The 72,089-nt window shown below is 43.1% G+C and overlaps 1 long non-coding RNA gene across 1 annotated transcript; it reads right to left on the reverse strand.

Annotated features, from left to right (window-relative positions):
* Positions 1–11,428: 11,428 nt before the first annotated feature.
* On the reverse strand, positions 11,429–34,938 carry LOC127908522 (uncharacterized). Its single transcript, XR_008067542.1, has 3 exons — positions 34,799–34,938; positions 34,538–34,632; positions 11,429–12,939 (listed from the first exon to the last, which is right to left on the reverse strand). It is a non-coding gene; the product is annotated as an uncharacterized LOC127908522 (long non-coding RNA).
* Positions 34,939–72,089: the final 37,151 nt, after the last annotated feature.

Raw genomic sequence — 72,089 nt, forward strand, 5'->3', positions numbered from 1 at the left:
CGGGTCTTCCATATCGCTAATTTTGCTGCCCCTAACACAAAATTAAGCAACACAACTACACCCTTTTTTCCCTGTTCGTGGGTTTTGCTGGACTGTTTTATTCCATGTGTTTGGAGCATTTGTTTTTGTGAGCGCCCAGTGTTTCGTGGGGTGGCTTATGTTCGCCTTTTGTGCATTCGAGAGCACTACCCTGAACTCTCTGTTTCCTGCACCTGACTTCGCACCCACTACACCCAGATTGTTACAGCATCAAAGCAAAATAATGTTTTATTTATTTATTTATTTATTTCACCTTTATTTAACCAGGTAGGCAAGTTGAGAACAAGTTCTCATTTACAATTGCGACCTGGCCAAGATAAAGCAAAGCAGTTCGACACATACAACAACACAGAGTTACACATGGAGTAAAACAAACATACACTCAATAATACAGTAGAAAAATAAGTCTATACAATGTGAGCAAGTGAGGTGAGATAAGGGAGGCAAAGGCAAAAAAGGCCATGGTGGTGAAGTGAATACAATATAGCAAGTAAAACACTGGAATGGTTGATTTTCAGTAGAAGAATGTGCAAAGTAGAGATAGAAATAATGGGGTGCAAAGGAGAAAAATGTATGAATTAATTAATACAGTAGGGAAAGAGGTAGTTGTTTGGGCTAAATTATAGATGGGCTATGTACAGGTGCAGTAATCTGTGAGCTGTTCTGACAGCTGGTGCTTAAAGCTAGAGAGGGAGATAAGTGTTTCCAGTTTCAGAGATTTTTGTAGTTCGTTCCAGTCATTGGCAGCAGAGAACTGGAAAGATAGGCAGCTAAAGGAAGAGTTGGTTTTGGGGGTGACCAGAGAGATATACCTGATGGAGCGTGTGCTACAGGTGGGTGCTGCTATGGTGACCAGCGAGCTGAGATAAAGGGGGGACTTTAACTAGCAGGTCTTGTAGATGACCTGGAGCCAGTGGGTTTGACAACGAGTATGACGCGAGGGCCAGCCAACGAGAGCGTACAGGTCGCAGTGGTGGGTAGTATTTCTTTATTTACCTTTATTTAACTAGGCAAGTCAGTTAAGAACAAATTCTTATTTTCAATGACGGCCTAGGAACAGTGGGTTAACTGCATGTTCAGGGCAGAACGACAGATTTGTCAGCTCGGGATTTGAACTTGCAAACTTCCAGTTACTAGTCCAACGCTCTAATCACTAGGCTACCCTGACAAAACGGATGGCACTGTGATAGACTGCATCCAATTTATTGAGTAGGGTATTGGAGGCTATTTTTTAATATGAAGAAATGCTATAGATTGAAGGAAATATTGTGGAAATCTACCAAATAACAATTAGGCAACGGCAAATTCAATCCATTCTAAACAATTTCCTCGAAAAAAGTTTTCACTGTAATAGTGAAGGTGTAAACTTGGCAGTAGAAAACCTAAACACTATATTTGACCTCTCAACTTCCCTATCAAATCAAAAAAATTAAGCAGACAACCTAGGAAAATGAACAACAATGACAAATGGTTTGATGGAGAATGCAAAAATCTAAGAATGAAATTGAGAAACCTATCGAACCAAAAAAATAGAGTCCCAGAAAATCTGAATCTACAACTTCACTATGGTGAATCACTAAAACAAGACAGAAATATAACATGGAAAAAGGAGGAACAGCACATCAGAAATCAGCTCAATGTAAGTGAAAAATACATAGAATCTAACCACTTCGGGGAAAATTGGAAAACACTAAACAAACAACAACACAAAGTGTTATCTATCCAAAACTGAGATGTATGGGTAAACCACTTCTCCAATATTCTGGGGTCTATAACGAAGCACAACAAGCAAAAACATATGCATGTTCAAATGCAAATCTTAGAATCAACTATTAAAGACTACCAGAGCCCACTGGATTCTCCGATAACATTGAATTATCTACAGGGCGAAATACAAACCCTCCAAACCAAAAAGGCCTGTGGGTTTGATTGTATCCTAAATGAAATGATCAAATATACAGGCCACAAAATTCCAGTTGGCTATACTTAAACTCTTTCACATCATCCTCAGCTCTGGCATCTTCCCCAATATTTGGAACCAAGGACTGATCATCCCAATCCACAAAAGTGGGGACAAATTTGACCCCAATAACTACTGGGGGATATGCATCAACAGCAACCTGGGAAAATCCTCTGCATTATCAATAACAGCAGACTCGTACATTTCCTTAGCGAAAACAACGTACTGAGCAAATGTCAAACTGGCTTTTTACCAAATTACAGTACGACAGACCACGTATTCACCCTGCACACCCTAACTGACAAACAAACAAAACAAAAACAAAGGCTAAGTCTTCTCATGCTTCGTTGATTTCAAAAAATCTTTTGACTCAATTTGGCATGAAGGTCTGCTATACAAATTGATGGAAAGTGGTGTTGGGGGAAAAACATATGACATTATAAAATCCATGTACCCAACAACAAGTATGCGGTTAAAATGGGCAAAAAACGCACACATTTCTTTTCCACAGGGCCGAAGGGTGAGACAGGGATCCAGCTTAAGCCCACCCTCTTCAACATATATATCAACAAATTGGCGAGGGCACTTGAACACTCTGCTAGAATCTGAAGTCAAATGTCTACTGTTTGCTGATGATCTGGTGCTTCTGTCCTCAACCAAAGAGTGCCTAAAGCAGCACCTAGATATTCTGCACATATTCTATTAGACCTGGGCCCTGACAGTAAATATCAGTAAGACAAAAATAATGGTGTTCCCAAAAAGGTCCAGTTGCTAGGACCATGAATACAAATTCCATCGAGACACTGTTGCTCTAGAGCACACAACAAAACTATACATAACTCAGCCTAAACATCAGCGCCACCGGTAACTTCCACAAAGCAAGGCAAGAAGGGCCTTCTATGCCATCAAAAGGAACATTACATTTGACATAGCAATTAGGTTATGGCTAAAAATACTTGAATCAGTTATTTAACCGATTGCCCTTCATGGTTGTGAGGTTTGGGGTCCGCTCACCAATCAAGAATTCACAAAATGGGACAACAACCAAATTGAGACTGCATGCAGAATTCTGCAAAAATATCCTCTGTGTACAACGTAAAACACCAAATAATGCACGAAGAGCAGAGTTAGGCCGATACCCACTAATGATACAAATCCATAAAAGAGCCATTCAAATCTATAACCACCTGAAAGGAAACGATTCCCAAACCTTCCATAACAAAGCCATCACCTAAAGAGAAATTAACCTATATTTATTTTTATTTATTTTCTCTTTTGTACTTTAACTATTTGCACACCATTACAACACTGTATATAGACATACTATATAGACATACTTTCCTTAGCGAAAACAACATACTCAACAAATGTCAAACTGGCTTTTTACCAAATTACAGTACGACAGACCACGTATTCACCCTGCACACTCTAACTGACAAACAAACAAAACAAAAACAAAGGCTCAGCCTTCCCATGCTTCGTTGATTTAACAAAAATCTTTCGACTCAATTTGGCATGAGGGTCTGCTATACAAATTGATGGAAAGTGGTGTTGGGGAAAAAACATATGACATTATAAAATCCATGTACCCAACAACAACATTTTAAATGTATTTTTTTGGAACATTTGTGAGTGTAATGTTTACTGTTCTATTGCTTATTTTAATTTTGTTTATTGTTTATGTCACTTGCTTTGGCAATGTAGACATAAGTCTCGCATATGCCAATAAAGCCCCTTGAATTGAAAATTGAATTGAGAGATGTAAATCTTACAGCTTTGTTTCTTAATCCATTAGTCTGGACTGGCCTGGTTAGTCTTGTCTACAGGTACCACCACAGTCTGTGGAGTAGTGTAGATATATATTTGTGTCAGTGAACTCACGGTAATGACTTGTCGAGGAGAGTCACATTCCCACTCAGGTGATAAGAGTTATTGTTAGATAGATGATACTGAATGCGTCCCAAATGCCCCCCCCCATGCCCTATGTAGTGCACTACTTTTGACCAGAGCCCGTTAAAAGAATAGGGTGCCATTTGGGACACAGTCACTGCCATATTTCCTATCTGGAGAGTAAACCGATAACCGTCCATAACTGGAATTCCAACACCTGTACTGTAGGCTAACTGTAATCCAAGAGAGGAAACAAACACAGGCTGTCATGTTGGTATAAATTATTCAGGAGACAGGCGCAGGAATGCGTAATAGTTTTTTTTATTAAGCTCAAATTACGGCGTGCAGTGTAAAGGCAACGGGGACGAAGACCAAACAACCATGTAACAAAACACAGGGTAGAAACCCAAAACAAAAGAGCGAGGAGTACCTCAAATGAATAACACACGCCCACAATGATTAACCTACGGAACAAGACCTGTAATCATCTGCGCAATACACGTGGCACGAATGCCCAAAACACACAGCACAGGTACTCACACTCACTAACGGACAATGTAACAGTAATGGATGACCCAATGGAAACCAAAGGGCACACTCATACAAGTACTAATCAGTGGGAACAGGTGTGTGTAATGAACGTTCCAGAGGGATCCGTGACACAGGCCAAACCTGTTGAACATTCCTGAATTATGTAATAAACCTTGCCTCATAATAGAAAAAGGTGGCGTAGTGTATCCAAACAGTGAAATTCCATTAACATATTGAATTAAATTAAAATACAACAGCTCAATCAAAGTGTCCAGGAGGTTAAAATATAATTATATTGTATGTAATTTTGCCAGATCCGTGGTTAGACTATTAGCTGGCCAAAAGTACATGAAATGTGCCATGCTGTTAATAGTGATACTGTGGGTTTTAGTGAATTTATGTAAAAAACAAAGCTCATCTGCATTTCCTCCAGTGCAGAAAAATTCTCACCAAAAATGTCAACCTCACCCAGCACATACATACAAATACACATTTTGACAGCAGTTATTCCGCGTTTTCCAGTAGTTTCCAGCAGATAAACCATGGGGATTAGCGTTTCCTCGGGGAAAGCTAGGAGGCTGTACAGTTATCTCCTGTGATGTCACTCAGAACTATACAACCTACTACCTCAACCAGCGGGAACGCTGTCTGCATAGAGGAAGATGGTGTGGAGAGGGTGAGAGTCGAGAGATAAAGGGCTGACGTGTACAATAGGGGTGCAGGGGGCGAGGGTCTGAGGTTGAAAGGTACAGCACTAGCTAAGTTAGGTCACATCCCAGTTTGCTCAAGTTGCAAGATCGGCTGAACAATTGCCACAATGTGTGTGCAACACGGTGCTCTCGCGTCTCCTAGCAAATGTTTTGTCAAAAAAAAGCATGTACCACGGTACAAGTTTGGGGTGAGGGGTACAGAGATGTAGGGTTACAGGAGGGAGGGAATGCGGCTGGGTAGGTGGTGTGAGACGGTCCTAAGCATGGGGCTCCAATGACGGTTACCCTTTAACCTCTATAACCTTTCACTTCAGATACCTCTCGCCCTACTATGACCCAGCCCTGCTTCTTCATACTATCACATAGCTATGATCGTCTATCATCCTGATACGTTTGCTGTCAGAAGATTCCAGCTTGGTGCTACAGCATACCTATACTGTATAGTCCCAGGTGAAAGAGGGGTGCTGTGATGACCACACAGACACATACCTACAGTGGGGCAAAAAGGTAATTAGTCAACCACCAATTGTGCAGGTTCTCCCACTTAAAAAGATGAGAGAGCCCTGTAATGTTCATCATAGGTACACTTCAACTATGCCTATACTGTATACTCCCTGGTGAAAGAGGGGTGCTGTGATGTAACCACACAGACACATGCCTATACTGTATACTCCCAAGTGAAAGAGGGTTGCTGTGATGTGACCACACAGACACATACCTATACTGTATACTCCAGGTGAAAGAGGGGTGCTGTGATGGCCACACAGACACATACCTATAGACACAAGCTTGTGTGGCCAGACAACACAAGTTCGGATCTACGGGTTTGTGGCGGCTGGCAAGTTCTCTTCAAGGAGTAAACGAGATGAAAAATACCCCGTCTAAACGAAGAAACATGTCAAAGACAACGTTATCATTTATGATCCATTGTTGGGAGTCCTGCTGAGGACGACAATAGGGAAATATAGAATACCAGAATGTCCCTAAAGGTGAAATGGGACATAATATGGGAAGATGTGTTGGCTGGGTAGTTATAACAAAACATTAAGAGCACCTTCCTAATATTGAGTTGCACCCCCTTTTTATCTCAGAACAACTTCAATTCGTCGGGGCATGAACTGTAAGGCGTCGAAAGCGTTCCACAGGGACGCTGGCCCATGTTGACTCAAATGCTTCCCACAGTTGTGTCAAGTTGTCTGGATGTCCTTTGGGTGGTGGACCATTCTTGTTACACAGGAAACTCAGCAACATTGCAGTTGTTGACACACTCAATCCGGTGTGTCTGGCACCTACTACCCTACCCTGTTCAAAGGCACTTAAATATTTTGTCTTGCCCATTCGCCCTCCGAATGGCACACATACACAATCCATGTCTCAATTATCTCAAGGCGTAAAGATCCTCATTTAAAGTGTCTCCTCCCCTTCATCTACACTGATTGAAGTGGATTTAACAGGTGACATCAATAAGGGATCATAAGCTTTCACCTCGATTCACCTGGTCAGTCTCGTGGAAATAGCAGGTGTTCTTAATGTTTTGTACACCCCAGTGTAGTATACAACTGTCTCCTGTATAGTTCTATAGACTTCTATCTGCTGGACAAGGTCTTCGCACACACAACACGACACGGCAACACATCACAACATAGCTACCTGACCGCACCGCAACAAAACCCTTTGAATGAATTGTCCCCCAAAAAAATAAGTAAAAAAAGCTATGAATACCTCGCTAAAAAAACAGCAGTACAAATTATTTCGACATTGTTGAGGAATGTGCACTCCACAGGAGGTTGGTGGCTCCTTAATTGGGGAGGACGGGCTCGAGGTAATGGCTGGAACGGAATGGGTGGAATGGTATTAAATAGATAAAACACACGACCTGTAAATAGCACACCCGACTACCTCATCCCCATATTGTTACTTAGCCTCTTTCTCTTTTGCACCCCAGTATCTCTACTTGCACATCATCATCTGCACATCTATCACTCCAGTATTAATGCTAAATTGTAATTATTTTTTGCCTCTAGGGCCTATTTATTGCCTACCTCCCTACTCTTGTACATTTGTACACACTGTATATAGATGTTTCTATTTTTCTTTTCTTTTGTGTTATTGACTGTACGTGTGTTTATGTGTATCTCTGTGTTGTTGTATGTGTCGAACTGCTTTGCTTTATCTTGGCCAGGTCGCACTTGTAAATGAGAACTTCTTCTCAACTGGCCTACCTGGTTTAATAAAGGTGAAATAAAATAAAACATAAAAAAATGTATTTGATGCCATTCCATGCATTATTATAAGCCATCCTCCCTTCAGCAGCCCCCTGTGATACACTCTAAAAACAATGTAAAAATCTGATGGTCATTCATTTCTCATCTTTACTCAGCACTTTGCATGTAACAAAACAGTTGTAGAGTGAAGGACAATTTCAACCACCATTTTAAGCACCACAAATTGGAATTGTCCCTCAAGTCCCTTCTATCAACATTACTAAAAGTGCATTAAAACCTTGCAGGTTCAGACTACGACCATTATCGATTGACAATGAAGTAATGGGGCCATCCTTTTGTATGTAATGAGGTATCAAATATTTATCTGGGAAAAAATATATATTGAAGCTAAATTTCATATTCTATAATGAAAGTTAACTTCAGATCTGTTCTGTATGACAATTGAAAGAGTGTCCGTCTGTCATGTATTCTATACCCACGTATCACTTTATATTGGAGATCTAACGAGCGCCGTAGACGTGGATGTCCATTAAGGCAGCCCGCCCCACCTCTCTGATTCAGAGGGGTTGGGTTAAATGCAGATAACACATTTCAGGTATCCCCCTTAATGTAGTATAACCCTTATATGACTCATGCTTTTGCCTCTCAATATCAAACTCTGAAAGGGCGGAGAGAGAATAGTACATTGGTTATCACAATGCCTCATTGTGCTGTCAGGTTAACGTATATTCATTATTTTCAAGAGGTAGCCTATGGAAAATCTATGTGTAAGTAACCACCATGAATATCCAGAGCAAACAAGAAATATTTCATTTCAGATATGTCTGTCTGTCTTCTTGATGTCTGAATTGTCATATAAAAATGGACCAACACAGACTTTGCTAAAAAGATCTGTTATGACTTGACACAGTGTCAGTGAGTTGACAACATAGTGCAATGCGGAATTGCAGAATTTTTTTTTAAATGAGGTTAAAATTAGGATATTGGCCATAGCTCTCAACAATGAAATAACTGCTTTAGGGAGAGTCACCCTAGGAGAGACAAGTGTAGAAAGGTATAATTTAACTATGAATAAGACAACAACAGTCAAATGTCAAATGAAAGGTCACATGAAATCGACAATCAATCAAAGTACTCAGCGAGGTCTGCAGAGCCACCTTGTCTGTCTTTTACCAACCTACAGAAACACAATATGTGATATATACCATTTAACAGACATTTTTTATCCAAAGCGACTTACAGTGCATACATTTTCTATGTATAGTTGGCTCTGAGAATAGATCCCACTATATTGGCATCGCCATCACCATGCTCTACCAACTGATGTCTTATTACAATACAGAAATTATAGAACGCTTGACATTCAGCTTCAAATCGAAAAGGTCATTCAATTGTCATCGTGAAATGTATATTGTGACAACAAAACCTGGCGTAGGTGCATTAAAGATGCATTATGCAAATCTGCAAAGTATATGGAGAGAATAGTGAATAGAAAATAGCAAAGAAAGGTTGTATTAATATAGCATTTTGTCTTCGAAAATACAATGTTTTGTTTAAGGACGTCAGTACACTATCTTTCACAACAATCGCTGTAAGATATTTTTCACAAGCTGAGAGTGAATATACATGAGGCAGAGATTTCATTTGCTTTATTTATTTTACCGTAGTTATCTGCCAGAAATTCAGGAATTCACAAGTTCTATTAACAATACACCGCTAGGTCCTGTGAGGTAATGAGAGGTACAGAATCATTGGTTACACTAATTAACTTATCACAACAAACCAAGACCAAGGATAGAAAAACGGATTTGAAAATAGAGAAATGCCAACGTACCAGTGTGGTAGTAGGTTGCCAATGGTGTGGGCTGGAGCTGGCATGGTGTGGGGACCACATGGCTGGTCATTCCTCGTCTCTTCATCTGGCATCAAAATGGAGTCAGGCTTGAGGGACAGAGTAGGCCGGTTCCTTCATCAAAAATTAGGCAGAGACCTGGAACGACACACACATAAATCATTACAACCACATTGAACTGAGCAGAGAGTCTGTCTGACCCAGATACACACCCACCCAGAGAGACACACATACACAAACACACAGTCGCAAACACGTCCCAATGTCAGTACACCCACAAACACACAGAATTGTTCTGAAATTACCAGTGAAAAAAGCCCAATAACAACAGCACTGTTTAAATAAGAGAATATTGCCAAGTCACCGGCAGAAAACGAAGCAGACACTTTTTTTTCCCTTTCTTTCCCTCTCCTGTCCCCCTGTCCTATCCTAATTTACAAGGGTACAAAACCCAAGATGGGATTTGAAAAAAGCTACGGCGAGCTAAGGTTGAATGCAGACGGTGAGATGTGGTCGAGGAGGAGCTGCTGTAGCTGCTCAGGGCTGGCTCCAGAGAAAGTGGAATTTGTGACCATGCAAATTAAAGGGTGGTGTTTTTTGGGGGGGCCGCTGTGTCGTTCTGCCCAGGGATTTTGGGACACCAGCAGTATCCTTGCCTGCGGTTCTGACTCTCCTGAGCCATGCCAAAATGTTGGCTGTTTCCCTTTGTCTTAAACTCCCCGAATCAAATCAAACAAGGGGACGACGAAAATATATTGCCTCGAACAGGCAGGGGGAAAAATGGAACCACAAACATTAAAAACAGAGCGAAAGTCAGAGAAGAAAAGAGCAGGAGAGAAGGAGAGAGTGAGAGAGTGTAAGACCAAAAATAATATAAGCTTAATTAACAGAAGATTGAGGGGGAAAAACGACAAAAGATTCTTAGAAAAGTGAATACTGAAAAGGACTGCTTTTCGCAGCAGACTTTTCTCTGCTAACATGTCTCCCATCTCTCCCCAAACGTCAGCGAGCCAGCTGCCTATTGAGTCTCCTCTCCTCCGCCTGCTCCATAACACAGCAGACCACGCCTCATCCCCAGCCTGTCCAATCCATGCCATGTAGTGAGAGACAGAGACAGAGAGAGAGAGAGAGAGAGACTTTCCAAAATGGCTGAGGGCCGGGGCCGAGCAGACGCAGAGTGAGAGGCATAGCTACAGCTAGCAGAGATGGATAGGACTCCTCACACACGCCGTCCTGCTCAAGAGATGGCTGGCCCAGCCGTCTGAACGCCGCCTCACCCCGCCTCACCCTGCCTCACCCCGCCTCACCCGCTGCTGCTGTAAAAGAGCATCACTCTCTTTCTCCTTACTCTCCTCATACACCCTTTGTCCCATTCATTCACTTTCAGGCCAGAGCAATGGTGCACAGCTGTCGTTACCCCATAGGAGGAATCTTTATTTAGCTCGGCCGAGCCCGATATAGATGAATGCTGCTAATACTGCCAGGCTGTATGATGATGCTGTTTGCCTGTCTGGTACACCGTCTGGCAGTTCCACGTAGCTACCCTACTCCCGATGCAGTGACATGGCTTTCTCGCTATCTCACTATGTGTCTCTCGCTGTCTACATGTATGACCCATATATTTAACATATCAAAACCATGCAGGTTAGGAAAATCACAGAGAGTCTGGTTCCAGTGGTAATCGTTTCAGGGTTGCACATGCAGTAAGGCAGTGCAACACCGAATTTCCTCCCCATGGTCAGGGGGACATACAGTCAAAAGGAATTTCAACATTTTGTATCACTCTTTTGTTTTGAGAGTAAATCTGTACCTACATGAAAACGGTATATTTTTCATTGTGCAAAAAGGCAGACGAGTAAGCTAGGTTATTATTCATCCACATTCTGTACATTTTATTTCAAATCATACAAAAAAATATATTTTTAGTGAAATTATATATTTCTTCTGAAGACGAAAAAGACGGGACATTGTAAATCTAATTTGACCTATGCACTAACAAGGCATTTCAGCATCAGCAGCTTGACTACTGCTAGAGTACTGTACCTTTATTGATCTACTGTTCTTCAACATCAGATGTATTCACATTGGATGGGATGATTAGGATTCAAACCTTCTCTAAACAGCCTAATGCATGCTCTTAGAGTAGGTTTACCCAATTAATGTACTTGGTAATGTAGGCTTTGTTTTTTCAATCCCAATCTACTCATTAAAACATTATGGAGAGGTTTTCCCAGACACAGATTAACCCTAGTCCTGGACTGAAAAGCAAGATCAATGAAAAATCTCCAGCCAAAATAATTTCTGTTCTCGGACTAGGTGTAATCTGTGGTAACGAAACCACCACTTATCCCTACATTTGACCCAACACATAAGCCTACTCAGACATAAGCCTACTCAGAATTTTTTTTAAAGCTATACATTGTTCATGTTATAAAAAATAGAGTAATGCAATCTTACATTGAGTTACCAAATCATATCAAACTTTATTTGTTAAATGTGCCGAATACAACAAGGGTAGACCTTATCGTGAATGCTTACTTATAAGCCCTTAACCAACAGTGCAGTTCAAGAAGAGTTCAGAAAATATTTACCAAATACAATAAATTCAAAAATAATAACAAGTAACACAATAAAATATCAATAACGAGGCTATATACAGGGGGTACCGGTACCGAGACAATGTGCAGGAGTACAGGTTAGTCAAGGCAATTTGTACATGTAGGTAGCAGAGAAAACAGTCTATGACTTGGGTGACTGGAGTCTCTGACAATTTTTGGGGCTTTCCTCCTGGATTGCAGGAAGCTTGGCCCCAGTGATGTACTGGGCCGTACGCACTACCCTCTGTAACGCCTTACGGTCAGATGCTGAACAGTTGCCATACCAGGCGGTGATCCATCCTGTCAGGATGCTCTCGGTGGTGCAGCTGTGAGTCTGAAAGTCAGCAATCTGATTCTGACAGTGACAGTGAAGAGCTGCCCCCCCAACCTTCTGGCCATTGAGAACCCTGAATCTGAGGACCCCTTGTCCACTGACGAAGTCCCAGGTCCCTTTGAAGATATTGGTGATGGAGGTAGACCGACAGTGGATGAAGTACATATGGTAGCTGGAAGGCCACCAGCCATTTCACCCCTCCTGGCCCTGCTGTTTGCTTTGATGAGTCCCGGGCTGGAGAGCAACTCCCCTTCCCATTTCCATCTGAGGCAGAGTGCTTCAAGCTGTTTCTGACAGAGGAGCTGGTGGGAGACATAGCAGAGGAGACCAATCACTATGCCTTGGAGCTACAGGAGAAGAGAGAGCCAGGAGTGAGGGGGAAACTCACTAAATGGGTGATAACTACAAGTAGTGAAATGTATACCTTCCTGGTGATAGTCCTTCTCATTCCCTAAGGGAATACTGGTCCCACAGATGTTTGCAACACCCTTCTCTTTTCCCAAGACCTTCCTAGTTCTGCTGTGATGCCTGCATTTCCTCAACAATGCTACAGCCAACCTGACACTTTGTATGTGGACAATTGGTACAGAAGTCTTCCAGCATCTGCTCTCCAACGGCACAGGGACCTGTGGCACAGTCAGGTCGAACAGGAAGGGTATGCCGGGATTCGGAAGCAGGAAGCTGCAGAGGGGGAGGTTGAGTTCAAGGAGAATGGTCAACAGCTGGCACGACAAACGAGACATCCATGTCCTCTCCAGTGTCCATACGTCAACCATGTCGGTCACAGGGATGGAGGACCACCTGACAGAGGAGAGAAACATCAAACCAGACTGTATGCTTGACTATAACGTCAAAATGGGGGCACTGGATTAGGCAGACATGATAAACAGCTTTGTGGAATGCGTTCAGAAAACTACCAAGTGATATAAGACAATCTTTTTCCAACTGATCGACACTGCTGCCCTCAATGACTACATAGTTCACTGTCAACTAGCAGGAGGGATGGGGGATACTGTCACGTCTACTCCCGCTCCCCCACTCTGGAGCTCGACGTTGCCAGTTTACTAACAAGCGTTCCTGGCAACTCATCATTACTGTGACAACCCTCCCAACTGTCTGCCGAATTCTTTCTCTTTGCTCTTGTTTACCTTAATAGGATGTCTGTGGGCGGAGCCTTGAGGGTCGTCAGTGAAATGGGACACACCTGGGACCGGGTGTGTCCCAGGATAAATGCACCTCTTCCCCATTGATTGGGGAGACTCTCTCCATGCAGACACAGATGTATTTTGGTTGTGGCATTTTTGTGGCAATTTTGTTTGTTTGCGTTGTCACCTTTCAACATCTTTCATTATCACATTTATGCACGCAACCACTCACTTACAGTACTGATTACACACCATTGTTAATTGAATTTAGTTTACTTCAGTTAATAAATATACACTGCTCAAAAAAATAAAGGGAACACTTAAAACAACACAATGTAACTCCAAGTCAATCACACTTCTGTGAAATCGAACTGTCCACTTAGGAAGCAACATTGATTGACAATAAATTTCACATGCTGTTGTGCAAATGGAATAGACAACAGGTGGAAATTATAGGCAATTAGCAAGACACCCCCAATAAAGGAGTGGTCCTGCAGGTGGTGACCACAGACCACTTCTCAGTTCCTATGCTTCCTGGCTGATGTTTTGGTCACTTTTGAATGCTGGCGGTGCTTTCACTCTAGTGGTATCATGAGACAGAGTCTACAACCCACACATGTGGCTCAGGTAGTGCAGCTCATCCAGGATGGCACATCAATGCGAGCTGTGGCAAGAAGTTTTGCTGTGTCTGTCAGCGTAGTGTCCAGAGCTTGGAGGCGCTACCAGGAGACAGGTCAGTACATCGGGAGACGTGGAGGAGGCCGTCGGAGGGCAACAACCCAGCAGCAGGACCGCTACCTCCACCTTTGTGCAAGGAAGAGCAGGAGGAGCACTGCCAGAGCCCTGCAAAATTACCTCCAGCAGGCCACAAATGTGCATGTTTCTGCATGTGTCTGCTCAAAGTGTGTCTAACTGTATAGTGTTATTGGTTTTTGTCTTCCTAGTCAAATACTGTCTTGCACTGAAATCAATCCTCTGAACACCTCAACACCTGGACTCCGGTCGCAAAACCTGACTCTAAAGGGGAGGGTCCGGGTGGGCATCTCTTCACGGCGGCGGCTCCGGTGCGGCACGTAGACCCCCCTCCGCCCGAAGATCCCTTAGCTTTGGTGGCGGCCCTGGTGAATGGACCCTCACTGGAGGAACCGGGCTGCAGATCATCGCCGGAGGAACCAGACCACCGATCGTCCGGACTGGGGACTGCCGCTGCAGGCTCCGGACCGCGGATCAACACGGTCCGCGTTGACATGGCTCCATGCCATGGCTCCTCACTGCAGTCTCCGGGCCATGGATCATCACTGGAGGCTTCGGGCCATGGATCATCACTGGAGGCTTCGGGCCATGGATCATCACTGGAGGCTTCGAACGTGGAGCCGGAACAGGTCTCAGCGGACTGAGGATACGTACTGGCAGCCTAGTGAGTGGAGCTGCCACAACACGTCCTGGCTGGATACCCACTCTAGCTCGGTGAGTGTGGAGAGCTGGCACAGGACGCACGGGGCTTTGATGGCGCACTGGAGGCATAGTGCGTAGAGCCAGCGCAGGAAACACTGGACTGTGGAGGTGCACCAGATGTCTAGAGCGCAGAGCTTGCATAACTCATCCTGGCTGGATACCCCCCTTAGCCCGGCAAGTGCGGGGAGCTGGAACAGGCCGCACTGGGCTTTGCTGGCGAACTGGGGACACAGAGCTGGCGCAGGATAACCTGTGCCGAAGAGACGCACCGGAGGCCAGGAACGCTGAGCCGACCACTGTGGGGAGCTTGTACAGAGCGCACCGGGCTGTGGATGCGCACTGAAGGCATGGTGCACAGAACCGGATAGCATGGTGCTTGACCGGTCACTCGCTATTTTGGGACTGCCTCTCGTGCTTGCCTCATTGCCGTGACTCCTGGTATCGCCTACGTTCCTCCCTTGCTGTTTCCGCCTGTTTCCATGGCAGGGTCTTGTCCCCTGCCATAACCTCCTCCCATGTCCATGAGGTCCTCCATTCCCTCTTCTCCCGGGCCCAGCATCCCTGCCCCTCCTGGTCACGCTGCTTGGTCCTTTGGTGGTGAGTAGTTATGTTAGAATCGCTGTTATGTACACATGTATCAACAGTAACTTTGGGCCCAAACCATATAAATAAATAAACTAGTTGCCCACCCTAGTCACACCCTGGCCTGACCAAAATAGAGAATAAAAGCCTCTCTATGGCCAGGCCGTGACAGCTACCGGCTGCAATCTAGAATGATGAAAACACTTTTAGTGACATCTCACTCACTCACATATATAATTACAGCAGGCCAAGGCAGGAGAGTCAGACACACATGCAAAAACATCATTCACACTTACTTCCGGTATTGGAATTGTTGGTTTTGTGGGTTTGATGGATGGGGCACCAGCATCCTCCTCCTGAATCCTCCTCACGATGGCTGCAGAAGCTGGGGTCCTTGGGATATGTTGCCTTCTCTGGATTTGAGGTCTGCCCTTGCCCAGCTCCCTGAGAAAGAGCATCTCCTCTGGAGCTTTCCTCTGTTCCAATCTGGGTTTAACACCATCCAGATGTCCAAGATGTTGAATAATATCACAAGTGGCCAGCATAGGGTTCTTCTTTTGCAACTGTAGCCAGTCTCTAAATTGTCCAGCCCTCCTTTTGTGGCATTGTATTCCATAATGATTTCCAGTTTTTGCTGTTCCTGGCCACAAATTATCCCATCCCTTTAAAGCGTGCTCTTGAGTACCACATTTTTGCCTTTCTTTGGCACTTAGGACACTAGGGACATATCGGCCGTGAACACAAACTTAGAGGAATTGATAGGCCTGTTCTGTGTTTTCATCACTTATTTAAATAGAGGTTAAATAAAAAAGCTGAGGTGTGAGCTCTGGCTTGTTTTTTCGTACAGTACCTACCATCGTCAGGTTCCTCTTGAGGAACTCCTGTCCCAGCTTGTGGAAAGTACAAATGTGATGTTGTGGCCACGGAGTCCCTGTGTAACGTCCAGGACAACCCGCATCCCTAGGAAGACGAGGCAATGTATAGCCTATGGATATCGGTACCTAGCAAATATGACAAACCCTGACCTAAGCCCAACAGATAAACACAAATGACTCTAATCTCCATTTCGGTGGCTAGTTGGCTGGTTGCCTGTATGGCTAGCTAGTGAAAGTGACAGCTGAGGTTGACGCTTCACAAGCGCAGCCCAAATTTACCGCCACACACAACTTTTCTTGCCTGACAGACTAGCAAGCTTGCTAGCTAGCTATATCAAGCAGCATGGGCTGTTTCCATATGAATTACATTGGAAGAAACAAGACAAAACATCCAACTTACTAGATGCAGTTAAATACTGCAACTATTTCCATGCGATAGAGGGCAATCATTCGAGCTCCTGAGTCACTGCTGAAATGCTCGTTTTCACGCCTTATATTGGACCAACCAAGTGATCATGACAGGATTTGCTAATCTGAGAGCTTTCCGAGTTTGACAGCAAACATATCTACTGTTTAATGATTGAATTCACCTCCAAATAATCACTTTCAACGTGTCTGAATCCGTGTCATCAACCACATCTTCCATAGTGAAAACTTGTGGCCGCTTCAGTGCCTTCATTCTGAGTAACGAACCCCTTAGAACCCATAGCAGCCGTCATCAACACTAACTTACTATAACAGAAGCCAACAAACTTGTTTTTCTAACAATAATATTGTTGTCAATTTTGCAAAATGAAGTTGCTAACAACCTGTGGTCATATTCATGTGGCTGGTGTCATCAACCAGAAAGCGGAAATTGCAGAAAATTATGTCATGGCCTTAGAAGCTTCTAATAGGCTAAGTGACATAATTTAAGTCAATTGGAGGTGTAACTGTGGATGTATTTCAAGGCCTACCTTGAAACTCAATGCCTCTTTGCTTGACATCATGGGAAAATCAAAAGAAATCAGCCAAGACCTCAGCAATAAAAAAATGTAGACCTCCACAAGTCTGGTTCATCCTTGGGAGCAATTTCCAAACACCTGAAGGTACCACGTTCATTTGTACAAACAATAGTACACAAGTATAAACACCATACCGCTCAGGAAGGAGACGCGTTCTGTCACGTAGACATGAACGTACTTTGGTGCAAAAAGTGCAAATCAATCCCAGAACAATAGCAAAGCACCTTGTGAAGATGCTGGAGGAAGCAGGTACAAAAGTATCTATATCCACAGTAAAATGAGTCCTATATCGATATAACCTGAAAGGCCGCTCAGCAAGGAAGAAGCCACTGCTCCAAAACCACCATAAAAAAAGCCAGACTACGGTTTGCAACTGCACATGGGGACAAAGATCGTGCTCTTTGGATAAATGTCCTCTGGGCTGATGAAACAAAAATAGAACTGTTTGGCTATAAAGGGGGAGGCTTGCAAGCCAAAGAACACCATCACACTGTCAAGCACGGGGGTGGCAGCATCATGTTGTGGGGGTGCTTTGCTGCAGGAGAGACTGGTGCACTTCACAAAATAGATGGCATCATGAAGTAGGAAAATGATGTGGATATATTTAAGCAACATCTCAAGACATCAGCCAGGAAGTTAAAGCTTGGTCGCAAATGGGTCAATGACCCCGACTCCAAGCATACTTCCAAAGTTGTGAAAAATGACTTAAGGACAATGAAGTCAAGGTATTTGAGTGGCCATCACAAAGCCCTGACCTCAATCCTATAGAACATTTGTGGGCAGAACTGAAAAAGATTGTGCGAGCAAGGATCCTACAAACCTGTCTCATTTACACCAGCTCTACTAGGAGGAATGGGCCACAATTTGAAGGCAATGCTCCCAAATACTAATTGGGTGTATGTAAACTTCTGCCCCAATGGGAATGCGATGAAAGAAAACAAATCTGAAGTAAATCATTCTCTCTGCGATTATTCTGACATTTCACATTCTTAAAATATAGTGGTGATCCTAACTGACCTAAGACAGGGACATTTTTACAAGGATTAAATGTGAGGACGTGAAAAACGGAGTTTTAATGTATTTGGCTAAAGTGTATGTAAACTTCCGACTTCAACTGTAAATAAATATTTGCAGTATATACTCACGCTTCTGAAGCACAATAGAGATGTAATACTTCTCTTTGGTCAAACAAATTTCCATAAATTGGATGGCCCGTATGTCCTAGCTCTAGAAATGAATAATTTACCCTACACATTGACCTTTTGTCAGGTATACAACACTGGAGGCAATCTTTTATTGATATCTGGGTCGAAATGAAACACACACACTCACACTCAATGATAATCCTGCCTACAACTCTATTGGTGTATAACATAATTTGCTACACAAATCATATAGACTGAATTCAACCGAAAGGCCTAATTTTGTCTTAGATTCCTCACACGGGGGCTCCAATATGTCAGGACTTCACTTTCATTAATCTTATGACTGTTATTTATCGAATCAACTGACTACGTTTAATTTTTACCCGAATTTGGGGCACCACAAGAGCGGCTTTTTAAAGATGTACCATCTCCCAAAATAAACTCTAAAGGTTTTTACCTATCACATCCATATAACAGTAAACGTATTAATCATAACCTCGTATCATATCATCATTTGGAACAGTCGTAACCTCAAGCACCTGCAAAAACACCAGCCGTACTTATGATTTAGTACTAGACAAATTAGTTTAATTATTTATTTACTAGCTAACTAAATGATAACACTGAATAAACATACACACTTAATACAAAAGTAAAGTTCGCTAGTGGACTGACACCGTATGGTGGCTTTTTACAAAGGAGATGAAGGGAGGGAGGGAGGGAGGGAGGGAGGGAGGGAGGGAGGGAAAGGGAGGCACTTATCGTTGATACATTTTAGAAACTATTCTCACAGTAATCATATACTTTGCACACGAACCACCACCCATTTGGAGTAAGAAATCATACATTTATTTACGTGCCTTGGTTCGCTGTTGGGCCTTTTCGCTGGACGCTTGTAAGGCTCTGATTGTCTGAAAGGGGTCATTCACCCATCTCTTCTACTATCGCTCTCTTCTTCCTTCTCCTCTTGTCGTGTAGTCCTGAACAGAACTACAGAGTTTATTATACTTTCCATTTGCTCCTGAAACTTGTTTGAAGATAGGCTAGCCAGCCGTGTAGATGGTTCTCAGTGGTGATGAGAATAGGAGAATACATTCGTTTGAAGAGTAGTGGAATGGTCCCACTTAAATTCACTTTTGTAGATACTTTCTTAGGACAGCTAATCAGCTATACCAGTGATTGTCTGAGAGGGGAGTTTTCTTCACCTCGTGTTAGTATTCAGGGTTCAAACCCATTTACGCGCGCAGCTGCAGCCTGGCGATGTTCTGGTCTAAATGTTCATTTCTTTACCAATCCTTTTATGCACTCTGGTCGAAAGGGATGGTTCCATCAGGCTGACACGCTCTCTGTCCTCACTCGGTGCATGGCTTACTTACTGTGCAAAGTTTATAGGAGACAAATTCTCTAATGGATCCTAAAATCACATTCATATCGTAATAAAAATACTTTCACATTTTTCATATTTAATATACAACATTACGGATGGAGACTTTGTACATGTAGTGTATATACTTTTCAAGTTACAGTATGTCCTTTATAACACTTTTAATGACATCACAAAATAAAAACCAACATGACATTCATTTTCTATAGCTCACCACTGACCATTCCCCACATTCTCTGTTAGGAATATTTTTCCAGTATTCGCTTTAGAACGTATTAGAGTTTCGGTGGGAAAAGTTATATTGTTATATATCTTGTTATATATAATCTCCTCTCCTTTAATTTACGACAGGGTATAAGCTGTAAACCCCCCACCACCTCCCTCCTCCCCCCTCTGTGGGTGAGAGAGGGTCTGGTTACTCTCATCCATCGCCAAGCTTATCCGACCCATTCGGATCCTCACAGGTCAGTCATGACAAAGTCTTCATACACAACCTTTCAATTTGGTACTTTGCGGTGGTTGACAAAAGCGCTTGAGCATGCCAAAGTTTCACTGCTGGTGATAGTCCCCTTGGCAAAAAGTGATGCAAATACTATGTGAGGACGGTAACGTACATCTCTAGCAACCATCAGGCAAAATTAACCTTTACAACAAAATCGTGCAAATCTTAATATCCAAACCGTTAAATGAAATGTCACGATGCGGAGGTCATATTTCAAATATTGTTCTATGCGCTTTAGTCAATCCAGCGTCGACCTTTTTCCTTCGAAAACCATCCAGGTGAAAATTGTGTCTCCAAAGTACCAGAACCGTAATTCAAAATGCTTTCTATAATGGCTCCATAAGGGTATGTACTGCTACTCTGACTAATTATTACACAATCACCCAAGGAAATGGCTAGGTGATAGTTGATAAGACTCACAACTTATCCTGCGTCAAGATCTGATCTAACAGGTTTACTGCCTTAGGTACGTAAATATAACTATAAGATATAGTTCAGATCCACATAATCACCATTACCAGCGATATAAAACTCCAATGGTGCTGTATCCGAAAATGCTGAGAGAGGCCTTACTTCAAGCTAAGTATTTTTTATAGACATTTGTGAAAATGGAATAATGAATAAATCCAACTCTGATTTAGCACATCCCCAATACAAATTGTTTAATAAAGCCAACTTCCTTTAAAATATATTTTAAAGCAGTCTTATAGTGTTGCTTCTATGCTACTTGTTTTCGTTTAACTACTGAACAAGTTTTTGTCATATTCTTTTGCGTTTTACGTTTTGGTTGATTCCTCCTTGTACCCGGAGATCTCTTTCTGACACCATGAGCCATAACCATAAGCCCTGAACCAGCTTGCTCCAGAGTCTGGTGAGCTATAACGTTACTGACCATGTCAGTGCGGCACTGTTTAAATGCAGTTTCGCAATGGAAAAGCCGCTTTTGAGTCATGGTTCAGCCACCCTGAAAAGCCCCCTGAATAGGGCCCCTAGTCCAGCCCCATACATGGCTGCACTACCCTGATACCCTGGTAACCCATTAATAGCCTGTGCTGTGTAGCATACAATGTATCTTTGATGGTCTTCATAGTGGTTGACCGGTATCATTTTAAAGCCTAAATTATTGTTCAACAGGTCTGAAGTGTAGTTTTGAAACTACTTTTCCAAGTAAAAATGTAATTTATTGATTGGTCTGATTTGAATTCAATGCAGATGGCGTCAAAATGGGTCTTGCTCACATGTATGTAGTGTGGCTTGTCATAAAAGCCATTCGTGCTTGATCCGTGAATGCTTGCGGAGACCAATTCAAGATCCGCATTGACATGACTGATTGACGGTAGATGGGGGCTGGAGGTCCTGTATAAACACAAACTCACTTCTTTGACAACTTCCTTCCCAATAGCCCTGCAACGTGAAGCGCGAGAAGTATGAATGCCCTGTCTGCTGCATAGGCCGTATCACAGTAAATGCTGTGACATCGGATTGACCATGCAGCCATTAAGTCACTGTGACAAACATTGTTTTCACCGCTAATGTACACAGTGGCAATTTTAGCATGTCAATCTTCGTGGGGGGAAAACAGTGGGATGCATGCCAGCAAAGCCACTGCACAACACAACACTAAACAATACATCGATTGCACTATAACAGTGACAAATGGTGCCCACAAACTGTTAGGGCCTACATTAAGCTGTCCCGACAGCAGTCCCAACACCTTAACCACTGCTACACCTGGCTTTCAGCAGAACCTTGTCTGGCAGCGAAACAGTTCATTCAGCCCTATTTACTGCCTTTTAAATAAACATAGCTGATATGGCTGACTTGATTAAACAAATGTGGTTACTCCTGACAATTGAGATGTACAAACTATGGTATAAGGGGATGATGACAAGCAGATAAGAGTCAATCCGTAATTTTGATTAAGACATTAATGAGTGAGCTAGGATGGACGTAGTTAATAGAACTATTTGTTCAGCACTTTTGAAATGTAGAGGGAAGTAATTCAGAACATGGGCCCTTCTTACAGTGTACTCCTTGTATAAGTCAGAACCATAGGATGAATGAACAGGTATATAAACTAAACAGGCAATGAAAGCTCTTACAATATTCGATGATTACATTTCTCTAAAAGAGGTTATCGGATATACGTGCACCACCAAGTTAGAACAATAGGTGAAATCAAGAAAATAGTTATTAGGGTGAGTCACATTGAACGCCGTTTGGGTCAAATCAGTCATATAACAATATTTGGCACGTTAAATAAGCTTCTAATTTGACACCGTAAATAACACAATTCTATTATAGTATGTGGTGTGTTCTGAATTTGCACGTACAAGCCAAACGCCACCACTACTATCAGTAGCACTGTCAAAGCTATACAGAAAACGTTGGCAAACAAGCACACCGGCCACGAACGATGGGTTTACAATACCGCGTTGGTGAAAATAGACCAAATTATTAGGGTGAGGTACATGGCTACTAACAGCTAAATGCACAATGCACTTAGTATTACTGTCTTAGCTACAGTACAAAACTATCCCCAATGCCTTGATAGTCGATTATGTCTGTATATACTGTATGTAGAGGCTATTGAAACGTGCTTAAACATCCATAAATAAAAGGTTATATAACACCATCAGCATCAGAGCAAATCCACTTTACATGTCACGATTCTCCCGGGGTCAATCCAAGCATTTGCACCAACTTTCCATTACATTTTAAAGACAGGTGGGATTCCCCATTTGAGATACAGGCTATTTTTGATCTTAATCAAATGAAATGTTTTCAAAATAAGGTTTATCTCCGTCAATGGTTTTTAATAGTATGGTAATATTGAGATTTTTCCTTTCTTTAGCTTTTCATCAAATATTTGAAACAATTTTGTACCCTCTTAATATGGACGGAACCCTTTTTTTCTCAAAATGTTCACTTAAAATGACATACCCAAATCGAACTTCCTGTAGCTCAGGACCTGAAGCAAGGATATGCATGTTCTTGATACCATTTGAAAGAAAATACTTTGAAGTTTGTGTACATGTGGAATTAATGTAGGAGAATATAACACATTAAATATGGTAAAGGATAATACAAAAAAAACATGCGTTTAAAAAAAAAAAAAATTCCATCTTTGAATGCAAGATAAAGGCCATACATTGAGAGGAATCAACATGTCATTTAGATGTTCAGAAGATGGCAGCAGAGTGTGTGCAAAGTGTCAGACTGATCCAGTGAAGAATTACTCATCACTATATTTTGTATCAAGTGCGCTAGGACTTTGCCCAATTGTGCCAAATTGGTCAATTGATACATTTTCAAGTACATAACTATAGAGAACATACAACATGCTATGGTAATGAAACATGTCAGTTTACACACTCCCAGGAATGTCATACATGATGGATCATTAGCTTCCCTACAAAAAATACACTAACCTTCACACATCTAGATGGCCGGGCAGGGTGGGTGTGGAGACAGAGACAGCAGTGGGGTCAAAATGTAGAACCCAGTTCCTACATTTGAATATAGAAATGTATTTGATCAAACAAAACAATGCCACATTTTATTTCTGGGACCCTCAGGATGACAAATCAGAGCAAGATTACTGATAAGTTCATGATTTACCTTCAGAGGTGGATGTATCAAACCAGTTGTCGTGATAAAAGTTTTGTTGTTGTGCACTATCCTCAAACAATAGCATGGTATTGTTTTGCTGAAATATCTCCTGTAAATTGGACATTGCAGTTAGATTAACAAGAATTTAAGCTTCCTGCCCATATAAGACACGTCCATGTCCCTGAAAGCTGGATGTTGTTATTATTCTAGTCACATTATTGCTGATTGCTAGGTGCTACAAAGTGTAGTGCGTACGGCCCAGTACATGATTGGGGCCAATCTCCCTGCCATCCAGGACCTCTATACCAGGCAGTGTCAGAGGAAGGCCCTAAAATTGGTCAAAGACTCCAGCCACCCAAGTCATAGACTGTTCTCTCTGCAACCGATACTCCGGAACAGCTTCTAGCCCCAAGCCAGAAGACTATAACGTAGTTAACCAAATAGCTATATGCACTGACCCACTTTTTCACTCTTCTCTTTTGACTTGTCTCATGTATGCCTGTTCAACTAGTCTTCCCTAATGTTGATGTTACGCTTGCACAGTTCAACTGTCGTTCAAACTACATCATTTATACATTTATAATTTATAAAACAAAATGTCTTACAGGCATGTGTTGCCTGGGCTTCTTCCTGGAGTGGGTTCTAGACACAGAAACATAATTCCATTGTCTGTGCATGTCGTTGTAGTATAACTGTATCCTGTTAATACGTATTCATGGTGTTGACAAACATGGCAGCTCTGCTTCTAGCTCCTCAGAAACTTTGCAGTACGTACATTATTAGCCCAGAATATATTTTGAGTTATTACATACAGCCGGCGTACCTTTTGGATATCATAGCGGCGGTAAAGTTACACTCGTCGGAATGAGACTAAGGGCACAAGGCGAGACCCAAATGCAGACACAGGAGGCAGATGGTTGAGCTCTGATATTTTTACACCAAAAAGGCACAAGGCAAGTCGGGGACAGGCGAGAGTCCAAACAGTTCCAGTTGATAGGTAGGCTTTAGATCGGGACAGGCGGGGGTTCAGTGAACAGGTCCGAGTCCAAGCTCAGGCTCTAGGTCAGAACAGGCAGAGTGTTCAGGCAGGCGGATTGACTCAGGCTGGTTGACTTGGCAAAACAAGACAAACTGGCACAGAGAGACAGGAAACACAGGGATAGATACACCGGGGACTAATGGGGAAAACAGGAGGGACCTGGAGGCGGGTGGAGATAATCATCAAGACAGGTGAAACAGATCAGGGTGTGACAGAGACGTGGTCAGCAGATAATTAACCGGAATTAACAGGATAGAATGATGAGACGTTAGTGGTGTTCGGTAGTAGGCATTCTGTAAGATCTATTAAGGTATTGTTTTCTTTTGTTAACCTTTTTCTATATTTTTGTTGTCAAAATCAATTATACATTACAATTGCGTAGTCGTCCTGCATTCCATATTTCAATTTTAAAAATAAAGGTCTCAAGTAAAAAACTATCGCCGTCCATTTACACATTCAAACACATTCACATATTACCTTTCACTAATGGTCAAATCAATAGTGCATGTAATCTAAGGCTATTCAATCAGTAGTTTAAATAGCATCGAGCAACAAAATCTATTTGGCATGTAAAACCATGAAATTGTACCATAAGAGGCTACATTACATTATATAAAGACATATATAAAAGTTATTTATTTATATACTGTATATATAATATACAGTGTATATAAATAACTTTCTCTACTCGCAGTGTGAATATTTAAAAGCTACAAATGACTGTAGGCTACATTTGGTTAGCATAAAGCTAACAAACTGTGTGTTGATATTTGTAAAAAGAAATGTGTTTAACACCTTTTATCGTCACATCGCATATTTACATATATTCCCCGAACTAAACTGAGCCTTCGTTTACATAAAATAAAACAAATGGGTGCTAAAATGTTGTTGAGAAAAAGTACAACCTTTTGAGCGCCATCTTAATCTCTTGTCTTACATATAAACCATTTGCAACCAAGCCAACCTCCATTTCTTACCATGGGGTAGTCAAGTAGATTGACAAGCACAATGTGTTTTTCACTTGATTGAAACTCCCTCCAGTTGCCTTCAAATGTCACCAAACTCATGGACTATGCAATTAACCATGACACCTCAATTTCTTGCACATCACACACATGAATTAACAGGATAGAATAGTGAGGCGGAGAAACATTACTTGCAAGACCTCATGATCTCAGTAACCCTCCCATTTGACGTCACAGCTAACCCTTGTGGCAGTACACATGAATTGAAATGCAAATACCTAGGGGGCCTAGAAAATGATACAAGGAACAAACTAAATAAAACATCACAGTAACACACCAGCAATCTGACTAGAAATACGACTTTCACGATTTGGATCCCTTGTTGGTGTCACACCCTGATCTGTTTCACCTGTCTTTGTGCTTGTCTCAACACCCTCCAGGTGTCGCCCATCTTTTCCATCATCCACAGTGTATTTATACCTGTGTTCTCTGTTTGTCTGTTGCCAGTTAGTTTTGTTTGTCAAGCCTACCAGTCTACCTCTTGCTCCTGTCTTGTCCCTTCTAGTTTTCCCAGTTTTGACCATTTATGCCTGCCCCGACCCTGAGCCTGCCTACCATTCTGTACCTTCTCCCACCACCCTGGATTATTGACCTCTGCCTGCTCTGACCCTGAGAATGTCTGCCGTTCTGTACCTTTTAGACTCTGATCTGGATTATTTACCTCTGCCTGCCCTTGACCTATCGTTTTGCCTGCCCCCTGTCCTAGTAATAAACTTTTGTTACTTCTACACTGTCTGCATCTGGGTCTTCTCCAGAAACGTGATAGTACAAACTGACCCAGCAGACTCAGACCAGCTCCACAATGCTGTCTCCCTGCAAGGTGCCGCCACTGGAAGACACAAGGATTTAACCAGATGACCGGATATTTGTTCCTGACGCTGTTTGCTCCTCGAGCTCCTCCAAGCTTGCCTGCCACCCAGGTTCCTGTCGGACCCTGACCTTTGTACGACAACACTTTAGGTGGCCTACCATGATTCCTGACGTCTCCGCGTTCATCGCTGCATAAACAATCTATGCGCAGAACAAGACTCCTTGGCAAGCTCCGGCTGGTTTCCTTCAACCTCTGCCATCCTGACAGTAGTGGACAGGTATTCCAAAGCCGCCCACTTCATTCTTCTCCCCAAGCTACATTCTGCCAAAGAGATGGCCCAGGTCATGGTGCAGTACGTCTTCCGGATCCATGCACTCCCAGTAGACATGGTCTCCGATCGGGGTCCTCAGTTCTCGTCCTGGAAGGCGTTCTACACACTCATTGGGTCGTCGGCCAGTCTGTCCTCCAGGTTACATTCCCAGCCCAATGGGCAGTCGGAGCAAGCCAACCAAGACCTGGAGACGACTCTTCACTGGCTTGTCTCCGCCAACCCCACCGCCTGGAGCTAGCAACTAGTGTGAGTACATATGCCTGCAACACCCTGCCTTGCTCTGCCACGGTTCTCTCGCCCTTTAACTGTTCCTTAGGTTATCAGCCCCCGCTCTTCCCGGAGCAAGAGGAAGAGGTCGGCATACCCTCGGCCCAGATGTTTGTCCTCCACTGTCGAATAGGTCAACTTTTGTACAATGGGTAATAGTAGATTGACTAGCTGGTGCTTTTTATGTTTTTTTAGGGCTACTCATCTTGTTGGCTGACAAAAAGTAGGCTAAATGTGGACACATCTTCAATATGTGCATCGGGATTCAATGAGAGGGACGTGCGCATTAGTGTCCCGATGTGTCTCTCTTCATTCACTCTTCAGAATGAAATTCCTGTGAGGACCGCATCACATGACGGGCATTGGCTACATCTGAGAGAGTTATTTGAGTGAGAGCAAGGCATCCGTGAGAAGGGAATTATAAATTGCTTATTATAATTATCCCAAGGGCACAATTGACACTCTGGCCACAAAAGGCAAGGATTTTTTAGGGAGCATTAGGGCCACACAAGGGGGATGCCGCCGGGAAATTCGATCCCTTATGAGAATATTATCAAGTGCTTGTCAAATTGTGAATGAGAGACTGATGAAGTGTGTGCAACTTGCTACTTTTTCAATCCCGTCATGCAGCCTTAGAATGTATTAAACATCAAAACATATAGCCCTATGTTTGTATCACAACTAAAGTTGCATATGTAACTCTAAATTAAGCATATAGTTGGACCAGTTTCTTAGCCGCATGTGCGCAATTCCTTTGAAATCGTATGGAGAAAATATCCTTTCTATTTTATTTGCCATTGTTCAATTGTATTCTTCATACTATAAAATAATACAAAATAATTCCACTGTCACTTCCTGACCATAGAAAGCTTTTATTTTCTATGGTAGAGTAGGTCAGGGCGTGACTGGGGCTTTGTTGTAGTTTATATTTTCTATGTGGGGGATTTGTATGATTCCCAATTAGCGGCAGCTGGTAATCATTGTCTCTAATTGGGGATCATACTTAATAAGTAGCATTTTTTCCACCTGTGGGTTATGGGATATTGTTTGAATGTATGTGTTTTGAGTTAGTGCACATAGCATCTCTGTAGTCACAGTTCGTTGTTAGTTTATTGTTTATTTGTTTTTGTCATTGCTAGGTTTCACTTTATTCATAAAAATTATGTGGAACTCAACATTCTACGCCTTGGTCCCATATTCATTCCAGCGAACGTGACAGCCACAGAATTCTAAGCAAATCTTGTCTACTAAATAATGTCACGGAATGCCAAGCAAATCTTCTCTGCTAAATGAACTAGTGTAGTAGCCCACAGCCATATGGCATAGCCAGGTCAGGACCTAACATAAGGACAACTTGGAGTATGCTATTCTGTTCTTCTGAAATAGACCACATTTTCTTTAGCCCTGTCTAAAATAAATAATGGATTTATTGTGTTAGTGTAGGCTATGTTAAATTAATTTATTATACTTTTTTAAATTTAGATGTTCCAAAGGTCTGAATCAATGGCTTGTAGGATGTGTGTGGAAGCCAGGAGATGCTAAATGTGTTTATTCTAATTAACAGTAAATTACGGTGAGACTGGCAGTTTATATGTTTGACAATCATTGGCTGACAAAATTTCCTGACAGACAGCCCTAGCCGATACACATTTTTTGTTTGTTGCTCAAATTACTTTCTTTCTACCTTCTAAAAATACTTCTCATCTTTTGTGACAACTGCATCCTCTCCTTTATTATTTAACTAGGCAAGTCAGTTTAAGAACAAATTCTTATTTACATTGACGGCCTATCTTACCCATGCCATTTTGTTGATAGTCATTGATCTACAAGTCATTTAGATCAATGACACCCATCTCGTTTCGCTCTCTGAGTGTTCAGAGTGCACATTTGATGCTCTGGCAGAACATTTGTTTACCTCTGCACAACATGAAAACAGCCTAACCAGTTCAGCCAGAAAATTGTTTTTGCAGACGTTTACTGACACCGGCCATATTCAACATGTGTAGTGCATTTGTAAATTCATCAGTTATTCTGCGCTCTGGAATACTCTGACTGAACATAAGAATGAACCCAAAATGGTTACTTGCATAGTGGAGTCTTTTGTTAAGACATGTAGCTAGCTAGCTAGGTAAACAATGAACCTAGCTAGGTAAACAATGTGTAAGATCATACACGTCACGTAAGGTTAGCTAGCGAGCCAGCCAGCTAACGTTAGCTAGTTAAACAACAATGAACATAGTTACTACCCTGCATGAATCTGTTCGGAGCTAACCAACCAGGTTCAATGTTAGATAGCTGAAATGATTCTGGAATATTAATAATAACATCATACATGTAACGTTAGCTAGGGAGCCAGCCAGCTAAAGTTAGCTAGCCAGCTAACATTACAATTTAGCTTAAGACATGTAGCTAGCTAGCTAGCTAGGTAAACAATGATACTAGCTAGGTAAACAATGTGTAAGATCATACACCCCTTAAAAAATATATATAAAGTTCATAAATGCTACGTAACATGAGCTAGCGAGGCAGCCAGCTAACATTAGCTACTCATGACGTTATTACGCCTTGCTGAATCTGCTGGTAGTGCTAACCAACCATGAGTGGCAGGCGCTCTACCCACTTGTGCCAAACCTCTCTGATTGCTGCCAGCTTGTCATATTGACGGTGACCTGGTCTTGTATCACGGCAGTCGAAGCGAATCACCGTGACAACACGTGAAATGTCTGGAGTGACAACGTGGCACGAAAAATTGACCGATCATACTCTGCTCTGCATCCCATAAACTGGTGGTAGATTAGTTTCTTGATCTGAACACACCAGACAAAATCAAGAGACCCACGTATGCTTGGATGTCTGTCCGGTCCACCTCCTTCCAGTTGTCTTTGTAAACACATCTCCCCTCCAAGTTGGTCATGTTTATCACTATAGTTTCTGTCAGGAACAGTTCGAAGGAGGATTTTATGTCATCAACCCGGGAATTGGCATATCTCGTTGGCCCTGGGGTCATCCTGATAACATTGTCAGCCGAGCTCTCCTCTCAGGTGGGGATGAAGACCAGGATAAATTCCCGTTCTTTGACAGGAATGTAACAACATCCTCAGCAGGGCCCTCTTCCTCATCGCTGAATTGTTCCACATCGGTTGTCTCTTGGTCTGGATCATATTCTGTGTTGTCTTCAACTTCTGACACGTCCTCCTCTAATGCATCTTCATTGACAGTTTCCTGGCCTCTCTCCTCCTCGTCAGTGTCATGGTCAAATATATGATCAAGAGCCTCACATATGTATATCGTTTGGTCCTTGTGCTGCCACAGAATTGAAGGCCTAAAAAAAGCTTTATATACCAGAGCTGCGAGAAAAATTCTATATATTATTGAACAATGTTGTGATTGTTTGTGAGAATGCCAACAGGTTTGGTTACCATGGAGGAACAATTCCCGTGTGGGGTTGCCATGGAAGCAAAGAAGTGGAGTGAGGTGTGTGTGTGTGTGTGTGTGTGTGTGTGTGTGTGTGTGTGTGTGTGTGTGTGTGTGTGTGTGTGTGTGTGTGTGTGTGTGTGTGTGTGTGTGTGTGTGTGTGTGTGTGTGTGTGTGTGTGTGTGTGTGTGTGTGTGTGTATGCGCGTGTGAGCGCTCAAACACACATGCTTTTGGGGGAGAGGAAGTGTGTCCATCTGATGAATTGGCATGTGCCTGAACTCAATTTTATACACTAATTTTAGTCTCACCCATTCATTTCTAATGACCAGTTATTTTTGACCAGGAACAGCACAGGTGTACAAAAGTTAAATAAATGTATTTTGTGTGTTCAGATGCCCTGTGTGGACAAAGTCATGGAACCTTATGACAATCATATTAAATGAACTACATTTTTCACAGAGAAAACCGGAACACAACAGGAGGGTTAAAAAAAGCTGCGTTTGACAGGATCACCAAAACTAAGTGATATCTTTCAAAAAAGCCACCTTAGAAAGGATTACCTACACATACTGACCAGCTCATATTATAGACTGAAACGTGCTACATGGCAGACCAAACCGAACTCATCTCTCGGCACTATCCAGCCCACTCATTATCTCAGGCAATCATGGCTATTGGGAAGGTTGCTGGCTTTTTCTGTGGCTTAATCATCAAAGCTCGTAATTTAACAATTTTATTCGTATTTACAGATGGCATACAAGTTTGTTATTAAAGGCACATTAAAATTCACATGTTCCAAAAGGCACTTCTGCCTTCATTAAAAAAAATAGTTTACGTTCGAATGGCTCTCCTATTTAGTAGAGACCCGCAACATACGCCTAGTTTCCTGAAACAATGCAAACATATGCAAAATCGTGACAGTGTTAACAAGTGCTACGATACCATTTATGTTAATACATCTATCCACGAGAGATTATGCATTGTCTACACTATTCCAAAAGGTTCCAAAAGGGGGCTTTGGCTGTCCCCAAAATACAGGACAAAATACAAACCCTCCAACCCAAAATTGCCTGTGGCGTTGATGGTATCCTCAATGAAATTATAAAATATACAGACCACAAAATCCAATTGATTAAACTTAAACTCTTTAACAGCATCCTTAGCTCTGGCAGCTCAGCATCCCCAATATTTGGAACCATGGACTGATCACCCTGATCAGAGGAAGGAACAGTCTTCTCATGCTTTGTTGATTTCAAAAATGTCTTTGTCTCAATTTGGCTGTAAGGTCTGCTATACCAATGGATGGAAAATGGTGTTGGGGGAAAAACAAACATTATAAAATCTATGTACACAAACAACAAGTACGCGGTTAAAATTGGCAAAGAAACACACACATTTCTTCCCACAGGGCATTGGGGTGAGACAGGGATGCAGCTTAAGCCCCACCCTCTTCAACATACATTTTCTATTTAACTTTTATTTAACTAGGCAAGTCAGTTAAGAACAAATGATTATTTACAATGATGGCCTATCCCAGTCAAACCCTAAAGAAGCTGGGCCAATTGTGCACCGCCCTATGGGACTCCCGATCACAGCCGGTTGTGATACAGCCTGGAATCAAACCAGGGTCTGTAGAGACTACTCTAGCACTGAGATCCAGTGTCTTACACCGCTACGCCACTCGGGTGCCCTCACCAATATCAACAAATTGGCGAGGGCACTAGAACAGTCTGCAGCACCCGGCATCATCCTACTAGAATCTGAAGTCAAATGTCTACTGTTAGCTGATGCTTTTTTTTACTGTTAGCTGGTGTTTTTGTCCCCAACCAATGAGGGCCTCCAACACCTAGATGTTCTGAACAGATTGTGCCCGACATGGGCCCTGAAAGTAAATATCAGTAAGACAGAATTAGGCTGATACCCGCTAATTATCAAAATCCAGAAAAGAGACAATAAATTCTACAACCACCTAAAAGGAAGTGATTCCAAAAACCTTCCATAACAAAGCCATCACCTACAGAGAGATGAACCTAGAGAAGAGTTCACTAAGCAAGCTGGGACAGCAACACAATTAGACCCAGCCAAATCATGAAAAAGCAAAAAGATAATTATGTTCAATGTGTCAAGGAGTTAACAAAACAGAGCAAACTAGAATCCCTAAACAGAGAGTACACAGTACCACTGTGACTGACCCAAACTTAAGGAACGTTTTGAATATGTACAGACTCTTGCTATTGGGAAAGGCTGCCTAGTCAGACCTGGCTCTCAAGAGTAGACCGCTCTGGCACACTGCCCACAAAATGAGGTGGAAACTGAGATGCACTTCCTAACCTCCTGCCAAATGTTCGACCATATTAGAGACACACATTTCCTTCAGATTACACAGACCCACAAAGAATTTGAAAACAAAGCCAATGTTGATAAACTTCCCATGTCTGTTTGGTTAAATATCACAGTGTGCCATCCCAGCAGCAAGATGTGTGACCTGTTGCCACAAGAAAAGGGCAACCAGTGAAGAACAAACACCATTTAAAACATCCTTATATTTATTTTCCCTTTTGTACTTGGAACTATTTGCACATAACTTTTCTGTGTGTAATGTTTACTGTTAATGTTTTTATATCGTTTATTTCATATTTCACTTGCTTTGTCAATGTAAACATATGTTTCCCATGCCAATAAAGCCCTTAAATTGAAATGTCATTGAATGAAGAGAGAGAGAAAGAAAGAAAGACAAGTGTTTGGAATCTTAGGATTGGAGGAAGAGAGAAAGACAGACAGAGAACAGGGTAAGAGACAGGGTTCCATGAGAAGGGCAGCTAATGAGAGGATGTGTGGCCAATCTCCAACCCTTGAGCTGAAATTGAACCTGAGATTTTATTTCAGACAAAAGAAACACCGTCGTATAACAAACTGGCATCCCATTAAAGAGTAATGTACTCCTCTGCAAGTCCCAGGGTCCCACCAACTCCTCCTCCATCCCCCTTCTGCCCCGTACTCCCCTCCTCACCATCTCCCCTCTATTTTCTAACCCCTCCCCCTCTCCTCTATGCCCTTCTCCCCTGTCCCTCTCTTTCCACCTCTCACTCTTTTCCAACGTTCAGCTCCCTTGACTATATTAATGGCATTAGTGAGTTTAAATTCATTGCAAATCCATGTGTTTATTCACCAGGGCAGGGCGCCCCCTCGCAGCCTCACATGCAGCTTGTCTCTCTCTCTCTCTCTCTCTCTCTCTCTCTCTCTCTCTCTCTCTCTCTCTCTCTCTCTCTCTCTCTCTCTCCTCCCTGGTGTCCTGTCATGTGAGATGAGATGTGTTAATATAGCTGTACTCCTGACAGCAGCAGTAGTGTTTTCAGGGTGATTAGTACCAAGATACTGCCACCTGTAGATTAATAGATATTGAGTACAGCAATTAGGTATCCCCTTCCTACAGCCTTTAATAGGTAGGAGTCAAGTGGAGAAGAATGTTACATAATTTCTCCACTTGTTCTCTTTCTGCCCTTCACATAGTTTCAGAGACAAAGCCATGTGAACATAATATCTTTTTAAAGTTTTAATAGCTTAAATGTATGTTTTGGTCCTAGGCAAGGGCAACTTGAAATGGGCTAGATGTACAATTCGTCCTCTATCTATTATCAACTCCAACTTCAATATTGGACTATGAGTTGATATCAGTGGAGGCTGGTGACTTGGTAGATTTAGGAGGATGGGAGACCCACGGTATAGGTGCGGAACACACAAAACCACAATAAAGACATTTATAGTACTATATTATGGGGAAGGAAGGGGATGAGAAGGCTACTTACCGTGTCGGAAAGGGATCACAGCAGTGATTGAATGAGGGTATGAGGCATGAGTTGAGGTGTTCAGAGGATTGACTTCAGGGCAGGACAGGATTTGACTGGTAAGACAAAAAACAACAACACAACACACTACACAGTTAGACAAAAGACCTAAGAATGAGTTAGTCCAAGCAAGGAGTAAAATCACTGATGTGTAATAATGTGATTGTGTATGTGATTGACTCTACACACAGTAATGAGAGAAAAATTGATAAGGGTACTCACAGTGCTTAGAGGGGAAACATCCAATGTGCCAGTAGAAGAGCAGAAACATGAGACATTGTGGCTTCAGTTCATGTCAGGAGAAAGTTGACGATGGTAGTGGAGTGGAGTAGTCATCACCTCTTAATCAGGGAACATTAGGGGATTTAGCTGTGCATACAAATAGCAGATACATTCCATTACAGCTGTGCCATCGTAGGTTTGGACAATGAGTTTCTATATGAAGTTAAACTCAGACATCTCAAAATTCATGAAGTCAAACACAGATTGCACATCTCACCCACTTGACACATCAAAGTAGCGCAATAAATGTTCCTGAATAAACCTGGGGTGGCAGGTAGCCTAGTGCTTAAAGCATTGTGCCAGTAACTGGAAGGTTGCTTGATCAAATTCCCGAGCTGACAAGGTCAAATTCCCCAGGTAGGTTCTCCAGGTAGGCTGTCATTGTCAATAAGAATTTGTTTTTAACTGACTTGCCTAGTTAAATAAAGGTTAAATAAAATTAAAATAAAGCCCTGTTCATCCACATACCTGATGATACCTGACGAGTTTTTCCTTATATGTTAGCCTAAATAGGAAAACTCTGGACACTATAAGGTATGACAGTGATTAATCAGTTGTGAAGAGGTTTTATATGGGCTATGATGAGACCAGATTTTCCTAATCAAGTTTTTAAAAACATTTTTTTTTTTAAATCCTGGCCCTGGGGAAGATGAAAACCCTGTCAAACTGCAGCTAACTTATATGTGTTAATAAAAGCATATTTAGACTAGATTATGAGGGGGTTTTCCTCTACCCAGACACAGACAACAACTGACACTATAACTCACAGGGCTGAGCTTGCTTTATGCATGTTTGCATCATGCAGACCTATGCAACTGTAGGCCTTGTAAAAAATGACTCACACCTGCCATCACTATTATGTTGATTGATGAATTCCAGGTAATACTTTTGGATTAAATATGTATAGGCAGCCTAGCCAGCCCAATTTGGAATATAATCCAAATTTGACCACATTCAAATTTTCTCCTGACACACAATAGACGATAAATACATAACGCTACCAATTACTTTACCCTGTCCAGATGGACTATAAATACATAACATTACCAATTAGTTTACCCTGACCAGATGACCAGATGAACTATAAATACATAACATTACCAATTAGTTTACCCTGACCAGCTGGACTATAAATACATAACTACACCATTTAGTTTACCCTGACCAGATGGACTATAAATACACATTTAGTTTACCCTGACCAGATGGACTATAAATACACATTTAGTTTACCCTGACCAGATGGACTATAAATACACAATTAGTTTACCCTGACCAGATGGACTATAAATACACAATTAGTTTACCCTGACCAGATGGACTATAAATACACATTTAGTTTACCCTGACCAGATGGACTATAAATACACATTTAGTTTACCCTGACCAGATGGACTATAAATACACAATTAGTTTACCCTGACCAGATGGACTATAAATACACAATTAGTTTACCCTGACCAGATGGACTATAAATACACAATTAGTTTACCCTGACCAGATGGACTATAAATACACATTTAGTTTACCCTGACCAGATGGACTATAAATACACAATTAGTTTACCCTGACCAGATGGACTATAAATACACAACCCTGACCAGATGGAGTTTACCCTGACCAGATGGACTATAAATACACATTTAGTTTACCCTGACCAGATGGACTAGTAAATACTATAAATACACAATTAGTTTACCCTGACCAGATGGACTATAAATACACAATTAGTTTACCCTGACCAGATGGACTATAAATACACATTTAGTTTACCCTGACCAGATGGACTATAAATACACAATTAGTTTACCCTGACCAGATGGACTATAAATACACATTTAGTTTACCCTGACCAGATGGACTATAAATACACAATTAGTTTACCCTGACCAGATGGACTATAAATACACATTTAGTTTACCCTGACCAGATGGACTATAAATACATATTTAGTTTACCCTGACCAGATGGACTATAAATACACAATTAGTTTACCCTGACCAGATGGACTATAAATACACATTTAGTTTACCCTGACCAGATGGACTATAAATACACATTTAGTTTACCCTGACCAGATGGACTATAAATACACATTTAGTTTACCCTGACCAGATGGACTATAAATACACATTTAGTTTAAATACACAATTAGTTTACCCTGACCAGATGGACTATAAATACACATTTAGTTTACCCTGACCAGATGGACTATAAATACACATTTAGTTTACCCTGACCAGATGGACTATAAATACACATTTAGTTTACCCTGACCAGATGGACTATAAATACACATTTAGTTTACCCAGACCAGATGGACTATAAATACACATTTAGTTTACCCAGACCAGATGGACTATAAATACACAATTAGTTTACCCAGACCAGATGGACAGCGTGCACAGGCTGTATACAGCTGCTCATGTTAGTAGCCTACAGTTGATCAGATGGAAAATGGTCGAATTTTCACCCCATACAGCACGTCAAATATCTAATGTTTAAGTGTAGCCTAGGCTGGTGCAACATTTCTAACATGAGTTTTTACTTGTGTCTGTCCGGAGTGATTATGTGTTACCATCTTTGCTAAATAAATACCGGAGGAAAGTGGAAAGGCTAATCTCTTTAATCTAATCTAATGATGCGATGGAAGCTATCAAATCCTTCAGAACATGCAATTACAGGCGGCTTGATGATATGCTCCCAGTTAACCAGCAAAACATTTGATGCCAGTTGGTACTGAACGCTCTCACCTTTTCATCCTTCTTCATGGAACTGATCTCAGGCAGAGGTCGACCCTCACTTTTAATTCACACCTGTTCTGTGTACCCACAGAGAATGAAAGAGGTTCATCAAGAAGAAGTCCACAACATATTCTGTAGTTTTGGCCATTCTGCCAGCGAAAAATGCACGCTCCCGCTGGTAGCTAGCTACTGCCACTTTGATACTGAAATTAGCAAGGCAAGTAGAAATAAATTGCACTAACTGGACACACAAATCAAATCAAATGTTATTTGTCACACTCGCCGAATACAGCAGGTCCAACCTTACAGTGAAATGCCCTTAGCAAACAATGCTTTAAAAATAAAAATAAGTGTTAAGTAAATAATAGATAAGCAAAAAATTAAAGTAACAAATAATTAAACTTTTTGGGATAGGGGGCAGCATTTTCACTTTTGGATGAATAGCGTGCCCAGAGTGAACTGCCTCCTACTCTGTCCCGTATGCTAATATATGCATATTATTATTAGCATTGGATAGAAAACACTGAAGTTTCTAAACTGTTTGAATGATGTCTGTGAGTATAACAGAACTCAAATGGCAGGTGAAAACCTGAGAAAAATCCAACCAGGAAGTGGGATATCTGAGGTTTGTAGTTTTTCAAAGCTTGGCCTACCGAACACATATTGAGATAAAGATGAGGCTGCACTTCCTATGGCTTCCACTAGATGTCAACCGTCTTTAGAAACTGGTTTGAGGATTCTACTATAAAGGAGGTGCTCATGAGACCTCTTTGAGTCAGTGGTCTGGCAGACAGCCTCGGTCTCATGACGCACGCTCCCGACAGAGTTACCTCTCGTTCCAGTGCTTTTCTGAAGACAAAGGACTTTTCCGGTTGGAACATTATTGATGTTTTTTGTTAAAAAACATCTTAACGATTGATTCTATACATCGTTTGACATGTTTCTAAAGGACTGTAAGAGAACTTTTCGAGTTTTTGTCTGGATGAAGTGCCTGCCATGAAGATGGATTACTGGGCTGAACACGCTAACAACAAGTGGCTATTTGGATAAATGACGGACTTTATGGAACTTTATGGAACAAATCAGTCATTTATTGTCGAACTGGGATTCCTGGTAGTGCCTTCTGATGAAGATCATCAAAGGTAAGTGAATAGTTATTGTGTAATTTCTAACTTTGTTGATTCCAAAATGGCGGATATTCCTCTGGCTGTTTTGGGTTCTGAGCGCTGTTCTCAGATTATGCTTTTTCCATACGTTTTTAAATCTGACACAGCGGTTGCATTAAGGAGAAGTCTATATTTAATTATGTGAATAACAGTTGTATCTTTTATCAATGTTTATTATTTCTAGTATTTCTGCAAAATCACTGGATGTTTTGGAATCAAAACATTACTGCACATAACGTGTCAATGTAAACTGAGATTTCTGGATATAAATATGCACGTTATCGGAGAAAACATACATGTAGTGTGTAACATGATGTCCTATGAGTATCATCTGATGGATATCATCAAAGGTTAGTGATTAATTTTATCTATATTTCTGCTTTTTGTGACTCCTGTCTTTGGCTGGAAAAATGGCTGCGTGTTTTTTCGACTTGGCTATGACCTAACATAATCATATGTGGTGTTTTCGCTGTAAAGAATTTTTGAAATTGGACACGGTGGGTAGTTTATCTTTCATTTGCTGTATTGGACTTGTTAATGTGTGAAAGTTACATATTTCGTAAAAATATTTTTGAATTTCGCGCGCTGCCTTTTCAGCGGAATGTTGTCGAGGGGTTCCGCTAGTGGAACCCCTGCGCTAGAAAGGTTAAGGGTCTTACTCACATCGGCTACGGAGAGCATGATCATACAGTCGTCCGGAACAGCTGTTGCTCTCATGCATGTTTCAGTGTTACTTGCCTCGAAGTGAGCATAGAAGTAATTTAGCTCGTCTGGTAGGTTGGTGTCACTGGACTCAGAACATCCTATTTCATTGTTTCTCTATGAATAATTGGAATTTTGAGAGTGAAAATGTGAAAAAATATCCCAAACCAGGAATTATAAAACAGAGAACTGAATTTTGGAAAAAACTAAGAGAGTGCCTATTTGAAAGCTAGGACACAAATTCATGATTAGCTCGTGACATGTTTCATAATTTAAAAGTAACTCACATGCTGGAAAAGGTAGGAGACCCCTGTTCCAGTGTGTTAGTGTGTGTGTGTGCGTGTGGGGGTGTTTGTATGCGTTTGTGTGTGTGTGCATGTGTGTGCATGGGTCTAGACCCAGGCTCTGGCCCAGACTGAGGGAGCTGGAGTAGAAGCATTGCATTGTGGGAGAGTCTGTCGAGACAGTGGCATCCCAGGCTGTCTGAGGAGTGAAGAAAGGGTGCCGCAGGAGTGCGTGAGCAGAATAACTGAATGCGAGAGAGGGAGGGGAGTGGAGAAAGGGTGAAAGAGATAGAAAGGAGAGAGAAAATAAGAGAAAGAATAAACATAGATGACAAATAGTATGTCCCTGCATGCGGCCACACATGCGCTCCAACACACTTACATACACATATTTGCTCAACTTTACTTATTGAGAAGTGCAAACTATTTGACTTTGATGTGCATGTTTTGCATATTGATGGGTAATTACTGAGATAAAGGCAATGCATTAACTCCCCATAGAGAAAGACTACAATGTCTACTCTGTCCTAATGGGTCCACATTCAGTATGTTATTGATGTCCGTCACGCCTTTACATCTTTAACTTGGCCTAAACTGGAACACCTGGCCTCAGTCAGGTCCTTTAGCAAGTTGACTTCTCGAACCCAGTCTCCAGTCTCAGCTACAGGCAGTAAACTGTTCAAATTAAGTGTTTTGTAACACTAAAACTAGTGGCAACTGCAGAACCTTAACTTTGTAGTAATCCAAGACTGATTTTCTCTCTCTTGGAGACGCAGCAGATGAACGAGATCACCATGCAGAGAGCAGCTGTGTTATCCCTTCATTGAATTTCTACTGCCCTCTCCTCCCCTGTCTGTCTTCTCTCATTCACTTTTCTGTTAGAAGCGCTAGAGATTTGAAGAGTATGGCAAGTAACGGAAGAACCAAGTGAACGATTGAGGGAGGGGGCAAAGGGAAGAAAGAGAACAAGAGTTAGAGAGAGAATCAAACATGATTTCTAGGACTGAATTTTTAAGTAGAAACACTTGGAACTTGTGGTTATATCACTCTCTCTAATTATCTGTGCTCGATGATTTTCTTAAATGACTTAAATGACCTTCTCGCTGGTTGAGTGATGGTTTGATAGTCTTTGTGCGTCTTTCTCAAATCAAATCCAAGTTTATTGGTCGCGTACACAGATATGCAGGTGTTATAGCAGGTGCAGTGAAATGCTTATGCAGGTGCAGTGAAATGCTTATGATTCACTGGGACAAATCTGGAACTACGCAAAATCCTCCATGGGACCATGACACAATGTCCCTAGAACATTCAGGGGACCTTCAAGAGATCATTACACAACATCACAAGAACGTCCTTACATAAGTATTCAGACCTTTCCTGTTTCCGTTGAGCATCCTTGAGATATAACTTGATTGGAGTCCACCTGTGGTAAATACAATTGATTGGACATGATTTGTAAAGGCCCACACCTGTATATGTAAGGTCCCACAGTTACAAGTGCATGTCAGATCAAAAACCAAGCCACGAGGTGGAAGGAATTGTCAATAGAGCTCCCGAGACAGGTTTGTGTCGAGGCACAGATCTGGGGAAGAGTATCAAAACATTTATGCGGCATTGAAGGTTCCCAAGAACACAGTGGCCTCCATTAGTCTTAAATGGAAGAAGCTTGGAACCACCAAGAATCTTCCTAGAACTGGCCGCCTGGCCAAACGGAGCAATCGGAGGAGAAGGGCCTTGGTCAGGTAGGTGAACCAAGAACCCAATTGTCACTCTGAAAGAGCTCCAGAGTTCCTCTGTGGAGATGGGAGAACTTTCCAGAAGGACAACCATCTCTACAGCACCACCAATCAGGCCTTTATGATAGAGGAACCAGTTGGAAGCCACTCCTCGGTAAAAGGCACATGACAGCCGCTTGGAATTTGCCAAAGGGCATCTAAAAACTCTCAGACCATGAGAATCAATATTCTCCGGTCTGATGGACTAAATACTTTCCGAAGGCACGGTATAGGCATAAGAAGTGCACTCTCATTGGTGATGTGGTATTATGATCAGTCTCACTGTGCATGGCTAACAAACACACACACACACCAACACACACACACACACACACACCTAGTGTTATTATTTATTTTCTATTATTTCTCTTTCTTTGGCTCTGCATTGTTAGGCAGGGCCCGTAAGTTCGCATTTCATTGATAGTCTACACTTGTTGTTTGTGAAGCATGTGACAAATACAATTTGATTTGATTTGACACACATGTTTGTTGTAGTATCCTTGTGGGGACCAAACAATTGATTGCCATTTAAAATCCTATTTTCCCTAACCCTACACCTAACCCTTAACCTAGCCTTAACCCTAACCCTAACCTCAAATTCCTAAATAGCCCTTTTCCTTGTGGGGACTGGTGAAATGTCCCCACTTGTCTGAAATGTTCTTGTTTTACTATCCTTGTGGGGACCTGAAAAACAAACCAAAAAAACACACACACGGCAGTGCATAGGTGTGACCTCAAGCATATATCCTCATAGGAGTTAAGGTAACCTGGTGTGTGTGTGTGTGTGTGTGTGTGTGTGTGTGTGTGTGTGTGTGTGTGTGTGTGTGTGTGTGTGTGTGTGTGTGTGTGTGTGTATGTGTGTGTGTGTGTGTGTGTGTGTGTGTGTGTGTGTGTGTGTGTGTGTGTGTGTGTGTGTGTGTGTGTGTGTGTGTGTGTGTGTGTGTGTGTGTGTGTGTGTGTGCATTTGAGCTATGTCAGAGAAACTTCACATACTAACTCGACTGGTGCCGAACTAGGATGGCTGATGTTTTACATGCTCTTAACCAACTGAGCTATTTTGTTAGTTTTTTTGCATGGTTTGTAACTTAATTTTGTACTATTTTTGAACATATTGTTGCTGCTACCATCTCTTATAACCAAAAATAACTTCGGGACATTTGAACACTTACCACAAACTGGAAGTAGCTTTTTTCTTCAACGATATAATTATATAATATAAAATATAATTGATTACCTATGATTACGATTATCCTACCAAGGGGGCATTAAGAACTGTAATATCTTATGTTTCACTGAGTCGTGGCTGAACGACGACACGGATAAAATAGACCTGGTGGGATTTTCCATGCACTGTCAGAACAAAGAAGCTACGTCTGGTAAGACGAGGGGTGGGGGTGTGTTTTTTTGTCAATAACAGCTGTTGCGCGATGTCTAATATTAAAGAAGTCTCAATGTATTGCTCGCCTGAGGTAGAGTATCTTGTAAGCTGTAGGCCACACTATTAACCAAGAGATTTCTCATCTATATTTTTTGTAGCCGTCTATTTACCACCACAGACCGATCCTGGGACTAAGACCGCACTCAACAAACTCTACAAGGCCATAAGGAAATGAGAAAATGCTCTCATCCAGAAGTGGTGCTCCTAGTGTCCAGAAACTTTAATGCAGGCAACCTTAAATCAGTTTAACTTTTTTTTTACCAGCATGTCACATGCAACCAGAGGAAAAAAACTCTAGACCACCTTTACTCCACACACAGAAATGCATACAAAGCTCTCCCCTGCCCTCCATTTGGCAAAACTGACCATATTCCTGCTTACAAGCAAAAACTACAGCAGGAAGTACCAGTGACTCGCTTAACACGGAAGTGGTCAGATGACACGGATGCTACACTACAAGACTGTTTTGCTAGCACAGACTGGAATATGTTCCAGAAATTCATCCAATGGCATTGACAAGTATACCACCTCAGTCATCGGCTTCATCAAGAAGTGTATCGACAACGTTGTCCCCATAGTGACCGTATGTACATATCCCAAACAGAAGCCATGGATTACAGGCAGCATTCGTATCGAGCTAAAGGAAAGAGCTGCCACTTTCAAGGAGCGGGACGCTAATCTGAACACATGTAAGAAATCCTGCTATGCCCTCAGACGAACCATCAAACAAGCAAAGCGTCATTACAGGATTAAGATTGAATCCTTTTACACCGGCACTGAAGCTCAATGGATGTGGCAGGGCTTGAAAACTATTACAGACTACAAAGGGAAATCCAGACGCGAGCTGCCCAGTAACGCGAGCCTACCAGACGAGCTAAATGCCTTTTATGCTCGCTTCGGGGCAAGCAACACTGAAGCATGCCTGAGAGCACCAGTTGTTCTGGATGACTGTGTGATAACGCTCTCGGTAGTCGATGTGAGTAAGACCTTGAAACAGGTCAACATTCACAAAGCCACAGGGCCAGATGGATTACCAGGACGTGTACTGAAAAGCATGCGCTGACCAACTGGCGGGTGTGTTCACTGACATTTTCTACCTCTCCCTGACTGAGTTTGTAATACCTACATGTTTCAAGGAGACCACCATAGTCCCTGTGCCCAAGGAAGCGAAGGTTACCTGCCAAAATGATTACCACCCCGTAGCACTCACGTCGGTAGCAATAAAGTGCATTGAAAGGCTGGTCATGGCTCACATCAACTCCATCATTCCAAACACACTGGACCCACTCCAATTCGCATACCACCACAAAAGATCCACAGGTGACACAAATTGCACTCCACACTGCCCTCTCCCACCTGGACAAGAGGAACACCTATGTGAGAATGCTGTTCATTGACTACTTCTCAGCATTCAACACCATAGTGCCCTTCAAGCTCATCACTAAGCTAAGGACCCTGGGACTGAACACCTCCCTCTGCAACTGGATCCTTGACTTCCTGATGGGCTGCCCCCAGTGTAGGCAACAACACATCTTCCGAGCTGACCCTCAACACGGGGGCCCCTCGGGGGTGCGTGCTTAGTCTCCTCCTGTACTCCCTGTTCACCCATGACTGCATGGCTGCACATGACTCCAACGCTATCATTCAGTTTGCTGACAACATGGGGGTGGTAGGCCTGATCACGACGACTATTAGACAGCCTATAGGAAGGAGGTCAGTGACCTGGCAGTGTGGTGCCAGGAAAACGACTACTCCCTCAACGTCAGCAAAACAAAAGGGCTGATCGTGGACTACAGGAAATGGAGGGCCGAGCATACCCCTATCCACATTGATGGGGCTGTAGTGGAGCAGATAGAGAGATTCAAGTTCCTCTGTGTCCACATCACTAAGGAATTAACATGGTCCACACACACCAACATGAAGAAGGGGGTCCCATGAGGCTCAATTGGTAAAGCATGGCGTTTGCAATGCCAGGGTTGTGGGTTTGATTCCCACGGGAGACTAGTCTGAAAAAGGATGACAATGTATTCTACAAGTTGCTCTGGATAAGAGTGTCTGCTAAATTACATAAAGTAATGATGGACTGTCGTTTCTCTTTGCTTAATTGAGCTGTTCTTGCCACAATATGGACTTTGTCTTTTGCCAAATATCTTCTGTATACCCTTACCTTGTCACAACACAACTGATTGGCTCAAACGCAGTGGCTCAAACGCGAAACTAAATAACACAAATGAACTTTTAACAAGGCACACCTGTTAATTGAAATGCATTCCAGGTGACTACCTCATGAAGCTGGTTGAGAGAAAAAGAATCTCAAATATAAAATATATTTTGATATGTTTAAAAAATGTTTGGTTACTACATGATTACATATGTATAATTCCATAGTTTTTATGTTTTCACTGTTATTCTACAATGTAGAAACTAGTAAAAATAAATAAATAAAAACCCTGAAATGAGTAAGGGTGTCCAAACTTTTCACTGGTACTGTACTGCAGAAGACCGACACATTAAAGAATAATCTCAGCTATAGCAGTGAGGGCAGACACATAGTTAGTATAGAATTAGTACAGATATAGAACTAAAGTCAGCCATGTTATAGAATTAGGACAATTATGGAACTGCAGTCTATAACTACAGACATATTAGTGAGACACTGCAACCCAAATTAAAAGACTAAAAGGAGTGATATCTGTCATATTCAGTTGAGGTTTCATTAACACTCCTATCAAGCTGAAGCACTGCAGTAGTGATAGTAGCAGCATTGGTATCCTGTAATATCATTTGACTGTACCAGCGGTATACCACACGTAAATCATTGGACATTTGATTCAATGCAATTTCCCCCTCCTGCAAATCAAATATCTGTTCAGCTTTTTGGTTTCTGGAACATTTTCAACTGGAGCATTTAAAAGCATTTTCATGGGCTCGTGTCACTTGCTTTCTGGGTCGTTACTAAAGTCAGCGAGATACCCGCTCTCTGCTGCGTGTGTCTGTGGGGCATGTTTGATAGACATATCATGAATCCATATCTATTAAAAGAAACAGTAGCCTACATTATAAATATAATTACTGTCACGAACCTCGCTGAAGAGGGTGCCTCTGCCCTGTTCGGGCGGGGCTCGGCGGTCGTCGTCACCGGCCTATTAACTGCCATCGATTCCTTTTCCGTTTATGTTGGTTAGTGGTTAATTGAGTACACCTGTTTTGTATTAGGGTTTGTTTGTAGGGTATTTAAGGGCACTAGGCCCGCTGGGTATTTTGTGCGGGCTTGTTTTTTGTTACTCTGTGTTTGATGGTGTGATTTGTTCTCTTTTCTTTATTCTCTGGTCTATTTTGTCCTGTTGTTTTGGACTGGCAACCTATATACGCCCTGTGTGTTGGCGTGATCATTTTCGGTTGCACCGGTGTAATAAATTTGATAAATGACAGATCCCTGCTCTCTGCGCCTGATTCCATCCACCACTCAAAGTTATTCGTAACAGAAGCCCGCACCGAAGAAATGGAGTCAGCAGGAGCAGCGACCACCCCTCTCCTGTGTGGTGATGGAGCGTGTCCATCACCACACAGCTGTCCTCCATCGGATTGGTATGGCGATGGATCAGATGATGGAGAGGATGGCACGATGGGAGAGGAGTGGTTTACCAACGTCTATCTCAGCTCTCCCACTGCCGACACCACCTTCAACACCTACTCCACCTACGTCGTCCTCTGGGTCCAGCGCACTGCGTCTCTCCCCCCGAGGGAGTACGATGGAGCAGCGGCTGGGTGCCAGGGATTTTTGCTCCAGCTAGACCTCTACCTGGCTACCGTGCGTCCGGCCACCTCGGGTGAGGAGAGTGTGGGCCTCCTCGTCTCCTGTTTAACGGGCAAGGCCCTGGACTGGGCTAACACGGTCTGGAACAGTCCAGACTCGGCTCGGGACAACTACCTGGAGTTCACCCGCCGTTTCCGAGCTGTGTTCGATCATCCACCGGAGGGAAAAGCGGCGGGTGAGCGACTGTTCCACCTCAGACAGGAGATGAGGAGCGCACAGGACTTCGCGTTGGAGTTTAGGACCCTAGCTGCTGGTGCTGGGTGAAATGACAGGGCCCTGATGGATCATTACCGGTCTAGTCTCCGGGAGGATATCCGCAGGGAGCTGGCTTGCAGAGACACAACTCTCTCCCTGGATGAACTTATAGACATGTCTATTCGATTGGACAACCTGCTAGCTGCCCACGGGCGTTCAGAAGGGGTCCTGTTAATTCCACCTTCCAGCTCTCCCACTCCCACTCAGATGGAGTTGGGAGGAGCTGCATCTAGGGGACCAGATGGGGCTCCTCCTGCTCCTATTGTGGACGGAGAGGACACACTTCGAACCGGTGTTGGAGGAGTCCCTCTGGGAGTCGAGATGGTCGGCGGAACACTCCTCGGCCACCCCAGGTGAGTAAGCACCAAACTCACTCAGAGCTCCCTTTTGGTCACATGTTTTTGTAAAAAAAATTCCCTGCGTTTTCCCCCTCTCTTCAGCATAAGGCGCTAGTCGATTCAGGCGCAGTTGGGAGTTTTATGGATTGTGGACTCGCCCGTAAATTGGGTATTCCGTTAGTGCAGATAGACCCACCTATCCCCGTGCACTCCTTATATAGCCGACCGTTAGGGTCAGGGCTGGTCAGGGAGGCCACGATTCCGCTGGACATGGTAACGCAGGGGAATCATAGGGAGAGGATCAGATTCTACCTTATTGATTCACCTGGGTTCCCGGTGGTGTTGGGGGTTCCCTGGCTGGCTATTCACAATCCCGTTATTTCCTGGAAACAGGGGGCTCTTAAGGGGTGGTCAGACGAGTGTTCAGAGAGGTGTAAAGGAGTTTCCATCGGTGCCACGACGGTGGAGAGTCCAGACCAGGTTTCCACCGTGTGCATTCCCCCAGAATATGCCGATTTGGCTATCACTTTTAGTAAGAAGAAAGCGACCAAATTACCACCTCATCGACGGTGGGATTTGCGTGATAAACCTCCAGGAGAACGCTGCACTTCCCCGGAGTCATGTGTACCCACTGTCACAGGAGGAGACGTTGGCTATGGAGACATATGTCACGGAAGCTCTGAGAGAGGGGTACATTCGGCCATCCATGTCACCCGTCTCCTCGAGTTTCGTTTTTGTGAGGAAAAAGGAGGGATGTCTGCGTCCGTGCATTGATTATCGAGGTCTCAATTCGATCACCGTGGGTTTTAGTTATCAGCTACCTCTCATCGCTACGGCGGTGGAATCATTCCACGGAGCGCGTTTCTTCACAAAACTGGACCCCAGGAGCGCGTATAATCTGGTGCGTATTCGGGGAGGAGACGAGTGGAAAACAGCATTTAGTACCACATCAGGCCACTATGAGTACCTCGTCATGCCGTATGGGTTGAAGAATGCTCCAGCCGTCTTCCAAGCCTTTGTAGATGAGATTCTTAGGGACTTGCATGGGCAGGATGTGGTAGTCTATATTGATGACATCTTGATTTATTCTACCACACGTGGGCGACTGCTGGAGCATGACCTATACGTCAAGGCTGAGAAATGTGTGTTCTCCAAACCAGCCGTTTCCTTCCTGGGTTATCGCATTTCCAGCTCGGGGATGATGATGGAGTGTGACCGCGTTAACGCCGTGCGTAATTGGCCGACTCCGACCACGATAAAGGAGGTGCAGCGGTTTTTAGGGTTTGCCAATTACTACCGGAGGTTTATCCGGCGTTTTGGTCAAGTAGCGGCGCCCATTACCTCACTGCTGAAGGGGGGACCGGTGCGTCTGCGGTGGTCAGCAGAGGCTGATGGAGCCTTCAACCAGTTGAAGGTACTGTTCACCGGAGCTCCCGTGTTGGCGCTTCGTTAGCATTCATAGTGGAGGTGTCCGAGGCTGGAGTTGGAGCCGGGCTGTCTCACGCTCGGGCACGCCACCGAAGCTCCGTCCCTGCGCTTTCTTTTCTAAGAAGCTGGGTCCGGCGGAGCGGAACTATGATGTGGGGGATCGGGAGTTACTAGCTATGGTAAAGGCCCTGAAGGTGTGGAGACACTGGCTTGAGGGGGCTAAACACCCTTTTCTCATCTGGACTGACCACCGTAATCTGGAGTATATTCGGGAAGCGAGGAGACTGAATCCACGTCAGGCTCGTTGGGCCATGTTCTTTACACGTTTTAGATTTACGATCTCTTACAGACCAGGTTCCCTCAACACTAAGGCTGACGCGCTGTCCCGTCTCTATGACACCGAGGACCGGTCCATCGAACCCACTCCCATCCTTCCAGCCTCTCGGCTGGTGGCCCCAGTGGTATGGGAGGTGGACGCGGACATCGAGCGGGCGTTGAGGGTTGAACCTGCGCCTATACAGTGTCCAACTGGTCGAAGTTACGTACCGCTTGGTGTCCGTGATAAATTGATTCGGTGGGCTCACACACTACCGTCTGCGGGTCATCCGGGGATTGATAGGACAGTGGGGGTCTTAGGGGGAAATACTGGTGGCCCACTTTAGCTAGGGATGTGAGGCTCTATGTCTCCTCCTGTTCGGTATGCGCCCAGAGTAAGGCTCCTAGGCACCTTCCTAGAGGGAAGTTACAGCCCCTCCCGGTTCCACAACGGCCATGGTCCCATCTCTCGGTAGATTTCCTTACTGATCTTCTCCCATCTCAGGGGAACACTACCGTTCTGGTCGTTGTGGATCGGTTCTCTAAGTACTGCCGTTTCCTCCCATTGCCTGGTCTTCCTACGGCCCTACAGACTGCAGAGGCTCTATTTACCCACGTCTTCCGGCACTATGGGGTTCCAGAGGATATAGTCTCCGATCGGGGTCCCCAGTTCACGTCCCGGGTTTGGAAGGCGTTTATGGAGCGTCTGGGGATCTCGGTCAGCCTTACCTCTGGTTATCACCCCGAAAGTAATGGGCAGGTGGAGAGAGTAAACCAGGAAGTGGGTAGGTTTCTGAGGTCGTATTGCCAGGACCGGCCAGGAGATTGGGCAAGGTACGTTCCGTGGGCTGAATTGGCCCATAACTCTCTTCGGCATTCGTCTACGAACATGTCGCCATTCGAATGCGTACTGCGCTACCAGCCGGTCCTGGCTCCGTGGCATCAGAGTCAGACCGAGGCTCCTGCGGTGGAGGAGTGGGTACAGCGCTCTACAGAGACCTGGCGGGCAGTCCAGGATTCTCTCAGGCAGGCCAGTGAACGGCAGAAGAGAGACGCTGACCGCCACCGCAGTGAGGCCCCGGTGTTCGCACCAGGGGACAGGGTCTGGCTCTCGACCCGAAACCTGCCCCTCCGCCTGCCCTGCCGGAAGCTGGGGCCGCAGTGTGTGGGGCCATTTAAAGTCCTGAGGAGGATAAACGAGGTTTGTTATAGATTGCAACTTCCCTCTTATTATCGCATTAACCCCTCGTTTCATGTGTCTCTCCTCAGGCCGGTGGTAGCTGGTCCCCTACAAGACAATGAGGTACCGGAGGTCCCTCCACCCCCTCTGGATATCGAGGGGTCCCCGGCGTACACAGTACGAGCTATTCTGGACTCGAGACGCCGGGTGAGGGGTCTGCAGTACCTCGTGGACTGGGAGGGGTACGGTCCGGAGGAGAGGTGCTGGGTACCGGGGAGGGACATTTTAGATCCTTCCCTCTTTTCGGGATTTCCACCGCCTCCACCCGGATCGCCCCGCGCCTCGTCCTCCGGGTCGTCCTCGAGGCCGGGGTCGGCGCGCTGCGGGAGCCGCGCGTCAGGGGGGGGGGGTACTGTCACGAACCTCGCTGAAGAGGGTGCCTCTTCCTGTTCGGGCGGGGCTCGGCGGTCGTCGTCACCGACCTATTAGCTGCCATCGATTCCTTTTCCGTTTGTGTTGGTTAGTGGTTAATTGGGTACACCTGTTTTGTATTAGGGTTTGTTTGTAGGGTTGTTTTGGACTGGCAACCTATATACGCCCTGATTCCATCCACCACTCATAGTTATTCGTAACAATTACAAAAACGTGTTGATCTGTTCAGCTTTTTTTCCTCTGTATATACCGGTAGACTATCAGGGAGATCACTCCAGATTCAAGGTGAAATGTTATGTTTTTGTTGGTCCCAAAGATGTCAGAAGACACTCTCAAAACCTTCCACTAGGGGCCCTCAAAAAACTATTGGCCGCAGCTGGGATTGAACCTGGTTCTATCCACTTCTTAGAGCACTGTGGCATCCATCCACAGTAGATTTGCAAGGCAAGTCTTACTTAATGGCTAAACTAAACCGTGCAATTGTTTTCTGTACTTAATTCATGCCTAAATTGAATGAACCCTGTTCCAAATCTTAAACCTAACCCTAACCAATCGGAAGGAATGTCTGAATTTAAAAACCTGAATTTAGAGGTGGACCCTCATCAGTCTGCTTCTCTCTCCCTCCGCTGAGACTGACCGTTAGATGCAGGCACCATCATCCCAATAAAATAAAAAAAGCTAATTATTTAAATCTATGCTCACTCAGCTGTGCCTCACAAATAATACCGTTGTGGTCATATAGCCTACCTGAAAATGTTTTATGTAATTTAAAAAAATTGTCCGAACAATAATATATTGGCAAGGAAATTCAAGCAAAGCCAACATGCAGTGATAATGTATTGGGCCTATAGCCTACTGCAGAAATATTATTGCTACTGTACTGTTTTTAATAGCTTAATGTTGCAAATGATTACATTTTGTTAAGTAATGTTAAAGTAAATGAAGGAGTGATTTCTGCATAGTGCATCTTTAACTAACTCTATCCCAAACCTTAACCCTGACTCTAACCAATCAAAATTCATTCCTGAATGTATCTAACCTTAACCCAAACCTTAACCCTAACCAATCGGAATTAATGCCTGACTTTTAACCAATTGGAATGAATGCATTTCTGTTTTACTCAACCAAGTCAAACCCGGCCACTAGGGGCAACAATTAGCACTAGTACCATCAAGTAGGCCTGGGTTTTGCTGGGGTGATGGGGAAGGCGCAGAAGCATCATCCGTGGACTGTGGATTTGAGGGTTTACATGTTCGATTCCAGTGATAAGCACTTTGAAATTTGATATCTGGAGAAACATGGACAAATGTCTAATTTTGCTGTGAGAATTTCTTTAGCCTAAAATTCTCAACTCCAGAGCATTTAAAATAACTTCTGTATGCCTCATTTACCACTGGATCATGGCACTTGCTTTCTCTTTAAAATGCAATGTTTTGATAGGCCTACCATGAATCCATGTTATCCATATCTATTCAAAAGTAGGCCTGCAGGCTGGTCTAGTCCTGCATGGACATGGGAGAAAAGAATGTTGTCCTGTGTTAGCGGACCAATATAGTCACCTGTCACTGTCCTACGCTCAATACACCATCATGTCAAAGTGGAATTATGTTTTTGAAATTTTTACTAATGAATTACAAGCGAAAAGCTGAAATGTTTTGAGTCAATAACTATTCAACCAGTTTGTTATGGCAAGCCTAAATAAATTCAGGAGTAAAAATGTGCTTAACAAGTCACATAATAAGTTGCATGGACTCACTCTGTCTGCAATAGTGTTTCACATGATTTTTGAACGACTACTTAATTTCTGTACCCCACACATACAATCTGTAAGGTCCCTCAGTTGAGCAGTGAATTTCAAACACAGATTTGAAATAGATTACATTTTGATTTTGTGTCAATGATCTAGACAAAGTACCACTTAATCTCAAAGTGGAATTGTTTTTTTGAAATGTTTACACATGAATAACAAATGAAAAGCTGAAATGTCTTGAGGCAGTAAGTATTCAACCCATTTGTTATGGCAAGCCTAAATAAGTTCAGGAGTAAACATTTGATTAACAAGTTGCATGGACTCTGTGTATAATAATAGTGTTTAACATGATTTTTGAATGACTACCTCATCTCGGTATCCCACACATACAATTATCTGTAAGGTCCCTCAGTCAAGAAGTACATTTCAAACACAGATTCAACCACAAAGACCAGCGAGGTTTTCCAATGCCTCTCAAAGAAGGGCACCTATTTGTAGATGGGTAAAAAAAACTGACATTGAATATCCATTTACATTTACATTTACATTTAAGTCATTTAGCAGACGCTCTTATCCAGAGCGACTTTCAAATTGGTGCATTCACCTTATGACATCCAGTGGAACAGCCACTTTACAATAGTGCATCTAAATCTTTTAAGGGGGGGGGGGTGAGAAGGATTATTTTATCCTATCCTAGGTATTCCTTAAAGAGGTGGGGTTTCAGGTGTCTCCGGAAGGTGGTGATTGACTCCGCTGTCCTGGCGTCGTGAGGGAGTTTGTTCCACCGTTGGGGGCCAGAGCAGCGAACAGTTTTGACTGGGCTGAGCGGGAACTGTACTTCCTCAGTGGTAGGGAGGCGAGCAGGCCAGAGGTGGATGAACGCAGTGCCCTTGTTTGGGTGTATGGCCTGATCAGAGCCTGGAGGTACTGAGGTGCCGTTCCCCTCACAGCTCCGTAGGCAAGCACCATGGTCTTGTAGCGGATGCGAGCTTCAACTGGAAGCCAGTGGAGAGAGCGGAGGAGCGGGGTGACGTGAGAGAACTTGGGAAGGTTGCGGCGTTCTGGATGAGTTGTAGGGGTTTAATGGCACAGGCAGGGAGCCCAGCCAACAGCGAGTTGCAGTAATCCAGACGGGAGATGACAAGTACCTGGATTAGGACCTGCGCCGCTTCCTGTGTGAGGCAGGGTCGTACTCTGCGGATGTTGTAGAGCATGAACCTACAGGAACGGGCCACCGCCTTGATGTTAGTTGAGGATCACGCCAAGGTTCTTAGCGCTCTGGGAGGAGGACACAATGGAGTTGTCAACCGTGATGGCGAGATCATGGAACGGGCAGTCATTCCCCGGGAGGAAGAGCAGCTCCGTCTTGCCGAGGTTCAGCTTGAGGTGGTGATCCGTCATCCACACTGATATGTCTGCCAGACATGCAGAGATGCGATTCGCCACCTGGTCATCAGAAGGGGGAAAGGAGAAGATTAATTGTGTGTCGTCTGCATAGCAATGATAGGAGAGACCATGTGAGGTTATGACAGAGCCAAGTGACTTGGTGTATAGCGAGAATAGGAGAGGGCCTAGAACAGAGCCCTGGGGGACACCAGTGGTGAGAGCGCGTGGTGAGGAGACAGATTCTCGCCCCGCCACCTGGTAGGAGCGACCTGTCAGGTAGGACGCAATCCAAGCGTGGGCCGCGCCGGAGATGCCCAACTCGGAGAGGGTGGAGAGGAGGATCTGATGGTTCACAGTATCGAAGGCAGCCGATAGGTCTAGAAGCTTGAGAGCAGAGGAGAGAGAGTTAGCTTTAGCAGTGCGGAGCGCCTCCGTGATACAGAGAAGAGCAGTCTCAGTTGAATGACTAGTCTTGAAACCTGACTGATTTGGATCAAGAAGGTCATTCTGAGAGAGATAGCGGGAGAGCTGGCCAAGGACGGCACGTTCAAGAGTTTTGGAGAGAAAAGAAAGAAGGGATACTGGTCTGTAGTTGTTGACATCTGAGGGATCGAGTGTAGGTTTTTTCAGAAGGGGTGCAACTCTCGCTCTCTTGAAGAAGGAAGGGACGTAGCCAGCGGTCAGGGATGAGTTGATGAGCGAGGTGGGGTAAGGGAGAAGGTCTCCGGAAATGGTCTGGAGAAGAGAGGAGGGGATAGGGTCAAGCGGGCAGTTTGTTGGGCGGCCGGCCGTCACAAGACGCGAGATTTCATCTGGAGAGAGAGGGGAGAAAGAGGTCAGAGCACAGGGTAGGGCAGTGTGAGCAGAACCAGCGGTGTCGTTTGACTTAGCGAACGAGGATCGGATGTCGTCGACCTTCTTTTCAAAATGGTTGACGAAGTCATCTGCAGAGAGAGAGGGAGGAGGGGGGGGGGGGAGGAGGATTCAGGAGGGAGGAGAAGGTGGCAAAGAGCTTCCTAGGGTTAGAGGCAGATGCTTGGAATTTAGAGTGGTAGAAAGTGGCTTTAGCAGCAGAGACAGAGGAGGAAAATGTAGAGAGGAGGGAGTGAAAGGATGCCAGGTCCGCAGGGAGGCGAGTTTTCCTCCATTTCCGCTTGGCTGCCCGGAGCCCTGTTCTGTGAGCTCGCAATGAGTCGTCGAGCCACGGAGCGGGAGGGGAGGACCGAGCCGGCCTGGAGGATAGGGGACATAGAGAGTCAAAGGATGCAGAAAGGGAGGAGAGGAGGGTTGAGGAGGCAGAATCAGGAGATAGGTTGGAGAAGGTTTGAGCAGAGGGAAGAGATGATAGGATGGAAGAGGAGAGAGTAGCGGGGGAGAGAGAGCGAAGGTTGGGACGGCGCGATACCATCCGAGTAGGGGCAGTGTGGGAAGTGTTGGATGAGAGCGAGAGGAAAAAGGATACAAGGTAGTGGTCGGAGACTTGGAGGGTAGTTGCAATGAGGTTAGTGGAAGAACAGCATCTAGTAAAGATGAGGTCGAGCGTATTGCCTGCCTTGTGAGTAGGGGGAAGGTGAGAGGGTGAGGTCAAAAGAGGAGAGGAGTGGAAAGAAGGAGGCAGAGAGGAATGAGTCAAAGGTAGACGTGGGGAGGTTAAAGTCGCCCAGAACTGTGAGAGGTGAGCCGTCCTCAGGAAAGGAGCTTATCAAGGCATCAAGCTCATTGATGAACTCTCCGAGGGGACCTGGAGGGCGATAAATGATAAGGATGTTAAGCTTGAAAGGGCTGGTAACTGTGACAGCATGAAATTCAAAGGAGGCGATAGACAGATGGGTAAGGGGAGAAAGAGAGAATGACCACTTGGGAGAGATGAGGATCCCGGTGCCACCACCCCGTTGACCAGAAGCTCTCGGGGTGTGCGAGAACATGTGGGCGGACGAAGAGAGAGCAGTAGGAGTAGTAGTGTTATCTGTGGTGATCCATGTTTCCGTCAGTGCCAAGAAGTCGAGGGACTGGAGGGAGGCATAGGCTGAGATGAACTCTGCCTTGTTGGCCGCAGATCGGCAGTTCCAGAGGCTACCGGAGACCTGGAACTCCACATGGGTCGTGCGCGCTGGGACCACCAGATTAGGGTGGCCGCGGCCACGCGGTGTGGAGCGTTTGTATGGTCTGTGCAGAGAGGAGAGAACAGGGATAGACAGACACATAGTTGACAGGCTACAGAAGAGGCTACGCTAATGCAAGGAGATTGGAATGACAAGTGGACTACACGTCTCGAATGTTCAGAAAGTTAAGCTTACGTAGCAAGAATCTTATTGACTAAAATGATTAAAATGATACAGTACTGCTGAAGTAGGCTAGCTGGCAGTGGCTGCGTTGTTGACTTTGTAGGCTAGCTGGCAGTGGCTGCGTTGTTGACACTACACTAATCAAGTCGTTCCGTTGAGTGTAATGGTTTCTACAGTGCTGCTATTCGGGGGCTAGCTGGCTAGCTAGCAGTGTTGATTACATTACGTTACGTTGCGTTAAAAGAACGACAATAGCTGGCTAGCTAACCTAGAAAATCGCTCTAGACTACACAATTATCTTTGATACACAGACGGCTATGTAGCTAGCTATGTAGCTAGCTACGATCAAACAAATCAAACCGTTGTGCTGTAATGAAATGAAATGAAAATGTGATACTACCTGTGGAGCGAAGCGGAATGCGACCGGGTTGTTGAGTGCGGAAGTTCTATTCAGTAGACGTTGGCTAGCTGTTGGCTAGCTAGCAGTATCTCCTACGTTAAGGACGACAAATAGCTGGCTAGCTAACCTCGGTAAATTAAGATAATCACTCTAAGACTACACGCTCTAAACTACACAATTATCTTGGATACGAAGACAGCAAAGACAACTATGTAGCTAGCTAACACTACACTAATCAAGTCGTTCAGTTGAGTGTAATAGTTTCTACAGTGCTGCTATTCGGTAGACGGTGGACGTTAGCTAGCTGGCTAGCTGCTGGGCAGATAGCAGTGTAGACTACGTTAGGACGACGAAATACGAAGTTGCAATAGAAGTGCTGACTGTTTCACTTTGTTGTCCTCTTTCTTTTCCTTTTTCTTCTGTCCTTCTTTTGTCCTTATTTTGTCTTCCTTTCTTCTGTTAACTAGATATTTTTTGTTGTACAAAAAATAACATATCCCTTAGAGCAGGGTGAAGTTATTAATTACACTTTGAATGCCGTATCAGTACACCCAGTACAAAGATACAGGCGTCCTTCCTAACTCAGTTGCCGGAGAGGAAGGAAAACGCTCAGGGATTTCACCATGAGGCCAATGGTGAATTTAAAACAGTTACAGAGTGTAATGGCTGTAATTGGAGAACACTGAAGTTGAATCAACAAGATTGTAGTTACTCCACAATACTAACCGAATTGACAGAGTGAAAAAAAGTACAGAATAGAAATATTACAAAACATGCATCCCGTTTGCAACAAGGCACTAAAGTAATACTGCAGAAAAAGTGGCAAAGTAATTACCTTTTTGTCAGAATACAAAGTGCTATTCAACACATTTCTGAGTACCACTCTCCATATTTTCAAGCAAAGTGGTGACTGCATGATGATATGGGTATGCTTGTTATTGTTAAGGACTGGAGAGACAACATCCTAGAGGAAAACCTGGTTTATTTTTCTTTCCACCAGACACTGGGAGATGAATTCACCTTTCAGCAGGAAAATAACATAAAAAGAAGGCCAAATCTACACTGGAGTTGCTCACCAAGAAGACAATGAATGTTCCTGAGTGGCTGAGTTACTGTTTTTACTTAAATCTACCAGAAAATCCATGGAAAGACCGAAAATGGTTGTCTAGCAATGATCAACATCTAATTTGACAGAGCATGATGAATTTAAAAAAGAATAATGGGCAAATGTTGCACAATCCAGTAGTGGAAAGCTCGTAGAGACTTACCCAGAAAGACTCACAGCTGTAATTGCTGCCAAATTTGCATCTACAAAGTATTGACTCAGGGGTGTGAATACATAATTTATGTAAATTAGATATTTCTGTATTTCCTTTTCATTACATAAAAAAAACATCTAAAAACATGTTTTCACTTTGTGTGTGTGCCTGTGTTTATTCGTTTATCATAAAATATTTTATTTTCCAGTTAGGAAGGCAGACGTGGAGGGTTTATTTTTCCAGTTTGGCTCCCTGAGTGCTGTGCTGGAGGTGGGCCTCCACAGATTGGTACCCCTTTCCGTTCCTGTAGATGCATATGGGTTGTCTAAGGACACAGTGAACCAGGCTACCCAATCTCAGAGGGAAGGGGCCGGGCAGGGGGAGCTACGACGGGACGGACAGCCAGCTGGAAGAATATATGAATAATCCTATAAACCCAAAACCGACCGGCTGGCTCAACCCTGTTCTTGTGGGAGAGGGGAGGGAGAGATGGGATTAGAAAAGAGAGAAGGGGAGGAGACGTGAGGTGGGGCAGTAAAAGGAGGGACAGAGGATAGGTTCATGGAGGAAAAGAAAAGAAGTGAGAGAAAGAGAGACGGAGAGAGACACTTACATACAGCAATACATTTTAATTTCTCTAGCTACATGTATCTCTTTTCAGTGATGGGAGAATCAATACTGTAACCAGCAAAACTCTGCTTCATTGTTTTTGCACTGGATTTGAGAGCTAGTGCTACAAGTTGATGTTTCATCCTCCTCCTTGTGTGGTGATTGAGCCACTCTGAGGTGACCACCTATCAGACCTCGCCCCTCTCGTCCCTCTCGTCCCTCTCTCTGTTTCTACACACAGACCTCCCATCGCCCTTTTCACTCCTCACCTTGCTCTCTCCCATTCTCCCCTCTCCTCCTCTCCTCTCCCCTTCACTCCCATGTCCCTCTTTTCCTCTCCACAGCCCTTCTCCCATCTCTGTCCTCTCTCCCCCTCCCTATCCCCCTTCTGCCGCCCTCTCTCCCCGCTCTCCTTTGTCCATCTCTTTCCCCACAGACCTTCTCCCATCCCCCTCATCTCTCCCCCCATCAACCTTGTCCCTCTCTCCTCTCCTCTCCCTCTCTCCCCCGTCCCTCCTTGTCTCTGTGAATCTGTGTGAGTGTGTATGGGTCCTGCTGGACAGTCTTTGTACTGTGAACAGTGAACAGTGGAGGCCGGTCCTGCCCAAAGGGGCTACAGCAATCAATACACACACTGTGAGAGCCTCAGTCTTTCACTTCATATTTGCTTTCTCTACAGGAATGCCTGAGCAGTGAGGTAAGACACACATACATAAACACACACACATACACATGCACGTCAGTACGTACGCACATGCAACACACACACACATGCATGCTAATACACACACACAACACAAACTGAATGAGTCATGTTTTGTGTGTGAACCCTCTCACATTGGACTCACATCCTGAGAGTCTCTCCTCCATCAGTCTCTGCAGAGCTTTCACTCTAATTAACAACCATCGGCTCCAATAGCACTGGACCACTCTCCCCCATTCTCCCCAAGTCTCTTCCCCAGACTCTCCCTCACTCTCCCCCATAGGGGCAGGCCCACTCTCCCCAAGCCTCTACCATCCTATTCTCCCCAGTCTCTAGTCCACTTTCCACCACTCTTTCAGCCCAGTCTCCCCCTGTCTCCCCCATAACCAAAGGTCTATCTCTCCCAGTCTCCCCTAGCCCCCACCCCACTGCCCCCATTCTCAGCCCAGTAACCCGTATCCCCCAGCCCCAGCCCCAGCCCCAGCCCCTATCCTCAGCCTCCATCCCCCACCCCATAGAGGAGTGGGCCCAGGGAAGACTGGTGTGTCTGTGTGGAGTGTGATTAACTGTGGTGATTAACAATTTCTCAGGGTGTCTAATCCCCAAATGAATGGTGTGCTAGACTTCAGATTTCAAACTCAAAGCTGCCTCCCAAATGGCACCAATTGGGCTCTGGTCAAAAGTAGTGCACTATGTAAGGAATAGAGTAGGATTTGGGAAGCTGCACAAAGAACCCTTCAGAGGGAGAGGGCTACAAAATAAACCCTCAAAATGGGTGTCAAATTAGTGTTTTCTGACCTGAATATATACAATGTGGTGTGGTGGAGCTTGAAAGACTGGAATATAGTAATGTATAAATGCAGTTTGATGCTTATTGTCAAGAATCTTTCCTTGGACGTAGAACTAAGCGCTTTCCGCTAAATGTGCCAGCTGCAAAGTCAAAAAACAGAGGAGGGTAATCAGAGTTGATTGGATATACTAAAAACTAAATATCTCTTTATTTCTGTCTTTTTTCTTTCATACACCTTAGCCGGAGGTTTCTTTGGAATAATATCTCACTTGGGTAAAAAAAATTAAATACAGGCTATTTCAGAAGAGGTCGTTGCAAAATCTCTACTTCTATTTTCACCTCTATTTCAGGTTTCATCCTGACCTCAATCTCAAAGCAGAAGCCATGAGCAGCCTCACTACAATAGGTTGGAAGCAAAGGTGTGTGTTTGTGTGTGCTTGTGTGTGTGTAAAAAAGGTGTTTATAGCTGTTTAACTGGAGGTTAAGTACAGTATAGGGGGCCCCTGGAAGGTTTTTACAGACACGCAGGGGTCTCCGTGTTGTAATCTGGAATGAGGTGTGAGAGCAGGGCCCTCCCTGTTCGGTGGGACACATTAGCAATACAGAAAAGTTTGCAAATGAAAAAGGATAAAGCTGTTGTAATTGGACAAGATCAGGTAGAACCTCCCCCTGCCTCCTCCCCCAAGTGACTGACTGGCCAATCAATTGGGAGGTATCAAAAGGAGTGCACTTTAAAGGGAATTGAGTTTCATTTTCATGTGTGTGTTTGTGTGTGTGTGGCTCAGTGACTAAACGAGAGGATTAACTCAGGACAGGGACCATCTCAGACTCACTGAGATGCTGAGAGTCGAGAAGCAGGTGAAACGTTTAATAAAACAACAAACATGGATGAGCCAACATAACAGCAGATTCTACACATAAACACAGGATCAATACTGACTGGGGAAAGAACCTAAGGGAGTGACAGATATAGGGGAGGTAATAAGTGAGGTAATGGAGTCCAGGTGTGCCTCATGACGACGTACCGGTGCGCGCAATGATTGATGTTAGGTGTGCGTAATGATGGATCCCAGGACCGGTGGTTAGTATACTGGCGACGTCAAACGCAGGAAGGGGGGAGCGGGAGAATTATTCTTTCTGTCTTCAAAATATACAATAACAATTCCACCAGAAAGTAACTAAGACAATTTGACCACACACTTTTATGACTTTGCCAGTTCGGGCATTCAATTTGAAATCCCCCTTTGGGTTCTATTTTAACAAATGCAATGGTGAATCTAAGAAATGGCATTTAACGCTATAGGTCCGTCGGTGTGTCATAAATATTTTTGCTATTTTTACAGCTGTTATTATGAACACAGTAGCTGGCTGTTGTACAAAGGGGCTTGGTTTTGCTGAATAAACAAGTCCTCGGCGTGAAGAGGGCTTGGCCACTCACTGGCTAATCAAGGCATTCCATGGCTTAATGCTGTATGCATTTGTCTTAAATTCTGCAGGTTATTGACGGTCTTTGCGATGTCACCAACTAAAATTTGGCCGTGGGCATGGAAAATTCTTGTCCATTGTTGATTGATACTGCTGTTTATAAAACGTACGTAGAATGTATGCACACATGACTGTAAGTCGCTTTGGATAAAAGCGTCCGCTAAATGGCATATATTATTATATATTAAAACGTCATAGGCCGAGGAACAAGCGATAGCAACAGAATAAAACAAATCCAGTGTTTGCACAATATGTTTGGAGTTTTGACAGCCGACATTGTTGTACCTGGCTTCAACGAGTATAGGCCTTTACGCATCGCACTGCTTCTAAAATAAAAAATACTAAGCGACGTAAATGGTATTTTATGGGTTAGGCACGTTCTCAATGAGAAAAATGTAGCCTAGGCCTACCGTTGATACTGCATTACAGAACAGAACATTTTGAATAGCCTACGTTTGGTAACCAGAGAAGAGGCGCTCTTTGGAAATGGGGATGGATACAAGCCGAATGGAGTATGCACTGCAGGTAGGGCTATGTGAATTGTGAATAATCCAGGAGCATGTCGGCAAAAGCCTCACGAGTACACAATTTAGAAACCTTTTATGGATAGGCACCTTGGCTAATTCATGGCCTGGACAAGAAAAACACCAGACACATTGCTGTTCAACCAGATTTTGTTGTAAGGGTATTTATTATTATTTATTTTAATTTAAACTTTATTTAACTAGGCAATTCAGTTAAGAAAAAAATCTTATTTATCTGGTCTTTCTCAGAGGCTATAAGTGAAGACAGACACATCGGAGACGCAACTGCGAGCTTCCTTATCCAAGTCCAACGCACATGTTGAAGAGATTGGAAGAACTGTCCACATTTACTTTTTGTCAGCCAACACAATGAGTATTCCTAACAGCAAAACCATTATCCTATGTCAGGCTACTATCCATCATAATACAAAAGTTGGCGTATTCTATTCTGTGCGAGAAATAAATATTCCAAACATAGTCTGGGACAGTTGTGTGATAGATCCCAAAATAATACAACAAACGCATAAAAATAAAGATACGCAATGAGGCTGAAGCAACAGATCAGAACGTTTAGCTTAAAATGTTGACAAACTATTAGGCTCTCTCTTCATATTATAAGCGCAGCAATGTGCACATGGCAGTAGGCTACAACCACAAATGTTCCATTAGCTGGAATACACCATGATCAAAAGTGACAGGAAATGCAATTATGCATGAAATGCTTTTATTTTAAAGGTGCATCTTTATGGTGAAAATGATCTTCCCAAACTTGAAACTCACCCACTGCATGTGTCTCAGTATGCTTATTTTCTTGCCTTAAGCTGGGCATCTGTTGAAGTCAGAAGTTTACATACACCTTAGCCAAATACATTTAAACTCAGTTTTTCACAATTCCTGACATTTAATCCTAGTAAAAATGTCCTGCCTTCGGTCAGTTAAGGCCACCACTTTATTTTAAGAATGTGAAATGTCAGAATAATAGTAGAGAAAATGATTTATTTCAGCTTTTATTTATTTCATCACATTCCCAGTGGGTCTGAAGTTTACATACACTCAATTAGTATTTGGTAGCATTGACTTTAAACTGATTAACTTGGGTCAAGCATTTCGGGTAGCCTTCCACAAGCGTAACACAATAAGTTGGTTGCATTTTGGCCCATTCCTCCTGACAGAGCTGGTGTAACTGAGTCCGGTTTGTCGGCCTCCTTGCTCGCACACACTTTTTCAGTTCTGCCCATACACTACTTGACTTTGTTGTCCTTATGCACTTTTTCCACAACTTTGGAAGTATGCTTGGGGTCATTGTCCATTTGGAAGATCCATTTGCGACCAAGCTTTAACCTGTTGCGACGAGCAATCCCGTATCCGGGAGCGTAATTATAGCCTCAAGCTCATTACCATAACGCAACGTTAACTATTCATGAAAATCGCAAATGAAATGAAATAAATATATTGGCTCACAAGCTTAGCCTTTTGTTAACAACACTGTCATCTCAGATTTTCAAAAAATGCTTTTCAACCATAGCTACACAAGCATTTGTGTAAGAGTATTGATAGCTAGCATAGCATTAAGCCTAGCATTCAGCAGGCAACATTTTCACAAAAACAAGAAAAGCATTCAAATAAAATAATTTACCTTTGAAGAACTTCGGATGTTTTCAATGAGGAGACTCTCAGTTAGATAGCAAATGTTCAGTTTTTCCAAAAATATTATTTGTGTAGGAGAAATCGCTCCGTTTTGTTCATCACGTTTGGCTGAGAAAAAAAATGAAAATCCAGTCATTACAACGCAAACTTTTTTCCAAATTAACTCCATAATATCGACAGAAACATGGCAAACGTTGTTTAGAATCAATCCTCAAGGTGTTTTTCACATATTTATTCGATGAGGTCACTCGTGACAGTTTGGTTTCTCCTCTGTTCAAAATGGAAACATGCACGCACCTGGAGATTACGCAATAGTTTCGACGGAGGACACCGAGCGGACACCTGGTAAATGTAGTCTCTTATGGTCAATTTTCCAATGATATGCCTACAAATACGTCACAATGCTGCAAACACCTTGGGGAAACGACAGAAAGTGTAGGCTCTCTCCTTGCGCATTCACAGCCATATAAGGAGACATTGGAACACAGCGCCTCAAAAATCTGGCTCACTTCCTGTATGAAATTTCATCTTGGTTTCGCCTGTAGCATTAGTTCTGTGGCACTCGCAGACAATATCTTTGCAGTTTTGGAAACGTCAGAGTGTTTTCTTTCCAAATCTGTCGATTATATGCATAGTCGAGCATCTTTTCGTGACAAAATATCTTGTTTAAAACGGGAACGTTTTTCATCCAAAAATGAAATACTGCCCCCAGAGGTTCAAGAGGTTAACTTACTGACCGATGTCTTGAGATGTTGCTTCAATATATCCACATAAATATCCTGCCTCACGAGGCCATCTATTTTGTGAAGTGCACCAGTCCCTCCTGCAGCAAAGCACCACCACAAAATGATGCTGCCACCCCCGTGCTTCACGGTTGGGATGGTGTTCTTTGGCTTGCAAGCCTCCCCCTTTTTCCTCCAAACATAACAATGGTCATTATGGCCAAACAGTTATATTTTGGTTTCATCAGACCAGAGGACATTTCTCCAAAAAGGACGATCTTTGTCCCCATGTGCAGTTGCAAACTGTAGTCTGGCTTTTTATGGTTTTTGGTTTTGGAGCAGTGGCTTCTTTCTAGCTGAGAGGCCTTTCAGTTTATGTCGATATAGGGCTCGTTTTACTGTGGATATAGATACATTTGTACCTGTTTCCTCCAGCATCTTCACAAGGTCCTTTGCTGTTGTTCTGGGACTGATTTGCACTTTTCGCACCGAAGTACGTTCATCTCTAGGCGACAGAACGCGTCTCCTTCCTGAGCGGTATGATGGCTGAGGTCTTGGCTGATTTCTTTTGATTTTCCCATTATGTCAAGCGAAGAGGCACTGAGTTTGAAGGTAGGCCTTGAAATACATCTACAGGCACAACTCCAATTCACTCAAATCTTGTCAATTAGCCTATCAGAAGCTTCTAAAGCCATGACATCCTTTTCTGGAATTTTCCAAGCCGTTTATAGGCACAGTCAACATAGTGTATGTAAACTTCTGACCCACTGGAATTGTGATATAGTGAATTATAAGTGAAATAATCTGTCTGTAAACAATTGTTGGAAAAATTACTTGTGTCATGCAGAAAGCAGATGTCCTAACCGACTTGCCAAAACTATAGTTTGTTAACAATAGATGTGTGGAGTGGATGAAAAGCAAGTTTTAATGACTCCAACCTAAGTGTATGTAAACTTTCAACTTCATTCACAAGTGATAGGATTATATTTTCAACCATCAGACTATTCTTGTTTTAATCTTGTCTTTACATATACTAAATAATGTGTGAACTTGTTTTGATTTAGAATGGACCATTATCATGCACCTGTCTCGAAACGGGCAGGGGGAATAAAGTACATGTAATCTATGCCGTTACGTAGCAAATGGACAACACTTTTCCCCTGGTTCGTTTTCATGCCAGCCAGGTAGGCCATACTCCTTTTGTAAAGACAAGCAACGTGCTTAATATTAGGAAAGTTGAGAAAGAAATGTATAGTGGGCCTAGCCTATAGAAAGCTGATGGGATCCTACTCTTTTTAATAGAAGCCATCACTGTTTTCTCACGCAATTGCATAGCATACAGAAATGTTGCGCAAGATAAGCTCATGGTTTCTCATGAAGTGTTCATTTAGATTTTCAATCACATTTGCATTGATTTCAGAGTGATTAGAGGGACAATCGAGTGCTGAGTACCAGACAATTAGCAGGTTTGGTAGGCTACCGAGGATCATCAGCAGCATCAGAGCTTGGAGAAGCCTAATCACGTGACTAAACGGCCACTTGGCATTTGATTGCCGTCATGACTCGTGACCTCCGATGTGGCGATGATAAGGTCACCGTAACAGCCGTAGTCTTGACTACTTGGCGAATGCATTCGCTTAGTCCCCCAAAAAACAGCCTTCATTGAGAGGAGGGGAGGCTATGCTTGGTCAGATATTGCCATTAGTGGTGCGAGGGTCAGCTTTTTGTTCAGCCACACCCTCCCACAATTGCTAATAACACATCCGACTATATGTGATAAAGTGAAAATCTGAGGCCTGCAACTGACCCTAACAGCACTAAGCATTAGGAAGCAGATTATTCAGTCAACCTTATATATGTTCTTGATTATGGTGATATTATTTATTAAAGTGCAGCTGCTACTACTCTTAAACCTTTGGATGTCATCTACCATCGTGCCCATAATTTTGTTACATGTGAGAGTTCTGATACTCATCACTGCATTCTGTATCAAAAGTTTTGCTGGACTCAGCTAAAGACCTGAAGATCTCTACATTACTCCCTTTTTGTTTACAAGGCCCTACTTAAATGTCTTATATTGGTTAACTGTTGAGGTTCCTAGGATCTCCACCGAGCTAGGTAAATCTGCTTTTAGTTTTAAAGCACCATAGTGCTTGAACCAAATTCTAAATACATTTAATCTTAATGTTCTGGTGCCGTTCGTGCAGTTTAGAGTTTGATTGGGTACTTATTTCTGGAGGAATGTAACTATTTTTCTGGGTGATTTCTGATGTTTTACTTGTGCTTCCTATGACTGTGTTTTTGTATTTTAGTATACAGTATATATTCAAAAGTATGTGGAAACCCTTTCAAGTTAGAGGATGTGACTATTTCAGCCACACCCGTTGCTGACAGGTGTATAAAATCAAGCACACAGCCATGTAATCTCCATAGACAAACATTGTCAGTAGAATTGCCTTACTGAAGAGCTCAGTGACTTTCAACTTGGTACCGTTATAGGATGCCGCCTTTCCAACAAGTCAGTTGGTCAAATTTCTGCCCTGCTAGAGTTGACCTGGTCAACTGTAAGTGCTGTTATTGCGAAGTGAAAATGTCTCAGAGCAATATATTGTATAAGAGGTCATACAAGAATTTTTGAAGTGATTCATATGTTGATGATATAAAGAATATTTGCTGCTCTGTGGTGTGTAATGAGGAACGTCCAGACGCTGCACTTGACGCATTTATGAAACTACTTATTCAAGTTACTAACAGCCTCTTATGGATCAAATTCCGTTAACAGAATAGATTTGACAACATCTGGTGAAATTACAGAGCATTGAAATTCAAATTACAGAAATAGAAATATTTAACTTTCATGAAAATACAAGTGTCATACATCAAAATAAAGCTGAACTTCTTGTTATTCCAGCTGCTGTGTCAGATTTCAAAAAAGGCTTTACGGCGAAAGCACACCATGCGATTATCTGAGACAACGCCCGCACGCACACAAAAGCATGAAAAACATCAGTTTAGCTGGCCCCAAAAACCAGTTTAGCTGGCACGCTTCAATCAATAATCCACCGGTTTCCCTCCTTCAAAATGCATACAAAATGAATCCCAAACGTTACCAATTAACTTTTCCAAACAAGTCAAACAATGTTTATAATCAAACCTCAGGTACCCTAATACGTAAATAAACAATAAAATGTATTACGGAGAATGGTTATTTTCTTTACCGGAGATAAACAACAAATAACGTGCTCTCATCCACGCGAATGAAAATACTACAGCCAAAATGGGGGCCACTTAGAAAAACTACAAATTCTATCTAATTTTTCCAAAAACAAGGCAGAAACTCTTACTAAAGACTGTTGACATCTAGTGGAAGCCCTAGGAACTGCAATCTGGGAGGTTTTGGCCTCATAATACACATGATAAACATGACAGCCATTTAAATGTTTTTTCCTCTGGTTTTGCCTGCCATATCAGTTCTGTTATACTCACATACATTATGTTAACAGATTTAGAAACTTTAGAGTGTTTTCTATTTTGGGCCTGTGTAAAAGGCAGTTTACTTTAGGCACGCTTTTCAAAGATAAATTATAAATTAAATTATATAAAGAATGATAGTAAAAAGCTTTGGGAAGAAAATCCAACTTGGCTCCTTCATTCATTGAATCAGATGGCTCAATTATCACAAAGCCCACTGATATTGCAAACTACTTTAATTACTTTTTAATTGGAAAGATAAGCAAACTTAGGGATGACATGCCAGCAACAAACGCTGACACTACACATACAAGTATATCGGACCAAATTATAAAAGACAAGAATTGTCATTTTGAATTCTGCAAAGTCAGTGTGGAAGAGGTGAAATAATTATTGTTGTCTATCAACAATGACAAGCCACCGGGGTCTGACAATCTGGATGGGAAATTACTGAGGATAATAGCAGATGATATTGCCACTCCTATTTGCCACATCTTCAATTTAAGCTTAGGCCCTCGGGCCTGGAGATTAGCTAAAGCCATTCCGCTACACAAGAATAGTAAAGCCCCCTTTACTGGCTCAAATAGCCGACCAATCAGCCTGTACCAACCATTAGTAAACTTCTGGAAAAAAAGGTGTTTGACCAGATACATGCTATTTCACAGTAAACAGAATTGCAGCATGCTTATAAGGAAAGACACTCAACCAGCACAGCACCTACACAAATAATTGATGATTGGCTGAGAGAAATCGATTATAAAATAGTTGCGGTGCAGCTTTTGGCATTATCGATCATAGTTTTCTGCTGGAAAAACGTAAGTGTTATGGCTTTACATCCCCTGCTATAATGTGGACAAAGAGTTACTTGTCTAACATGTGTTCTTTAATGGAAGCCCCTCAAATATAATCCAGTTAGAATCAGGAATTCCCCAGGGTAGCTGTTTATGCCCCTTGCTTTTATTTATTTTTTAGTAACGACATGCCACTGACTTTGAGTAAAGCCAGAGTGTCTATGTATGCAGATGACTCAACACTATACATGTCAGCTACTACAGTGACTGAAATGACTGCAACACTCAACAAAGAGCTGCAGATAGTTTCAGAGTGGGTGGCAAGGAATAAATGAGCCCTAAATATTTCTAAAACTAAAAGCATTGTATTTGGAACAAAACCATCACTAAACCTAAACTAAATCTTGTAATAAATCATGTGGAAATTGAGCAAGTTGAGATGACTAAACTGCTTGGAGTAACCCTAGATTGTAAACTGTCATGGTCAAAACATATTGATGCAGTAGTAGCTAAGATGGGGAGAAGGCTGTCTATAATAAATCAATGCTCTGCCTTCTTAACAACACTATCAACAAATCAGGTCCTACAGGCCCTAGTTTTGTCGCACCTTGATTACTGTTCAGTCGTGTGGTCAGGTGCCACAAAAAAGGAAAATTGCAATTGGCTCAGAACAGGGCAGCACTGCTGGCCCTTGGCTGTACACAGAGAACTAATATTAATAATATGCATGTCTACCTCTCCTGGCTGAAAGTGGAGGACAGATTGACTTCATCAATACTTTAAATTATGAGAGGTATTGACATGTTGAATGCACCAAGCTGTCTGTCTGAACTACTGGCACGCAGCTCTGACACCCATGCATACCCCACAAGACATGCCACGAGAGGTCTCTTCATAGTCCCCAAGTCCAGAACAGGCTATGGGAGGCACACAGTACTACATAGAGCCATGACTACATGGAACTCTATTCCACATCAAGTAACTGACGCAAGCAGTAAAATTAGATTTAAAAAAAAAACAGATAAAAAACACACCCTATGGAACAGCGGGGACTGTGAAGCAACACCAACATTGGCACACACACACACACACACACACACACACACACACACACACACACACACACACACACACACACACACACACACACACACACACACACACACACACACACACACACACACACACACACACACACACACACACACACACACACACACACACACACACACACACACACACACACACACACACACACACACAGATTTAGTATTGTGGAGTAGGTGCCTGTGGGCACAGTGGGTTGTGATTGTATCGTAATGCTTTTTTAAAATTGTATTAACTGCCTTAATTTTGCTGGACCCCAGGAAGAGTTGCTGCTGCTTTGGCAGCGTGTTCCTGTGCGCTAGTTTGTGTTTTCCGTAGTCTTCCCAGTTCTGACCTTTCTGCCTGTCCTAATCTTGCCCGCTGTCCTGTACCTGCCTGACTCTGATTTGGATTATGATCCTTTGCCTTTCTTGACTTACCTTTTGCCCCTTGAACTATAAAACACTCTGAGACTAGTACTATCTGCCTCCTGTGTCTGCATCTGAGTCTTAGCATGAGCCGTGAACCTATCAGCACATTGGATTTTAGCCATATTATTTGCTTTAATATATATATTCTCCCTCTTCTGGGGGATGAAATTGGAATTGTAGCCAACTCTGCATGGCTTCATTTAAGGAGTGTGCTTCAAACAGCGTTCTATTGTCAATCCACTGGAAATTGATAGTTTTAATCTGTATAACAAAAATATATATATTTTTTCTCTTCGTAGCCTACTGGATTTAGATACAGTTTCGGTATAATAGCAGCTTTAAGAGAGGTTTAATGCCTTGATATTTAAATGTTTTAGCCCTCCAAACTCATATTCCGTATCTGGTTTTCCATTCCATATAAAATAAATTACTTTTTTTGCTAAAAAAATATTAATATATATCTTGGAGTCGGTAGAATCATGAATAGATGCTGTATGCAACCTGCAGTATCACTAGGGAATTATTCAGGGTCATTTCCCCATAGATGGACAGATGTTTCCCTTTCCATAGTTTCAAGATCCTGTCTATTTTGCTAATTATTCTACCAAAATTGATAGTTGCACGATCATTCAACTTTTCCGGAAAGTGTACACCAGGCACATCAAATGCACCATCCACCAATTTAATTGGGAGACCTCATAGCAATTTAGTTTGTCTCTTTTAGAGACCCAATCTGTAATATTGCATTTATTATAGTTGGGTTTTAATAAAGATGAACTTGAGAAATTATCCAGGTCTTCAATAAAAGGGTTGAAGATTGTGGACTCAAGAGAAAGCTTAAATCATCGGCACACAATAATACCTTTGTTTCTAACCCATTAATTTCTAACCCCTTAATTTCATAATCGGATCAGATTTTTATAGCAAACAATTCAATGGCCATAATAAGTATGGTGACAGAGGGCAACCTTGTTTTACACTCTTGACAATAAAAAATGTTCAGAGAAATAACCATTAATTATAATTGTACATAATGGAGTGTTATTCATAACTTTCATCTATTTAATGAGAGATTCTCCAAAGTTGAAACAATCTAGGCAGTTATAAATAAATTATAGACATACTTTATCGAAAGCTTTCCTAAAATCTGCTGTAAAGATTGTGCCTGTGGTTTCCCTGCATTCTCATAGTTTTCAATTATTTTGTATAATTATCTCAGTGTTCCGTTGTAAGTAGTCAGCTAGCTAGTTGGTTGTTTTGTCTTGTTTCTACCAATGTAATTCATATGGAAAGGGCCCAAACTGCTTGCTCTATCTAGCTAGCTAGTCTGTCGTGCAAGAAAAGTTGTGTGTGGCGGTAAATTTGGGCTGCGCTTGTGAAGTGTCAACCCCAGATGTCACTTTCACTAGCTAGCCATACAGACAACCACTAGCTAGCCATACAGACAACCAGCCAACTAGCCACCATAACGGATATTAGAGTAATTTGTGTTTATCTATTGGGCTTAGGTCATGCTTTTTCATGTTTGCTAGGTATCGAAAATTCATAAGCTATACAATGTCTCATTTTCCTGTTATTTGACAGCTTAGCTGTCATGTTAGAGCAGATGCCCACGCAGTGGAGCTCATATGACATTGAGTGGCAGTGATATTGAAAGGGATTTGGGGTATGGGGCCATATAAAAGTTATATGTTTTTATTTTATTTTAAAACATACAATCTACCTTCAGTAAAGCCGCTCAACATTTATATTATATTCCTGTTATCTACAGACGCTCCCATCCAGAGCAACCGACAGGAGCAACCAGGGTCAAGCTCCCCGCCCAACGGCACCTAGACAGATCCCCGACCCAGTCGACTCGGGGACCCGGACCAGAGACCTCTTGGCCACCGGCCCAATGTTCCCAGTTCCACATTCCAACCCTCGGTTTCCCTCAGGCCATTCCACCTATCTCTGCTATTCTACTCTCCATATATCTTTCAACTATGCTCTGATGTTAACATACAATTTTAATCTAT

The sequence above is a fragment of the Oncorhynchus keta genome, chromosome 17 (genome assembly GCF_023373465.1).
Source record: "Oncorhynchus keta strain PuntledgeMale-10-30-2019 chromosome 17, Oket_V2, whole genome shotgun sequence".
Classification (NCBI taxonomy): Eukaryota; Metazoa; Chordata; class Actinopteri; order Salmoniformes; family Salmonidae; genus Oncorhynchus; species Oncorhynchus keta.